At 41.8% G+C, this 66,694-nt stretch overlaps 1 pseudogene; it reads left to right on the top strand.

Annotated features, from left to right (window-relative positions):
* Positions 1-22,977: 22,977 nt before the first annotated feature.
* Positions 22,978-51,104, top strand: LOC109978393 (matrix metalloproteinase-16-like; annotated as a pseudogene).
* The last annotated feature ends 15,590 nt before the right edge of the window (positions 51,105-66,694 follow it).

Here is a 66,694-nt window from a genome sequence, read left to right as displayed (position 1 = left end):
AACGGCTCTTATCATGGCCGCCACTTAAATGCTTCCGGGTCATTTCACTCAGTTAGGAACCTTCCTAAGCAAAAATGACAATTCGAACACACCCTACGTCTCAGACTGACTTAAGAAACAGAACGCCTGACTTACTTCCTGCTCAAACGGGATCCAATCACAAGCTAGAAGGCAGGACATAACATTGTGATGAAATTGATTGGCTCGTTAGTTAGTCATCAGATATTTCACAGGAAGAGAAAATACAGTGATTTAGATGTAAAAAGACTCAGAGAAGATCGTCCTTCATTGATCCTTGGAGGTGAAACTCAAGAGCTACAGCAGAAAAAAGAGAAGAAGAGTGTGCAGATATATAGGAATAAAAATAAAAATAAAATGTATTTATAATTATTAACTTTAAAGAAAATAAACTCATCACCATTCAGACATGTTGAGCAGGTATTCTTCATATCATGTGTGTTTTAAGTGCTAAAATAAAAGATGAAATAATGAATCATTTCAGGTTTAGATCGGGGTTCAATAAAGATATTCATTAAAGTGGACATCATGTGGTTTTGTCCACTAGGAGGTGACGTTGAACACGTAAACAGAACTGTTTTCCAACAGTTTGCTTCATCTCAGAAGTTTAATATTTGTGAATAATAAAAATCCTTCAGTGTATTTATGTGTGAATGAAGTTATTGTTTCCACCTTCAGACAGGATGCTCCTCCTCCTCCTCCAATCGTCATCAACCAATATTCAGATGAGCAGCTCAGGGCGATCGTGGTGAAGATGAGAGAGAGGCTGCAGCTTTGTAGGGAGAAGGTGGTGGATAAATATGCATCATCTCCAGAGATCAGCCCTCCTGTCAGTGAGTGCAAACACACCGTCACAAATCAAACCACAGAAGAGTTATTTTCACCGTCTCACCTGCTGGAATTTAAAGTCTGAAATGTGGCTCATTGATCAGATCTGTCTGAAGGGTCCTTTGAAAATCCCCCCGGCCCCTTGGAGTTCAATTATTTTAAAGATGTGTATTTGACACCTTTGATTGATCTTAGTGTCGTTTTCATATATTTACCATATATTCACCAGTATCATGACTGTATCCATGGCAACAAACAACTAGCTTTATTTACAGCATAGCAAATTTAAAAACCTGAATGGTTGAACACAGACCAATGTAAGACCAGCTGGACATCGAGAGCGTTACGACCAATAGGAAGAGAGAACAGGAATGACAGCAAGCAGAGCTAAAAGCCACAAAAGACGTAAAAGTGGGTTTGAAAGTTAAATAAAAAAAACGTACGGTGGAGCGTTGTAGAGCTTCAACCCCGACCTCGGGACCGTCAGGACTTGTCGATCTGAGCATCCGTGATGAGGTTACTGAAGTCAAAACTTTAATAAAACTTTATTGAAAAGTGACAAAAACAAAACGTTTCAGCCTGAGATACGTTTGGTTTGTTTTTTTAATATCTTTCCATTATTGTACATTGTAGTTTATTTTGTCCCTGTTGTTATTGACCTGTTACATCACACCTAACCCTAACTCAAAGATACATTTTAATATGTTTAAAACATTTTAAATGTTGGTTATATAATAAAACATAGTTGGACTTGAAACTGGAGGTTTACTTAAAACATTTCAAACTTTAATGCTCGTATCATCAGTGACAGACTGTCTCAAATATTGATGCGACCTGAACGAATAACAAAAATAACAAAAGTATTCGTAAACATTAAAGGTCCAATCAGTGAGATGTGTAGTGAGTGAAATGACAAAGTGAGCTTACTCTATGATCAGACATTAAAGAAACATGCTATGTTGAAGTGCTGGCTTCTCTGACAACAATGCAGCAGCCAGTATGTCCTCCTTCTAACTTTAGATTCTGGTCCTGAATGCTCTGGATTTGTTTGGACCAGAGAAGGTAGGCGGTTTTTAAGGCACCCCCACACGGCCGTTTTGAATGCCCCTTGGTTTGATAGATATGAGAGCAGTTATCAGGTCAAACCAACAGGTGTTGCAGCGATGGAAGCGGGCAAGAGAAGTGGTTCAGATAGAAGTGATTGTACCCGACCTAAAAAGCCTCTGCATGTTTCTAATAAGCTCCACGAGCAGAAACGTGCTCAAACTAGGATCAATATTGGAGATGCTTTTGAAAAATGGAGAGAGGTTAGAACGCAGAAAGCAGGTCTACAATTCTACGATTCACTTAGCAGATGCTTTTATCCAAAGCGATGTACAAGAGAGTAAGTACAACATAAGCAAGGATCTAGAAAAAAGGGAACAATGTCAGTAAGAGCAAACGATCAGCTTTGAATCCGATTGGACACACAGGTGCTGACAGGAAGAGACCAGAGGCAAAGCACAACATGGACGGCAGTTCTTGAGAGCTCTAATCAGCATAGAAACCATCAGATGTGGCTCATTTGGTAGAGTCGTTGCCTCTCAACCAGAAGGTCAAGGGTTCAATCCCCAGGTGGACAACATGTCCGATGTGTCCTTGGGCAAGACACTTAACCCTGAATTGAAGTTGAAAAAGTGGCGGTGTATGAATGAGATTAGTTACTTCTGATGGATGACACTACATAGCAATCACTACCATCAGTGTGTGAATGGGTGGGTGTGACATATGGTGTAAAAGCACTTTGAGTAGTTGGAAGACTACAAAAGCGCAATATAAGCTCAAGTCCATTTACCATTTATCAAGTCATCGTTAGCAAACAAACACCATCGTCACAACCATCAATAATATCGAGACCATCATCATTAAGTTAGTAGGTATTCATGAAAGAGCTGGGTCTTTAGCTTTTTCTTAAAGGTGCAGAGGGACTCTGCAGATCGAATGGAGTTTGGAAGTTCATTCCACCACTGGGGGGCGACAGAGGAGAAGACTCTAGTCAGCTTCTTAGGACCCTGTTGTGAAGGTTGGATCAGACGCCTTTCATTGGCAGAGCGTAGTGGGCGGGATGGAGTGTAGACCTGGATGAGAGAGTTAAAGTAACAAGGAGCCGTTTTTGTCGCTGTTTTGTAAGCGAGCAGCAGAGTTTTAAATTTGATGCGAGCAGTAACTGGGAGCCAGTGTAAGGAGATGAACAGTGGAGTGACATGTGCTCTTTTAGGGAGGTTGAAGACCAGTCGTGCTGCTGAATTTCGTATCATTTGCAGAGGTTTGATAGTGCATGTAGGAAGACCTGCCAGTAGAGAGTTGCAATAGTCGATGTGTGATATCACAAGAGCCTGTACCAGGAGCTGTGTAGCATGTTCTGACAGGTAAGGTCTGATCTTCCTGATGTTGTACAGGGCAAATCGACATGACTGGGCAATCGAGGCTACTTGAACCTTAAAAGTTAGCTGGTCATCAATCATGGCACCCAGGTTGTGGGCAGACTTTGTGGGCATGAGTTTGGTTGTTCCAAGCTGGATATTGATCTGTGGTTGCATAGAGGGACTGGCTGGGATGACAAGGAGTTCAGTCTTTGAAAGATTGAGTTGAAGGTGGAGTTCATTCATCCATTTGGAGATATCAGCAAAGCATGACGAGATTCTTGCTGAGACTGTAACATCGTCTGGCGGGAATGACAGGAAGAGCTGGGTATCGTCAGCATAGCAGTGGTATGAGAAGCCATGAGAGCGGATTATTAAACCAAGTGAGCTTGTGTATATGGAGAAGAGAAGGGGACCAAGCACTGACCTTTGAGGTATCCCTGTGGATAAGATGTGTGCTTTGGACACTTCTCCCTTCCACGACACGCTAAAGGATCGCCCAGAGAGGTAGGACACGAACCAGCAGAGGGTAGATCCTGAGATGCCAAGTTCAGAGAGCATGGATAGGAGGATTTGATGGTTGACTGTGTCAAAGGCAGCAGACAGGTCTAGCAGTAATAGAACTGAGGACTGACCCGCAGCTCTGGCAGCTCGTAGCGATTCTGTTACTGACAGTAGTGCAGTTTCAGTAGAGTGGCCCCGCTTAAAGCCTGACTGATTTGGGTCAAACAGATCGTTTATGGACAGGAACTCAGAGACTTGCTTAAAGACTGTGCACTCAAGTATTTTTGACAGAAACCGGTCTGTAGTTTTCAAACTGGGCTGGGTTTGGTGTGGGTTTTTTGAGCAGAGGGGTGACCCGAGGTTGCTTGAACACACCCGTTGACAGAGAGGAGTTGATGATATGCAGCATTAAGTCACCTACAGGTGAGTCTGAGCTGCAGGTGAGTGTGAGTTGCAGGTGAGTGTAAGCTACAGGTGAGTGTGAGTTGCAGGTGAGTGTGACCTACAGGTGAGTGTGAGCTACAGGTAAGTGTGAGCTACAGGTGAGTGTGAGTTGCAGGTGAGTGTAAGCTACAGGTTAGTGTGAGCTACAGGTGAGTGTGAGTTGCAGGTGAGTGTGAGCTACAGGTGAGTGTGACGTACAGATGAGTGTGAGCTACAGATGAGTATGAGTTGCAGGTGAGTGTGACCTACAGGTGAGTGTGAGTTGCAGGTGAGTGAGTCTGAGCTGCAGGTGAGTGTGAGCTACAGGTGAGTGTGAGTTGCAGGTGAGTGTGAGCTACAGGTGAGTGTGATCTGCAGGTGAGTGTGAGTTGCAGGTAAGTGAGTCTGAGCTACAGATGAGTGTGAGTTGCAAGTAAGTGAGTCTGAGCTACAGGTGAGTGTGATCTGCAGGTCAGTGTGACCTACAGATGAGTGTGAGCTACAGGTGAGTGTGAGTTGCAGGTGAGTGTGACCTACTGGTGAGCTTGAGCTACAGTTGAGTGTGAGTTACAGCTGAGTGTGAGCTACAGGTGAGTGTGACCTACAGATGAGTGTGTGCCACAGGTGAGTGTGAGTGTGACATACAGGTGAGTGTGACCTACAGGTGAGTGTGAGCTACAAGTGAGTGTGACCTACAGATGAGTGTGAGCTAGAGGTGAGTGTGAGCTAGAGGTGAGTGTGATCTGCAGGTGAGTGTGACCTACAGATGAGTGTGTGCTACAGGTGAGTGTGAGTTGCAGGTGAGTGTGACCTACAGGTGAGTGTGAGCTACAGGTGAGTGTGACCTACAGGTGAGTGTGAGTTGCAGGTGAGTGTGAGCTACAGGTGAGTGTGACCTACAGATGAGTGTGAGCTAGAGGTGAGTGTGAGCTAGAGGTGAGTGTGATCTGCAGGTGAGTGTGACCTACAGATGAGTGTGTGCTACAGGTGAGTGTGAGTTGCAGGTGAGTGTGACATACAGGTGAGTGTGAGCTACAGGTGAGTGTGAGCTACAGGTGAGTGTGACCTACAGGTGAGTGTGAGTTGCAGGTGAGTGTGAGCTAGAGGTGAGTGTGATCTGCAGGTGAGTGTGAGCTACAGGTTTGTGTGGGCTACAGATGAGTGTGAGTTGCAGGTAAATGATTCTGAGCTGTAGGTGAGTGTCAGTTGCAGGTGAGTGTGAGCTACAGGTGAGTGTGAGCTACAGGTGAGTGTGATCTGCAGGTGAGTGTGAGCTACAGGCTAGTGTGGTCTACAGATGAGTGTGAGTTGCAGGTAAATGATTCTGAGCTGTAGGTGAGTGTCAGTTGCAGGTGAGTGTGAGCTACAGGTGAGTGTGAGCTACAGGTGAGTGTGATCTGCAGGTGAGTGTGAGCTACAGGTGAGTGTGATCTGCAGGTGAGTGTGAGCTACAGGCTAGTGTGGTCTACAGATTAGTGTGAGTTGCAGGTAAATGAGTCTGAGCTGCAGGTGAGTGTGAGTTGCAGGTGAGTGTGACCTACAGGTGAGCGTGAGCTACAGATGAGTGTGAGCTACAGGTGAGAGTGAGTTGCAGGTGAGTGTGACCTATAGGTGAGTGTGAGTTGCAGGTGAGTGTGAGCTTCAGGTGAGTGTGATCTGCAGGTGAGCGTGAGCTACAGGTTAGTGTGTGCTACAGGTGAGTGTGAGTTGCAGGTAAGTGAGTCTGAGCTACAGGTGAGTGTGAGTTGCAGGTGAGTGTGAGCTACAGGTTAGTGTGGGCTACAGGTAAGTGTGACCTACAGGTGAGTATGAGCTACAGGAGAGTGTGAGCTACAGGTGAGTGTGACCTAAAGATGAGTGTGAGCTACAGGTGAGTGTTAATTGCAGGTGAGTGTGACCTACAGGTCAGTGTGACCTACAGATGAGTGTGAGCTACAGGTGAGTGTGACCTACAGATGAGTGTGAGCTACAGGTGAGTGTGAGTTGCAGGTGAGTCTGACCTACAGGTCAGTGTGAGCTATAGGTTAGTGTGGGCTACGGATGAGTGTGAGTTGCAGGTAAGTGAGTCTGAGCTGTAGGTGAGTGTCAGTTGCAGTTGAGTGTGAGCTGCAGGTGAGTGTGAGCTACAGGTGAGTTTGATCTGCAAGTGAGTGTGAGTTGCAGGTAAGTGAGTCTGAGCTACAGATGAGTGTGTGCTACAGGTGAGTGTGAGTTGCAGGTGAGTGTGACCTACAGGTGAGTGTGACCTACAGGTGAGTGTGAGCTACAGGTTAGTGTGGGCTACAGATGAGTGTGAATTGCAGGTAAGTGAGTCTGAGCTGCAGGTGAGTGTCAGTTGCAGGTGAGTGTGAGTTGCAGGTGAGTGTGAGCTGCAGGTGAGTGTGAGCTACAGGTGAGCGTGATCTGCAGGTGAGTGTGAGCTACAGGTGAGCGTGATCTGCAGGTGAGTGTGATCTGCAGGTAAGTGTGAGCTACAGGTGAGTGTCAGTTGCAGGTGAGTGTGAGCTGCAGGTGAGTGTGAGCTACAGGTGAGCGTGATCTGCAGGTGAGTGTGAGCTACAGGTGAGTGTGAGCTACAGGTGAGTGTGATCTGCAGGTGAGTGTGATCTACAGGTGAGTGTGATCTGCAAGCGAGTGTGAGCTACAGGTGAATGTGAGTTGCAGGTGAGTGTGATCTGCAGGTGAGTGTGATCTACAGGTGAGTGTGATCTGCAGGTGAGTGTGAGCTACAGGTGTGTGTGATCTGCAGGTGAGTGTGAGCTACAGGTGAGTGTGAGTTGCAGGTAAGTGTGAGATGCAGGTGAGTGTCAGTTGTAGTTGAGTCTGAGCTACAGGCGAGTGTGATCTGCAGGTTAGTGTGAGTTGCAGGTAAGTGTGAGTTACAGGTGAGTGTGAGTCTGGTTTATAAATACTTTTAAATATATTTCTCTCAAAGTCTTTTAGTTATCGATCAGCTGACTTTCTCCCTCTCTCCCTCTCTCTCTCTCTCTCTCTCTCTCTCTCCCTCTTTCCCTCTCCCTCTCTCTTTTCCTCTCTCTCTCCCTCTCTCTCTCTCCCCCTCCCTCTCTCTCTCTCTCTCCTTCTCTTTTCTCTCTCTCTCTTTCTCTGTTGTAATGAAGATAATTGTGATTAATCTGTGTTCAGCTGATTTATCTGTGTGTGTGTGTCATCATCCCCATTATCTACAGGAAACAGAGATTTCTGGGTAATACAACAAACACCGAGCTCGTTGTCGCCCTCTGCTGGACAACAAAGAATCACAAGTAGAAAACAAACAGAGCTTCAGTGACACAGATTTCTATCATCATAAATAATATGAAAATAATATGATAGTATAAATATAAAGAAGGTTAAAGTCAATATGAGGACACGGTGTGATCTAAAGAGTGTTTAGAGACTCAGTCTGACATGTAAATATACAAATATAATATGTCATATAATAAGTGTTTAAAGATCAACATGATGACTTATGACTCGCTCTCCCTCGGTCTGTTTGTAGGTCAAAGGTTAATGTTTATGTGAGGCTATTTATACATTATATTTATTTCATTTGACAGAATATTCAAATAAAGAGCAAGCCCCGCCCCCTCTCTGTCTGTCTCTGCTCCTATTGGTCAGTTTGTTGTTTCTTAGTTTATTATTGTTTATTGATTATTTTATAGAATATTCAAATCAAATAAAAACATTCAGTTTTTTAAGGGACATGCCCCGCCCCCTCCCTGTCTGTCTCTGCTCTTATTGGTCAGTTTGCATAAAGAAGGACGGGGGTGCACGTGCCAGTCCGCAACATGCGCACTTAGTGAGAAACACGATAGAAAACGGGAAAACGGACACTTTCTTCCCTGGGATCAACTCCTCCGTAGGCCGACGAGCCGCTCCTCCTCCTCCTCAGAGAGACTCCTCACAGTCCCATGGACACTTTAGTGTGTGTGCTTAGGAGTTATAGTAGAGGAACTTGGGCCCCTAAAAGTTGAGATACCCCTACCCGAGGTAGAACAAAGCACAACCATATTTTTTCATGACTTGGACATGTCTAGTTTATGAAATGGATGGTTGTATAAAAATATTTTACTGCAAAATAACTTTTTTTGGATGTTTTATGCATCTTACCAAAAACCGAAAATAGGTCAAATTAGGGCTTCTCCAAGAGGGACAGCTCTAGCCTTATCACATGTATCTCTGGGAATCAGAATCAGAATTTCACCAAATATGGACAGGATGTTCACAGATAGTTATTAGTTACAATTAAGCAACGTGTTTACCAATACCATTTTCAATTTTTGAAATTTTCACACTTAAACACACATGAAGTTTAGGCGGAAATTGAAAATTGAAACAAAAATTTAAAAGGTATGTATATCAAAGTCTGTCATTTTTTAAGTAAGGAAACCAAACATTAAAATATGTCATTTTTATCTTCTTTCGACTGTTATCTCAACATAAAAGCAAGTAATTTCATATTTCACTTGACCCTATGCTGTCACCAGCCCCTAACAGGAAACTAGTGCAGCTAGGATTTCAGGGCGATCTGGTACAATGGGGCCCTATGGACATGTATGTGGGAGGAGGTGGCCACAAACAATTGATTAAGACTTAACAACAAGACACAATATAATTGTATTCTATAATATATACTGTATATAATTAAACATTTTATAGTTATTCCTAATACATTTTGTCTCATATTTTCTATCTTACATATGATTTACAGTATATGATGACACTTGGAGTCAACTGGCTGCCTTCAGTTATATTGTCACCTATGACATTGTTTCTATTTCATTGTAAAAAATGTAAGCATTGTCTTGCCATCAGTTGTGAAATATTAATGAACTAAAAAACAGTATTGATATATAACCTTGAGTTCTTAGAATTTGAATATACTTCATATAGTCTATTTGTATATCATCCATACAGCCTGTTGTAGTAGGGCTTTTTGTGCCTTTAATTGCTCTCAATTATAGGACCGTGGATAGAGTCGGAAATTAGGGAGAGAGAGTGGGGAATGACAATGCGAGAAAGGAGCCACAGGCTGGATTCGAACCTGGGCCGCTCGTTTGAGAGACTATTGCCTCCATACATGGGGTATGCACACTGAACACTGCGCCATCAGCACCCCCTGTTGTAGTTTTTTTAAGCAATTCAGTCATATAAAGATGGCGTGTAGTCAACATATCTCCTGCTTTTAAGATGAACCCTAGTTACTCCAGAGGATGAATGGATAGTTTTTATAATACCCTGAGTATAATAAAGTGTTTAAAAAAAGCAACAATAGCTATTTTTGTTGAATGATTTATCAGGCAACCAATGGAGCTGGGATACAATACAATTCTTATGATGGCTTAAATGTGTGTGAGGTGAATTAGGAAAATAATCATGCAGACATTTTTATAAGAAACTTCTTTATACACTTATTTTACCTCATTACATATAATGACATTTGATTTTAAATGCTAATTACAAAGGATGATTTCCACTTTTTGACAAAATGACTGTGAACCTGAGAGCTTAACACTGTGCAATTAAAATCCTTTGTGTCACACTAAGCATCCCCTGGAGACAAAGTTTTACATCTTATCTCTTCGCTGATCTTGTCCTGTGCTTGTGTAAGTTGTGTTTACTCATGAAAAATCTCCTTCTGCCAAGTTTGTCCAAATGTCAAATGTATTCCTAACTCTGAATATTGGCTGTAGAAAATGACACCAACCCACTGAAAGCAGTAACGAATAAGAATAACTTCACAGAAAAAAATCTATGTTCTATCATAAGGTCTTGTTTGCTTTTGTAAACCATTTAAAGATATCAGTCTAACTTTGAGTGAGCTTCATAACCAACTAAAACAATCCTCCCAGGAGCTTTAAGGGTAGGGTAGCCATCAACAAAGTCAACCAACCAAACAAAGATAACACAACCAAATCAAGACAACACAACCAAGTCAATACATCACAGCCAAATCAAGACAAAAGAACCAAATCAAGGCAACCAAACCGAATCAAGGCAACCGAACCGAATCACTGAACCACAACAAAATCAAGACACCTCAACTAAATCAAAACTTCTCAACCAAATCAAGACACCACAACCAATTAGAGAACACACCACCACTCTTCCTGTCATTTCCTCCAGACGATGTTACAATCTCTATAATAATCTTGTCATGCCTTGCTGATATCTTTAAATGGATTAATGAATTCCACCTTTAACTCAACCTTTCAAAGACTGAGCTCCTTGTCATCCCAGCCAGTCCCTCTATGCAACCACAGATCAATATCCAGCTTGGAACAACCAAACTCATGCCCACAAAGTCTGCCTGGAACCTGGGTGTCATGATTGATGACCAGCTAACTTTTAAGGTTCAAGTAGCCTCGATTGCCCGGTCATGTCGATTTTCCCTGTACAACATCAGGAAGATCAGACCTTACCTGTCAGAACATGCTACAAAGCTCCTGGTACAGGCTCTTGTGATATCACACATTGACTATTGCAACTCTCTACTGGCAGGTCTTCCTACATGCACTATCAAACCTCTGCAGATGATACAAAACATAATAAAGCAGATACAGATGATGCAGCAGCACGACTGGTCTTCAACCTCCCTAAAAGAGCACGTCACTCCGCTGTTCATCTCCTTACACTGGCTCCCAGTTACTGCTCGCATCAAATTTAAAACTCTGCTGCTCGCTTACAAAACAGCGACAAAAACGGCTCCTCCCTACGGTGGTCCTGAAGTGCAAAACACAACAACAAATAAGAAAACACAACGACAAATCAAAAAACACAACCACAAATCAAAAAACACAAACACAAATCAAAAAACACAAATCAAAAAACACAAACACAAATTACAAAACACAAACACAAATAAGAAAACACAAACACAAATTAAAAAACACAACCACAAATAAGAAAACACAAACACAAATCAAAAAACGCAAACACAAATCAAAAAACACAAACACAAATCAAAAAACACAACCACAAATCAAAAAACACAAACACAAATCAAAAAACACAAATAAATAAACACAACCACAAATCAAAAAACACGACCACAAATCAAAATACACAAACACAAATCAAAAAACACAACCACAAATCAAAAAACACAACCACAAATTACAAAACACAAACACAAATCAAAAAACACAAACACAAATCAAAAAACAAAACGACATTAACTCAAACCGGAAAAGGTAGGTACCTGCAGTCGACAAGGATCGACTGCAGGACTGCTGATTGGACGAACGCAATGTCCGTCTTTTTAACTGAAAGCGAGTTGATTTGAAAACATGAGCGAAACAGGAGAGTCAGACTTGGTCTCTACTCTCAGAGAATATTTTGATGCAGGCCATACATATGAGGTGATATTGGATATGCTGTCGACCTTTCACAACATTTATATTAGTATCCGTATGCTAAAGACACGTTTAAAAGAAGCAGGTTTGTACAGACGACGGAACTATTCTCCACTAGCCGAGGTAAGACGTGCCATTCAGGCTGAGCTGCAGGGGCCCGGGCAACTCTTCGGCTATTTGGCAAGTTCTTCAACAAAAACACAAACTACGTGTGAAACGAGAAGTAGTAATGTGCTTGTTGAAACAACTAAATCCACATGGGACGGCTTTGAGAACACGCCGGAGGTTTACAAGACGCACGTATCATTCCATGGGTCCGAACTACATATGGCATGCAGATGACAAACTGAAACCCTTTGGATCGGCCCTCTCAGGATGTATAGATGGCTTTTCAAGAAGAATAATGTGGCTTGTTTGTGGAGCTACTAACAACAACCCATCTGTCATCGTGCACAATTATATTAATTGTATATTAAAAGTGTTGGTGTGATCCCAATGAGATTAAGAACTGACCTCGGAACAGAAAATGGGACAATGGCAGCAATACAATGTGCCCTCTGCCATGCACATACAGACTACTATGGCGTCTCGTCAAGCCACAGTTACAGCTCATCAACAGGGAATCAACGTATCGAGTCATGGTGGTCCTTTTTCAGAAGAGGAAGGTATGTAACTATGTATTGCCTAGTGATCAGATCAATTATTCAATATTTACTATTATGAATTATTGTTTTCAGACCACTCTTTAAAATGCTGATAACATTCCTCATCTCAGCCCTCTAGATTATTTAATCAATTAAACATTTCTCCTCGTGTGTAAAAAAATAACAACAACTTTGCATTTAATGTATTCCTAGGTCTCAGTTTTGGATGGACCTGTTTGGAGACCGAAGAGACTCTGGACACTTCAACGGTTGCCATGAACACCAGTGCTTACTGAGATTCTGCTTCAGCAATGTTCTGCAGAAAGACCTGGATGAATGTACGGACCTCTGGAACAAGCACAGGATTCGACCATCCAGACTTGCCTCATGTCCTGGAGAGATTCCAAACAAACTCTTTTTGTTGCCTCACAGGTAATCCACATCAACTCAGAGTTAAATGAATATTGTATTATAACTGAATATTGTATTATAACAAATTGCACTGCACTCATTGTGGTAACTATATTTGGATTATTGTATATTTTTGTAAATTATAGTATTTAATATAATTTATAGGCTAGTTGTCCTGCCTTTGTTTACTTTCACATTTCTGTAGATCAACAAGCAAACACATCTAACTACACATTAACAAGGGCCATTTCAAACTACATTTCTACTATCTTTGTAAAAACCCTTTCATAATTCTATAATTGTCTGAGTTTGCGGGTTTGGTTCAAGGGACTGTGGATTTGCTGTTGAAGACAGGGAACTAAATGTGTTTCCGGAGGCCAGGCAAACAATTGATTTATGCGGTGACCCAGACATTCAGGTTTACCTACAACAGGCTGTGGAACAAAATGGATTACAGCAGCCACAAGATTGGAAGTCAGCCTCAGAACTAACAGAAATAGCTGGGCTATAGATATGGACTATATTGAAGCCCTTACCACATGTATGTGGAAAAAATGTTTCTGCTTTAGCAGGAGATGGCTTTAGGGCCATGCATTGCTGATTGGACTGTAAGTGCTTATATTTTGGGAACTACTGAGTCTTAATTGTGAACTGACATAAGTGGCATAAAGGGTTTTAATTGTTAATAAAAGGACGATCTACCAAAATTCTCAAATGTGGTCCTTTCAATTTTCAGGTTTGGTAACTGGAATTCTTGCAAGCACAAAATATTTTAGTCTGTGTGAACTGATATCACTATTTACACTACATGTAGAACATCTAGTAGACAGTTTCCTTGTATAGTATGCCATGTTAACGGCAGATACTGTGCATTAATGCTACAGAAGTCACAAGCTAAATAATTCACAACAAATTACACAATTGACATCTGTACACGCCAGTATTTTACCATCATAACGGTATTTGTTTTATTTATTGAAAATCAACATATGTTGCTGGAATTTCCAGGGAACTTTGGCCACTATGAGCATCTTATATTGTGATGAATAATAAAGAAAAGCATAATAGGTCCCCTTTGAAGAAACTAGGCAAAAATGAAAATGAAGCTCAAGCTGATGTTTAAAAACATCCAAATCCGGGTGCAAAAGTCCATGTTGGTGATGAAGACATTGTATGACTCCAAGAGCAGAAGCTTTAGTGTATTTGCACAGGTGTTTGCCATTGGGAACAGTGACTCCGTTAAAAACTGGATGCATGGCGGAGGTTCTATTCCCGCAGGTGGAAGTGATGTTAATCCTGTTGCAAACATCAACACCTCCTGGAGGGACACAGATGTCACTTTTTCTGAAAGGAGAAAATCAACATTGTGTTGCATTTCTTTTGACTCTGCATTAACTTAAAATACATTAAGTGAAGCATTTGTCTCCTATTTTAGAGTTAAAGACAAATACAAGATTTACAAAAAATACTACATTATTTACAAATATCTTACAAAACAGACAAACCTTCACAATCGAGAAGCTAGTCTGCCCAAAATCCAAGTGTTTGGCTTTCTTTCTGCCGCCTGTTGCTTCCTGCTGGACTGAGGTCTGGTCTGAACATGCTTTCCATGTCTGCAGCAGTCATTTATCAGTTCATAAAGAAGAAATTAACTATCAACTGTTAACACTTTTAGCACAATGTATGCTCCTACAGACAAGCTACCTATGCCCCTTCTTTGGACATGTTTGTTATAACAAGAAACAAACTCAACTAAAGATAAGCAGGGTGGTATTAGAGTAAGTTGGTCAACCTGAGCATAAACCTGAATTCTGAGTTGATGAACCCTGATGAGAAACTGAGTTTTTGGCTCCAGATCAGCTGATCGCTGTCAGTTATATCAACTCTAGTAATGTTAATTCTGGGTAAACATTGTTCATAATTTAAAATAAAACATTGGAGCTCAGATATTATGTTGCCCCCACAGACTGCATTGCATCATGGAAAAAGGTAAATAAAAGACAGATTGTGCATTTGAATCCAGTGGACTTCAAGATATTAATGCATGTGCGCAGATGGTGCACAAGATTAAAAATATTAAATCTATTAAATAATAATATAAAAATGTGTAGTCTATTTGTGTAGTGATGCTACTCAATCCTGCTGCTTCAGAAATATCTGATGTCAATGTCACACAATCCTGTCTGTAGCAGCTGTGATTAACATTTGACAAATTACGCTGAATAATGGGCTGAAAAATGTTTGATTAGTTGTTAAACACAAAATTAGGCCATTTTTAAAAAAATAATGGCAAAAAAGGAGTCTTAACAAATATTACCGTTGAATGGCACTGTGGTTTCTGTCTATAATAAACCATTTAAGGTACTCCTCCACAAGTGTGTGCTTCTCTGAAGTTTTCACAAGTCGGAAACATCCAGCAGTTTGGAACATGGTGCTGTTTTGCAAAATTAGATTTTGCAGAGATTCCTCTGATTGTGCATTCTGGACCTATTAAAAAAATACTTTAATGTTAAAACCAACCAAAATAATATTCGTTTGAATGCTTAACTACTTCATGAATACAAATACTTTCCCACCACTCTGCAAACTGGGATCAAATTACTTTTTTTACTTTGCCTCTTGTCAACAGTGGAAAGAAGAAGTTGATATATGTCCCTTTAAAAAAGTTCAACTTCTGGTATGTTTATTTGAGTATATCTTACTCTGAATCACTAAAATAATCTACATGTGTCCTCTTACTGAATCCATTCCTTGAGTCAAGGTCATTTCCTACCTGACGCAGAACTTTCTATAACTCCTCATCTGTTATATCTTCCACAGTGGCGCTGAAACTTGGCTTCCTTACAATGTGGTTCACAAGGTCCTTTGAAAGGAAATGTGGTGCTGGTCCCCCCTGTACAATTGACACAGCAATCATCTTTCCAGCTAAAAAATACTCATCTTCCCTGACAGCTGATATGCAGAGTACAGAAGTATCATGGTTAATTAACATCCACATCTGTTTATATTAAACAAAAATAACTTCTCTTCTGAAATATATAGAAAAACAAATATTGCAATAACTACCTTGGGGAAAAAAACCTATCTGTCGAATTGTACACAAGGTAACGGCTTTCTGAAGGGCCATCGAAGATAGGACGATGCTTCAGATGATTCATGAGAAGCGTGAGGAATTCTTGTGTCGGGCCACCTGTATCTAACCCTTCTTCAAAGGAGCCGGCATCATCAGTAAACTTAACAAACATGTCATTGTTTACTGAGTATGTGCCACAACAAAATCCTCTGACAGCTCCATCCCATACATTACATCTCGATACATTGAACCTGCTGACACTCTTGTGGTCAATGGCAAGCGCCAAATTTGCAATAATTTCAGCAGTTGTACACTTGTATGCCTAGAAAAAAAAGTGGAAAAGTCCCTTGTCATTAAAAAAGAAGAGTAAGTCAAAATGGCGTTTCACATGATATAGTGATTTTTTGTTTCTGACTACTCAGTGACTACTCAGTCTCTGTACAATTTACCGGTACTTCTACATGACTTACACAGGTGCTTCTGCAGACACATAATTTTTTTCTTCAGGAATGAGAACTTCGTCATCATCATCATCGATGACAATAGGCGCAAATAGGTCTGTGTATGTTCTGCAAAATGAAAACAATATGTGCATACGATTTAACAAATATAAACACACATATATAAATATACACGCGGAGGATAAATAAAATAACAAACACCTAATATTGCCTAATTGAATGGCTGCCCAGTCCACATCTGGCATAATCTGTCTTGACTTGTGAGACTCAAGACATATTAAAGAATTCTGCAGTTTTTATAACTGATGCAATTGTAGTTCGGACACTTACTATTTGGCCTCTTTGGAACTCATAAGTAGGCCCATGTCGCTTGGAAAACTAAAATATCAAAGTTCTGGAGCACTAAAATAGCTTGTTGGTAAGGTGCACACTACCATACCCTTCAGCTGTTCTGTCAAATATAGGCGAAAAATGCCAAAAATAATAATAATAATAATTGTATTAAAATATCTAAGTGCCGATTGTCTCTTGTGGCAATGACCCTAATGACTTACCAGTCACTTCAAAGAAAACCCCCTTTTCATGTAGTGTTTCCTTTATTTTGTCCATCTCTCTATATATAACTATATATATGATAAGACCAAAAAACGCACACCTGTAGCAAGAGCTCTTCATTGCAAGAGATCCTGAGGTACTTGGACAATTGCCCTCTTTATCCAAATGTATAACCTAAAAATACAGAAATACAAAAAAGTATTTCATTAAATTATGAAATAATTATGTCAGTAACTCAATTGATTACCGGTACTTAATAGAGGCCTGATGATTAACTATAGACACTAAATGTGATAATAGTTCATTACCTGTTGTACTTCAGTAGTACCAAGTGATGGCCCCCCACCACGATTCCTGACAGGGCATGAAGCATAAATCAGTGTCCAATCACAATATATTGCCGACATCACACAACCTAACAAGCATTTAGATATCATGGGACCAATGCAAGTATGGACTGTACATGTTCCAATAACCACAAATGAGTACGCTAAGTGTATACCAAATAATAAAATAAGCATGCAAATGTTTAATAAGATGGTCTATGGTTCATTCATATATATATACTTACACCGCTTCTGGCTCTTTTTGTAAAGGACTGCTTTCATACTGAGGTTCAAATGGCTGTAGTAAAAACACAGATTTGATATCAAAATACAACAGTTATTTGCTTAGTAAAAGAGGGCTGATGTTGGGTATTTTGACATAACCATTAACCAGCAATGACGATGCCTGCACTTACAAGGGTAATGAACATTGCTAAGTCAAAACCTAAAATGTGGCTGGACCTTGAAAGAAATTTGTGTGCTTCTTCTTTGAAATGGATACAGAAAGTGGCAGCTTCCAGTCAACTAATGATGTAACTTCATCACTCTTTAGCAAATAGAGAGATTATGATTTTTATACGTCAACGTTTTTACAAAGTTTATTCTTGAAAAGCCCATACCGGTTGACTTCTACTTAATACCAAATAAAGTATCACCCCAATTTTTTAAATTGCACTTACCAATGTGTCAGCTAGATCAAACTCTGTTGATCTTTTTATCACAATCTCAGAGTCCGAGTCAGACATGTCTGACAATTTTCCAACTGCAAAACACACAAAAAAATAAAAAATAAAGCTAGTTTTGAATTATAGCTTGTCTGTAGTCAGTCAATGATAAACATTTTTAAAAAGTTAAAAAAAAAAAAAAAAAACTTTTTTCAGCTGTTGCCATGTTGAATCTTAGGCTCCATTGATGTTGGCTTTTTAACTCAGAGTGAGCCTACTCAGAGTTGATTGAACTAATTATAATGTGCTATGCTGGAACTGAAAATTTAGTGTTCAATTTCAGCAAAATCAACTCACAATTGGTACTACACATATGAAAGTCCACAGTGCACAAATGTTCATGATCAGAAATCAGGGAAAAACTAGCATACACAAATAAAAGCATTCAGTGTTGTTATATGAGTGATCTGACCATAACACAGATTACTATTAGTATGTGTTTACATACAGTATATATACACATTATCAACATTTATAGATGTTTAGAGGACGGACATGATGGATGAATTTCAACAGCTGAGTTGAGGGTTAACAGTTGTTCAATCTCACCATAACTAATAACTAACTACCTGAACTTTCCTTTTTACCTTTTTCTTCGCCCCCATTTTCCCACAGGAAAACTTCTCCTCTGACTTTTTCTTTTGGTATTCCAGAAAGTTTGCTAAGGTTGGGGTCCGACTAGATGGAAAATTCTGTGATGCTACAGAGAAGCAAAATAAAAATGTGTAATAAATGTGACAACACGCTGACATGCATGATTGACAGCACTCTGTTTGATATACCTACAATAAGATTTCCATAGCTTTCACATTGACATACAATTTAACAGTTTGCTGGAAATGTAAAACAATGACTGTGATTACGTGGACGTTGTGTTTTCCTGTTTTTACTCGCACAAACACTTCAAAAACCTGACCGGGGTACTCAAATTCATGTAAATGCAATAAATGTGTATTACAGGAATGTGATTGGCATGTGACAAAAAAGCAACAAACCGACTCACTAACTTGCTCAGTTAGACTGTGGACTCCACAAGCAACAAAAACATTACGTTTGTTAACTTACTTGAAGGTGGTCCGCTGGTTCAATTCAGTTCAATTCAATGTTGTTCTGGCAGCCAACCAACGATCTTGAGGAGCCTAAGAGAGCTCAAGAGCTCTCAGAAAAGTAGGTGGTTAGTGACTGAGATTTACAGATAGATACATGCAGTAATATGATGTACTGAGAGAGAGAGAGAGAGAGAGAGAGAGAGAGAGAGAGAGAGAGAGGAGCTCAAGGTGCCAGTTTCCCCAGTAGTCTAAGCCTATAGCAGCATAACTAAGAACTGGTCTTCACCAGCACTAACTATAAGATTTATCAAAAAGGAAAGTTTTAAGTCTATTCTTAAAAATACAGACTGTGTCTGCCTCCCGGACCCCGGCTGGAAGGCGGTTCCAGAGGAGAGGAGCCCGATAACTGAAGGCTTTACCCCCCATAGTACGCTGGTGTCTTCAACATCGGGAAATTCTCGTAACCTCTTGCCACAATCACTGCAAAAGTTCGGCCGGACATTTCTTGTGAGCTCTTTGCCACAATTTGGACAATACATCATGAATTTTAATTTTACTTTGGTGAGATTTCTCTGCCTGGCGCTAAAGGCGTGAAGTTAGATTGATATCTTTAAATGGTTTACAAAAGCAAACAAGACCTTATGATAGAACATAGATTTTTTTCTGTGAAGTTATTCTTATTCGTTACTGCTTTCAGTGGGTTGGTGTCATTTTCTACAGCCAAGATTCAGAGTTAGGGATACATTTGACATTTGGACAAACTTGGCAGAAGGAGATTTTTCATGAGTAAACACAACTTACACAAGCACAGGACAAGATCAGCGAAGAGATAAGAGGTAAAACTTTGTCCCCAGGGGATGCTTAGTGTGACACAAAGGATTTTAGTTGCACAGTGTTAAGCTCTCAGGTTCACAGTCATTTTGTCAAAAAGTGGAAATCATCCTTTGTAATTAGCATTTAAAATCAAATGTCATTATATAGAATGAGGTAAAATAAGTGTATAAAGAAGTTTCTTATAAAAATGTCTGCATGATTATTTTCCTAATTTACCTTACACACATTTACGCCATCATAAGAATTGTTTTGTATCCCAGCTCCATTGGTTGCCTGCTAAATCATTCAACAAAAATAGCTATTGTTGCTTTTTTTAAACACTTTATCATACTTAGGGTATTATAAAAACTATCCATTCATCCAGTGTATCCTCTAGTAACTAGGGTTCTTCTTAAAAGCAGGAGATATGGTGACTACACACCATCTTTACATGACTGAAATACATAAAAAAAACTACAACAGGCTGTATGGCCGATATACAAATAAACTATATGAAGTATATTCGAATTCTAAGAACTCAGGGTTATATATATCAATACTGTTTTTTAGTTCATTAATATTTCACAACTGATAGCAAGACAATGCTTTAATTTTTTACAGTGAAATAGAAACAATGTCATAGGTGACAATATAACTGAAGGCAGCCAGTTCACTCCAAGTGTCATCATATACTGTAAATCATATGTAAGATAGAAAATATGAGACAAAATGTATTAGGCATAACTATAAAATGTTTAATTATCTATATATTATACAATATAATTATATTGTGTCTTGTTGTTAAGTATGCAATTATTGTTTGAGGCCACCTCCTCCCACATACACATCCATAGGGCCCCGTTTTTTATTGATAAAAACGTTGCCTAATTGTAACTAATAACTATCTGTGAACTTCCTGTCCAAATTTAGTGAGATTTTGATTCCCAGAGATACATGTGATAAGGCTAGAGCTGTCCCTTTTAGAGAAGCCCTAATTTGACCTATTTTTGTTTTTTGGTAAAGATGCATAAAACAGCCAAAACAAGTTATTTTGCAGTAAAATATTTTTATACAACCATCCGTTTCATAAACTAGACATGTTCAAGTTATGAAAAAATATGGTTGTGCTTTGTTCTACCTCGGGTAGGGGTATCTTGAAAACGAAAGCCTTTTTGGGGGGTTTGTTCCTCTACTATTAATGATTCGCCATGATTAGGTTTAGGTAGGCGGTTTCAAGGCACACGGCCGTTTTGGACACCCCTCAGTTTGCCAGATGTGAGAGCAGTTATCAGGTCAAACCAACAGGTGTTGCAGCGATGGAAGCGGGCAAGAGAAGTGGTTCAGATAGAAGTGATTGTACCCGACCTAAAAAGCCTCTGCATATTTCTAATGTCTAGCAGGTCATCTTTGAGCAGCACTATCTACAATTCTACAATTCTACAATTCACTTAGCAGACGCTTTTATACACAACAACAAACAACACAGCAACAAAAACAACAACAAACACAAAAACGACAACAACAAACATGAAAACAAAAACAAACACAACAGCAACAATACAATGACAACAAACAAAAAAGAACAACAACCACAGCATCACAGGGTGATGAGCGTCGCCATAGTTACACTCATTGATCAGTCATCATGTCCTGTCTCATCAGCCACACACACACACACAGTGGTCCTGACGTCAGTTGGCGGTGTGTTCAGAGAGTAGATTTCTGAGGCAGCAGGGTTTCTGTGTCAGTGTCATCCGATCCTACACAAACAAACAACAACACTTCAACTACATGACACACACACACACACACACACACACACACACACACACACACACACACACACACACACTGACATCAAGCTGTGACACTCAGAGACGTGTGTGTGTGTGTGTGTGTGTGTGTGTGTGTGTGTGTGTGTGTGTGTGTGTGTGTGTGTCATGTAGTTGAAGTGTTGTTGTTTGTTTGTGTAGGATCGGATGACACTGACACAGAAACCAAACGATGTTGGCTGCCGTGGTGACCCTGCAGACTCACTCGGGGGGGGACTATCCCTGTCAGAGGGGAGGGGGATCAGGGAATCAAGTTGTAACTGACTTTTGCATCAGAATGGTTCAAGAGTAAATTGGTGACTGTTATTTTTCGAATCAAAAGTAATGTTTCTGGGTCAGCGATTACAATGGTCGGGCCAGTGATGTATGTTTTTTTTATACAGTGGAGATTCAGTTTTATAGGCTACATTTATAAACTTTAATACGATAAATATCGAGTCATATCGACATTAGGCAAAAAAATATCGTGATACCAAATTTAGGCCATATCGCCTAGCACTACTGACGAGCAGAAAACATAATGCAGCAGGGTCATTAGAGCACGGAGATTGTAGTTGTTGCGTGCAGACACTTTAAACAGTCACTGTATATAAATGTAATTCTCTTTCTATTTGCTCGATGTGAAATCTCGGGAGAATTTGCTGCCGCGTTCAGACATCAGCTCAATCGGACTTTCTGCGGAAAAAATATGCGGGGTCTGGTCCCTCCGGTAGACTAATCTCCGGAGTTTTTCAGGATATTTCTGTATGTGTGAAATGTAGGGCTGTTGTAATTAATCATTTAATCGATGCATCGCGATGCAGACTAGACGATTAATGCATCGATGCAGGGACAGGACGTAATGATGCTGACGAGGGTTAGAAAAAAGCATCTGTTAACCGCTAAATGTGGTTGTTTTGAGCAGCATTGAGTGAGTTTGTTTTACCTAAACACACACAGTGGTATTTAATGAAAGTAACGTACGCTAACAGAGGGATTTGTGACAGAAAACAACGTAAATTGAGTCCCGCTCCTGTGCTTTCTGACTGTATGAGCAGAGTCAGCTGGTCCTGCACGCTCAGACCACAGCGCTCCGCTGCAGGCTGAAATGGCTTGACTCGGTGTCTCTTTAGCTGACCGCAGCACGGGTTAGCATCTTCATTACAGCTAAAGGTGTATTTAAACTGATGCCTCGCTGTCTTAAGGCCAGGATAACTAAAAGAAGGGGACTGTGGCGGACTATATTTTATCAGCTTTGATTTTTTGTTTATTAGAGGTATAGAGAGACTGCCTTTGTTGTTAGCCCCCTCCATGCTACATTGGTTCCTCCAGGCCTACCAGCACTCTGCTGACAGTTACTTAGTCTACGCAGGTGCGTGATGTAAACACACAATGACATGGAACTAAACTGCATAGATCAATTCCTCATGCACAGATACCTGAGCTAGCTATTTGAGTCGGTCAGGATCTGACCGCTGCATCTCAACTGTAAACATGTCTCTTTGTGTATTACCTTTTTTTCCAGACATTATCCCCTCTCACCTGTATTATCTCACGTGTTGCCTCCTCCTCCCTTCCTATGTCCCTCCAGGCGTGGCTGCAGAGGTACGGTTACCTGCCTTCTGCAGGCCCTCGGATGTCTGTGCTGCGTTCTGCTCAGGTTATGCAGTCTGCTATCGCTGCCATGCAGCGCCGCTACAGCCTCAATGTGACAGGGCACCTGGACAGGAACACAATAGAGTGAGTCACATCACACCTGTACAGGTAACACAGAGTCATAACACATCTGTACAGGTAACACAGAGTCATAAAACACCTGTACAGGTAACACAGAGTCATAACACACCTGTACAGGTAACACAGAGTCATAACACATCTGTACAGGTAACACAGAGTCATAACACACCTGTACAGGTAACACAGAGTCATAACACACCTCTACAGGTAAGACAGAGTCACGACACACCTGTATAAGTGTCACTAACACCTGTCTGTCTCCGTCCCCTCTGCTGCGCTGTGACGCAGTGACAACACGATAAGGTAAGGCAGCTGTCTGTCTGTGAATGACTTTGATTTTACACTAGGAGACACATGTTCACGGAACCCTACCTGTAGAGCGTTCAGGTGTCACAAAGTCTGTACTCTTTAAGTCAGGTACCTGAGACCAGAGCAGCAGTCCTCCTGACTCTCATTATGAATCTGTCTGTAGTAAATTATATGATCTCAGCATTCAGCTCCTCAGGAACACAGTCAGCTTCCACGTTTAACAATGATGAATGTCCTCGCCCGTCCACAGGGCTGAAGAGAGAAAGTTCTTCTTCAACAGTTTATAAAACGTTCTGTCCTTGTTAACCAATCAGACACACTCGTTAATGAGTCAACCAATCTGTGAGCAGAGAACTCTGTCCATGAAGACTACACATTCATTGTTCTTCATCACTTTATGAATGCTGCAAATACAAGCTCACCTGTGTCCTCCTCGGCTCCGCCCCTCAGGTGGATGAAGAGGCCCAGGTGTGGAGTCCCTGACCTGATAGGAGGATCGTCGAGTGGACAGAGGTGGCAGCACAAACACATCACATATATGTGAGTCATTATTATATCATAAAAACATTCCTGACATGTTGGTCTTTTTTATCCGCACAATAACAATCACAACGTCTGTACAAGAGGAGGAGGAGCGAGGAGATGGAGAGAGGAGGAGGAGGAGAGAGGAGGAGGAAGGAGGAGCTGAGAGGAGAGGAGGAGAGAAGGGGAGGAAAAAGGAGGAGGAGACAGGAGGACAGAGGAGGAGGAAGGAGGAGCTGAGAGGAGGAAAGATGAGTGTGTGTTGGATGGTGTAAATCACCTCTGTTTGGGTCTTTTCATCACATCTTGGCTCATTCATGTAAAAATGTCATTCAAAAATAGCATTCATATTTTATGAATGTTCATGAAAATGTTTAGAATCATTTCTGCCTGAATGAACTCCTCGTCTTCTTCACTCTCTGTTTGTTTATGAGCTCACATCAGGTCTGAATCTGCTCAAACACGTAACTGTCTGCTGCAGCTAAAGACACCAGACGAGTCAGATTGCTGTCCCCGATGCCCCCCCCCCTCCCCTCTTCTCGATCTGCGTCGCTTGGAATAAAAGTCTCTGTTAGTACTGCTAGTGGGGGCGTGTCTACGCTCAGGACGCTGAGCTATGAAATCACTTAACTGCAAATTACGTTCACCTTTGACTCTGATATAAAACTCCTGCCCCTTTGTCTCTCTGCAGCATAAATAACATCCGACTCCTCCCCCTATGTCTATCTGCAGCATAAATTACATCTGACTCCTCCCCCTCAGTCTCTCTGCAGCATAAATTACATCTGACTCCTCCCCCTCTGTCTCTCTGCAGCATAAATTACATTTGACTCCTCCCCCTCTGTCTCGCTGCAGCATAACATCTGACTCCTCCCCCTCTGTCTCTCTGCAGTATAAATAACATCTGACTCCTCCCCCTATGTGATGCAGCATAAATAACATCTGACCTCTGTCTCTCTGCAGCATAAATAACATCTGACTCCTCCCCCTATGTCTTTCTGCAGCATAAATAACATCTGACTCCTCCCCCTCTGTCTCTCTGCAGTATAAAGAACGTCTGACTCCTCCCCCTCTGTCTCGCTGCAGCATAAAAAATGTGACGCCTAAAGTTGGGGCGGAGGAGACACACGACGCCATCAGACGAGCATTTGATGTTTGGCAGAATGTGACACCGCTGCGTTTACATCTGTACAGCAAGCTGGAGAGGACAAAAAAAGACGTGGACATAACCATCATCTTCGCCTCAGGTTTCCATGGTGACAGCTTGCCGTTTGATGGCGAGGGAGGCTTCCTGGCCCACGCCTACTTCCCAGGACCAGGGATTGGAGGAGACACACACTTTGACTCAGACGAGACGTGGACACTTGGAAACCCGAACCACGACGGTGAGCAGCGCTTCTTTTCTTTTTTGAGAATAATTTAAACGTGTTTATCGTTCTGACTGCAGCGCACGCCATCATAAAGACATTGTATCACAAAGTACAACACGGGCGAGGCTGCATGTGATAGGCTGGCCTACAGGTGATGTGTGGGGCAGGGCTACATAAGATGGGCTGGCTTACAGGTGATGTGTGGGGCTATATGTGATAGGCGGGGCTACATGTGATCGGCTGGCCTACAGGTGATATTCGGGGCTACATCTAATAGGCGGGGCTACATGTCAGGGACGGGGCTACATGAGATGGGCTGGCCTACAGGTGATATGCGGGGCTACATCTAATAGGCGGGGCTACATATGAGGGGCAGGGCTAACTGTTGTGTCATCCCTAGTTGGAATGCTCCAGGTTAAATTAAGGTTGAGTCAGTATTTAGAGTCCCCCATAGTACTGAGACTGCACTAGTTAAAGTTATGAATGAAGGGGACTTCATCTACACACGGGCAGCGTGCTTATAAGACGCTCTGTAGCCATCGGTCATGTTTTGAAGGTCACCTGAGGCCTCTCGATGGTGCCTCTGTAGAAGGAGCACATGATGGATGGGGGGGCTCGTGCTCTCTTCACCGTCGATGGTCAGTGGGGGTCTAGGAGTGGGGACTCTCCGGAAGTCGACAACAACCTCCTTGGTCAGGCAGTCAGTAGCCCGCGTACCTCTCCTGTCAGCCATGGCTTCTGGTTAGCCCGGGTGGTGATGGTTCTGGTGGTGGTAACATCAGCAATGCATTTGCTAATGTAGGAGGTAACAGTGTCAGAATACTCCTCAATGTCTGTGTGGTTGTTGTAGGTGGCTGCCTGCTTAAACATCTCCCAGTCTGTGGCTAGAGTCAGAGTGGCCGATTAGTGTGTACGGCCTGCAGACGTCTGCTGCTTAGCGCATACGGCCTGCAGACGTCAGCAGCAGTTCAGCGTGTACGGTCAGCAGACGTCATCAGCAGTTCAGCGTGTACGGCCTGCAGACTTCTGCTGCTTAGCGTGTACGGCCTGCAGACATCTGCTGCTTAGCGTGTACGGCCTGCAGACGTCAGCAGCAGTTCAGCGTGTACGGCCTGCAGACATCAGCAGCAGTTCAGCGTGTACGGCCTGCAGACGTCTGCTGCTTAGCATGTACGGCCAGCAGACGTCTGCTGCTTAGCGTTTACGGCCTGCAGACTGAGTTGTATTGTTCCCTCGTCTCTTCATCATCCTGTTTCTCTCTTTCACTTCTAACAACCTCTTTCCTTACTTAACCTCACACTTTATTTCTCTACTGTTTCTCTCCCTCCCATCTTTCCTCACCTTCAAATTATCTCCTCCTCTTCAATCTTCACCTCCTCCTCCTCTGTTTCTCCCTCCCAATCTGTTTCCTCTCACCTCGTCTCCCTCCTCCTCCTTACCCGGTGTAAACTTTCCCCTCATGTTACCTCTCTTTCTTTCTCTCATTCTTGACTTTCTGCATCATCTCCTCCTCCTCCTCCTCCTCCTCCTCCTCCTCCTCCTCCTCCTCCTCATATTGTCTCTGTATATTTTCCAGCTGATCATCAGTCAAGCGTACAAACTGGCTCAGTGTTTGTGGCCGCACATCCAGAAGGACATCCTGGTTTACCACAGAGAGACAAACATCAGACAATAAACTACCAAAGGTAGTACTCTCTAACTGTCTGCAGGTAACGACCTGTTCCTGGTGGCGGTCCACGAGCTCGGACACGCTCTGGGACTGGAACACTCGAACGACCCGACAGCCATCATGGCTATCAATACATGGACACGGAGAACTTCAGACTGCCCATGGACGATCTGCTGGGGATCCAGAAGATCTATGGTGAGCTGTGTGTGTGTGTGTGCGTGTGTGTGTGTGTGTGTGTGCGTGTGCGTGCGTGTGTGCGTGCGTGCGTGCGTGTGTGTGGCTGCTAGTATGGCCTGGACTCGTCTCTCTGGGGTTAACAGACCTGAGGAAACGATCAGAACTCACCTGTTGAACTTGTTTGCCCTAACCCTCCTCCTCTTCTCTTCCTCCTCCTCTCTCCTCCATTGATCCTCCTCCTCCTGCTCCTCTTTCTCCTCCTCCTCATTGATCCTCTTCTTCTTCCTCCTCCTCCTCCTCCTCCTCCTCATTGATCCTTGTTTTCCTCCTCCTCATTGATCCTCCTCTTCCTCCTCTTCCTCCTCCTCCTCCTCATTGATCCTCCTCCTCCTCCTCTTCCTCCTCTTCCTCCTTCTCCTCCTCCTCTTCCTCCTCTTCCTTCTCCTCCTCATTGATCCTCCTCCTCCTCCTCTTCCTCCTCTTCCTCCTTCTCCTCCTCCTCTTCCTCCTCTTCCTTCTCCTCCTCTTCCTCTCTCCTCCTCCTCTTCCTCCCCCTCCTCATTGATCCTCCTCCTATCCCTCCCTCTCTTCCTCTTCCTCCTCCTCCTCCTCCTCATTGACCCTCTTCTTCCTCCTCCTCCTCCTCCTCATTGATCCTCCTCTTCCTCCTCCTCCTCATTGATGCTCCTCCTCCTCATTGATCCTCCTCCTCCTCATTGATCCTCCTCCTCCTCCTCATCTTCCTCCTCCTTCTCATTGATCCTCCTCTTCCTCCTCCTCTTCCTCTCTCCTCCTCCTCTTCCTCCCCCTCCTCATTGATCCTCCTCCTCTCCCTCCCTCTCTTCCTCTTCCTCCTCCTCCTCCTCCTCATTGACCCTCTTCTTCCTCCTCCTCCTCCTCCTCCTCATTGATCCTCCTCTTCCTCCTCCTCCTCATTGATGCTCCTCCTCCTCATTGATCCTCCTCCTGCTCATTGATCCTCCTCCTCTGATGTGCAGGGAAACAGTTCTGAGTGTTTAAAGACACCGTGCTGCTGTCGGGGTACCCAAAGGACATCTCTCAGTTTGGACCCGGCATGCCGGCTCAGAACATCGAGACGGCCCTGTGGTGGGAGGACGTGTCCAAGACCTACTTTTTTAAAGGAGACAGGTAAGTCCAAGGATCCTACAGAGATTTTTTTATAGGACCAGATTTATTAAAAGTCTGTGCTCGTGATGTGTCACACACACACACACACACACACACACACACACACACACACAAACACACACACACACACACTCGGGCACAATGGTCATTTTTTTAATAGAGTTTGGTAAAACAGTTTCTGATTGGCTCTCATGTCACAGCTTCTTCCATATTTCTGATTTTTGTCGAAAAGGTTCAGATGCCATAAACACTGACCTTTGTAGCGTAATTAAATTGTTAAGATGTTATTTCTTTATTTAACCTCAGATTTAGAAGGGGGCACCACTTCCTGTTAAAGGAAGAAAATAACTTTAATGATTTAAGTTAATTAATTAATCAGTCAGTTTCATATCTTGAAAGAAGTAAGTTCTGGAAACGTTAAACAAGAAAACACACAGACAAAGTCCTGAATTTTATGTGTAAAATTTAATATAAAAGGGGTAAACAATAAGGTATAGATGAAACAGATAAAGAATATGATTATTATGACTGGGATAATGCAATTATAATGTATGGTGACATTATATATTTAGTAATGAGATAAGACGCGGTATTGTGTGAAAGACTTAATCAGAAAATGGTCAAAAAGGAAAAGTTGATCAACGAATTTTGGGATTCTATTTGGATTTAAAGGAGGGCTCTGAATAGACACGACTCAAGACTTAATCTTCCAGCACCCCTTGCCACCAGCAGTCTTACTGTGAGATGTGTTCGATTGAACTCCGAAAAAACTTCAACCAAAACTAAAACTGGAGATCTGAGCTCAGTGTGAACTCTTATCAGCTGGATGAGAGGAGGGGGGTCTGCAGGAGAAGAGGGGGGCTGCCCATGGGCTACTGCCATTTGTTCAAACTAAACCAAGTTTACTCAATAAGATTAAGAATAAGAATCTAAACATATATAAGTCACCATACATTCATTTTGATATTATTTCTATCAGATCCACGTTGATGTAAATTCACGTCATATATTTAGACAAACATTTCTATCAGATTCATGTTGAGATGAAAATCACACCATCTGGGAACATCCTCAGTTAATCCCAGCCTGTAGGTGAACAAAACCATGTTATACAGTCAGCATTCTTAATAAGACATCTTAATAAAGTAGATATAATAACACCTTCTATAGCTAATATCAAAGAGTATGCTTTATAACACGTCTAAATGTATAATTATGAAGGTTACGTATTCATGGATATTCTAACACTAGATGGCAATAGCGCTCCACGTCATATTCCTATTAAAACTAATGATGTGGATTTCCTTGTTGTTGATATGTTGGATGATGAAGAAATTCGCCGTTGAGACTGACTTGCTTTCAAAGAGTATAATTTTATTTAAGCAAGAAACAGAATCACTGGTCACGTCTGACCAGGAGGATCAAGAAGCCAATAATGATCTCTGTCGAACACACAGAGACAATTGCTTATATGCATCTAAACATCTGTTTTCCCGTCATGGGTCATAAAAACATCAAGTTACACAACCATATATGGCAATACTCCTATACAACACCCCAATTTAAACATTCCAGCTAAGGGGACTCCTAAATCTCCTTCAGATACTATCTCCAGACGCACCCATTGTAAACTTATATTATCTCTGTCCTGGTTACATCAGACACTTCATAGTCCCCCCTAGCGAGACTATAGTCTCGCAAACGAGATAAATTATACAATTATGATGTTAATTAGCCTCATATGAATCACTTCTGTTCATGCTTAACCTTAGTAATATAGTAAAATTTTTATTTGTGGAGTGTGAGAGCGAAAAACCCATCAGGCAGCTATCTTTCTTTATTATCCATCAAACAATCTAGACAGGAAAACTCTCTCACGGTTCCTCTGCCCCAGGCAACCACCTATAGTACTCCAAACCAATTAAAAAGAAAAAGGGTTATGAAAACTTTTCAGGATGATATATAAATGCACACATTCAAAACCTCAGAAATAAAATCTAAAAATTGTCCAAAGTCAGGCTGGTCGACCCATCGCACCTTCCAATGGACCTCTCCCTACCTAACACCACTTTCCCTAAGGATCGATAAAGAAAGAAAACACCTGAGGTCCCAATATATGCATCTCATACAGTTCCAGAAAAATATGTCTTGCTAAAAATATCTACTATAAAGTAAAACATACAAAAATATTTATCAACAATACAAGTTACATTGTAATAAACCTTCAATGATTTTTCAATCGAAACCCCTCATCATGATGTCTTCATTCAGGTTTCCGTTGTCCATTTCCATCCTCCATTTTCTTAAGTTTGGTTGTTTCAACTCCATTAATCTGGAAGGATCTCTGGACAATCAGCCACCTTCACATTGGTCTCCCAAATATCATCCTGGGAAGAAAAATCAACAACCAGTATCTTTGTACATACAAAACCATCAAAGATATTCATTTTTGTATCATACTTTCACCTTATTCCACTACATGATTAACATATACATGATTAATATACATGATTAAAATATTCAATTCCCCCCTTTTATCAATTCACTTCCAGTTCAAAATAATAGTGAGTCAATGTTGAATTCAGATATTCAAAAATGGATATTTCTCTCCAATCTCTATGACCTCCTCACCTTCACTTAGGTCATTACCACTCAGTAGCGGCATCTGAATGTTTTCTCCTGGCATCACAACTCCTACCCATCTCAATATCATAGCCTTAGCAAAGGTCAACAACAGCGTACAAAAACAAAACATCACACACAGTGATAGAAGGGTAGCCACCAAAATCTGAACCATTATAGCTCCTACTGGTCCTAATTGGTCTTGTAACCAAGTATTCGCAGACCATCCCGCTCTTTCTGATGGACCAAATGAATCCCTAATTAGTTTCAAAGCATCTATGACACTAGTCATATTGTCAGTAGCATCAGGAATCAAAGTGTAACAGGCTTCTCCAGTTAGATTCAAAGCTACACAGAGGCCACCTTGTTTGGCCAAAATGTAATCAAGAGCCATGTCATGTTTCAGCAACGTCAATCGATGACTCCTCTGAGTATTTGACAAATATTCAAAACCTTTTATGGTCTCGTTTGCAAAACCTTGCAGGGTATATGTAATATTATCAATATGATCAGCTAAGTATGTAACACCATACCATGGAAACAATCCTATTCCCCATTTCTCTCCCAAACTTATCCTCCAATGATAAGACTCCAAGTTGTGAAATTGTGCCAAATCTCTTTTCTTTCTACTGCTAGAGATTGTCGTAGAGTTATCCTCATCAGACCCTTGTCCCTTCTGAATAACAAAAACATCATACGGAAGTTTCAACTGTGCCATATAACAACATCCAATCCAACCATAAGGTAAAAATAAGTATGCCTTATCGCCACAAATCCACCAGATATCTTTAAATGTTCCTATGGTAAAATTACCCGGTAAAGTTTGATTCTTTACACTTAGAGTTTTACTCAGTCGGCGATGTGGTGCATGAAAGGTCACTGTATACATGTCATCAATAGCCCTTTGATCACGTCGTCCAAATTGCATCATATAGTTATCACATTCTGATATTCCCATAAACATACCATCTCCACCATGAGTACCATTTGAACAAAAACAAGATTTAACCTTCACAGGTGTCACTTCCATAGGATCAGGGACTGCTGTTGTAATATCTTCATACTGATCAAGGAGATTTATATATGATAAGTTCTTCAACCAAGCACAATTCCGTTGAGGTGTAAATAGATGCACCGACACGGCCATCCAATAATCATATGGTGCTTGTTGCTTAAATACCAACCACGATAGCGCATAATTTTGACATTTAGAAGTTAAAGGTTCTGGTACCGTCTCTAGAATTGAAGGCCATGTGCCTGGTGCTGGAACTCTCACGACACATGGACCACTCAAATTACTAGCCAATCTAACAGAGTGAGTCAACTGTTGGTACCACATATTTCTACTTGCCCACGGGTCTGCAATTTGCAACACCGAGGAATCAAACCCATAAGCTTTCCATTGGGTTTCACGCTTCTCTAATGCATGAAGATGTTTAGTCATGCCTTCTGATGTTCCGTCAGCATCTACAAAATCACCAATCAGATTCGACATAGTCATCTGAATTGTTTCAGCTGCCTTAACTAATGTAGATGTAGCAACAGATGTCAACATCATACCTACAGACTTTGTAGACACCGAAGAACTCATCATTGTTTCGTTGATAGTAGATCCCATCTTTACAACCTCACTTGTAAAATTACTAGGAGTAACAGAAGTAGAAATTGTCATCATTGCTGTTGTAACATCCTTTTTTACCAAAGTCGCAGCTAGAGTAGTAACCAAAGTTGATACGCTAATACTACTAGGTATTCTCTGAGCTACAGTAGTAGACATCATCTGTTCATCAGTCACCCTTGGAGTGACTAGTTGCTTTTGAACCTCTTTAGCCACCGTAACTACTTCAATAGGATCTAGGCCTTCTACCACAAGCATTATCTTACGAGTTCTATACCCTTTTACCCAATAATTGTGATGTGGTACAAATTTAAACTCTGGATCCAAATAAGTGCATGTATATTCTCCCTGATCTTCCCCTGTTACATTGATTAGGACAAGTGTACAGTCGTCTTCAACCCTAAACAACCTTATGTGATTATACAAAATATACTTTCTTTGATCACGAGGCACACTATTAATTTCAGGTCCTGTTAGCACTATTTCTTCACCACGAGCATTTTTCCAATTAGGGGGATTATTACCATCATTATTCCATTTTCCACATTTACATGGAAGGCGTGCTGAATTCCCTAACGTAGCTTTAATCACAATGTTTACAGGAATTTGAGTTGTAGAAATCATTTGAGGCTCAGCTGTATTTAGATGCAATATCTCTGTGACGTCAGTAACCTTCAGTTTTGAAAAGGTGGATGTCTGCTTTATTTTCTCAATCAGCGGGAGAGTTGATATGGTAGTTGACAGTTTTCCTACTTCAACAACCAGGGGTTTTGCAATTCTAGTTTCATTTAGTACCACTAAAGTCACAATACTGTTTCTGTAACCTAACCCCAATTGGACACTATGCTCTCCCATATTTACTAATTTTGGGTCATAATATGTACACTTATAGTCACCTTGATCTTCAATCTGAGATCTACGTAAATAAAGACTACAGTCTCCCTCAATCTTTGACCTTCTTCGATCATTAAGCAACACATACTTTTCTAGTGGTGATGTCCCCAATAAATCAATAACCTTACCATGGCTATCTTCCCACTTGACTCGGAATTTTCCTTTCCCATTATTTTCCTTTGTACACTGACATGGGAGCTGAACTGACTTTCCCAAAATCACTTCTACTCTAGTCCTCGTAACGTTTTGGTCTAACCTTTCTTCGGGTTGGCCTTGGACTCCTTGGTCCAACTGGGTCTGTGAATTTTCCTGTAGAGGCATCACAGCCCTCTGGAGTCTTTGACTCATGCTCTTGAGAAATAGACTCTGTTGTTTCTGGGACATGTTGTAAATCAATGTCACCAAATCGTCTTTCTTGCTCACGGACTGACAAGTCATCCCTGACATCATCAAAAGTGTAATCAAAATCATCATGCATAGCCCCAACATGGTCAATCCCTTCTTCCGGATCGTGACCTTGGGGGTCTGCACGAACCTCTGCTGCTTCCGCAGCTTCTGTTGGCTCTCTTGCGCTTTCAACATCTCGGTTCTGTGATCGTGGAACCTCTTCTGTTGGCGCTTTAACACAATGTGATAAATGATACCAGGTAGGAGACCCTTTAACCTGGACCGCAGTTCCCGTACTGCGGACTACTTCAAATGGTCCTTCGCGGCGTTCATTAAACCACTTCCTCCTAAACACCTTCACGAATACCTTGTCTCCAGGTTGCACTGCATTCGTCTTTTGCTCATCGAGTCTCTCTTGCACCTCCTCTCGTTTTTGCCTGTCAGAGACATATGTGTATATTCTCTTATGTAAAGCAGCCATGTAATTAACATACACTCGCATTTCATCTTCTAAAAGGGCTAAACTTGGACCCTTGCCACTTGTACGCAAACAAGGTGTCGGCATCCGTCTGCCCATTGCCAACTCATGGGGTGTCATGCGCAAATCACGGAGCCCACTTGAACGACACACCATTAACGCCAGTGGAAGCGCTTCCACCCAATTCAAACCTGTGTGTTGGCAGATTTTAACAATGCGGTTTTTTAACACACCATTCATTTTTTCACAAGCACCTTGGCTTTGCGGATGATAAACAGCTCCTAAACGTTGTTTAATTCCCAATTTTTTCAGAATTAGTCTTACTGTTTTATCCACGAACTCTTTCCCATTATCTGAGGATATGCGGTCTGGGAGTCCCCACCTGCTTATAACCTCACGACACAAAAACTTGGCAACAGACTGAGCATCTTTCCGCTTAGTTGGACAGGCCTCAGGCCACCTTGAAAATCTATCCACAACAACTAACATATATCTTTTACCTCCTACCGGTCTTATCATGTCAACAAAATCCACAACTAACTCACGCATAGGACCTGTTGGCGTTGGAATGTAACCGGGAGGAACCATCACACCCCTACAAACGTTGTTTTTTAGACAGATAGTACACCTGCCTATGACATAATCAATCTGTTCAAGCAAGTACGGTGCCCAAAAACCATATTCTTTCGTGATCTTTCTCCTAACCTCCCCCCTTGCAACATGGGCTAAACCATGTGCCTCCTGGATCATCAGACCCAGCAGGTCTGGGGGCGCTACCAGCAGTCCTTCATGATTTCTCCACAGGCCAGTGGAATCTTGAGTGGCTCCTCTGTCTCTCCATAATTGTTTATCCATCGCAGAAGCAGCTTCTTGCATTGAGACAACATCCCTGAGCGTAATGTTATCCTCCAAGTCCACTTCATGGGTGATCAGAAGAACTTTGCCCAATTTGTTTGCTCCTGTTATCGCCTTTGCAGCCTCATCAGCTACTTTGTTACCTTGTGTGACCCTTGACATGTCCTTTTTGTGTGCTGCACACTTAGTCACTGAGATTTCCTTCGGCTTCATCATCGCATGCAACAATTTCATTATCTGGGCATGATGCTGTATCGGAGAACCATCTGTTTTCTTAAACCCCCGATTCTTCCACACCGATCCAAATAGGTGGCACACATTATGTGCATATGCCGAATCTGTATATATCGTCACCCGCTTGCCTTCAGCCAACAGACATGCTTCAGTCAGCCCCACTAGCTCAGCAAGCTGTGCAGATGCAGGTTGTGGTATTTCTTCTGCTTTTTCAACAACAAACTCCGTCCCCTGGGCTTTGACTACTGCATAACCAGCACTCAATGCATCATCCACACGATAGCAGGACCCATCAGTCCAATACTCCACATCCGACTCATGCAGTGGAAGAGCTTGTAAATCCGACCGGAGCTTCGAATATCTCTCCACTTCCTGAACACAATCATGTGGCTCCCCATCCTCTGGAGTCGGCAAGTTCTCAGCTGGATTTACTGTGACACACCTTACCAAGGTGACATCTTCCTGCTCTAAAAGCCTATGATAGTCTCTAAGCCTAGGCATAGTCAAAGTATATTTACCAAAATTCAGAAGATTTCTGAGACTATGGTGGGTAAGAATTGTTACAGGGTAACCCATAGTTACTGATGATGCTTTATCATACATTAGATAAACTCCCGCCATTGCTCTGTAGCACAGTGGTAACCCCATCTCCACTTCAGAATAGCCAGTAGAATAATAAGAAACAGGTTGAGGACTTGTCCCCGTACCTGTGGGCTGACAAAGAACTGCACATGCATATTTACCCCCAGTGGATGTAGACACATACAACAAAAAGTTCTTAGAATAATCTGGCAATGCTAGCGCTGGTGCTTCCTGTAACCTCTGTTTAATCGTCTCAAATGCCACAAGACTTTCCTGCGTCCAGGTGAGATTGCAATGGAGTTGAGCATTCCCGGTTTCTTTGATCATAGCCCTCAAAGGCCCTGTTAGAGTGGCATAGTCCTCCACCCATGCTGAAGAATATCCCGCAATTCCAAGAAATGTCATCATCTCTCTGACTGTTCTGGGCTTCGGCGCCTTTCGAATGGCTTCCAAATGGTTGTCAGAGATGCCTCTGTGTCCCTGAGTTATTGTTTGACCCAGATACACCACCTTCTCCTGACAGAATTGCAACTTCTTCCGAGAAGCCTTGTGTCCTTTTTCTGCCAATAACTGCAACAATTTAATTGAATCTTTTTGGCACGTTTCCTTATCTGGTGAACAGATGACAATATCATCTACATACTGAATAACAGTACTTTTCAAAATCTGATTTAACCCTGCCAAATCATCCTTCAACACTTTATTGAAAATATGAGGGCTATGTTTGAATCCTTGAGGGAGCCTCTTATATTTGAAAGCCTGTCCTTTATATGTAAATCCAAACAACCCTTGACTTTCTTCACTTAGTGGAACACTAAAAAATGCTCCACACAAATCTAACACTGTGAAATGTGTAGCGTCTGGGGGAATTTGGGCCAACATAGTATGAGGATCGGGCACATCCGCCGAAAAGTCAGCCACCACTTCATTTACCTCTCTTAAATCATGTACCAAGCGATACGATTCATCTGGCTTCTTTAAAGGCAATATAGGTGTGTTACTCTGTGGATCTGAACATTTCTCCAACACACCTGCTTGCAACAGACCTTCAATTTGTGGTTCAATCCCTTGAATTGCCTCCTCTTTTAGTGGATATTGGTTCTTCCAAGGAGGTTTGCTTCCTGGTCGAAGTTCAACTCTCACCGGTTGGGCTGACTTCACAAGGCCAATATCAGTACTATGCCGTGACCACAAACATTCTGGAACTTGTTGTAACATCCCCTCTGTCATACTATCTGAGTCTAATTTAGCACTGAAAATTGACTCATGAGTCATTATCACCACTTGTGGTCGTCCTTGTCCTTGAGCTGAGATCATGATTTTCATGAACTGCTGATCTTCACTCATCCAGATAGCAGGATTCTCCTTTGTTGGTGCAAACTGTATTTTCTCAGCTTCTGCCATCATTGCCCCTATATGCTTCTGTTCAAATCCTTCAGCAACCAGCAAAGTCACATGTGGAACACTTTCCTTGATGTCGTGCTCCTTGTTAAGATAATCATCACTGTTTATCTTCATCGCTGCTCCTTGTGGCCCCAAAATCATGCAACATGAGTTAAGGTGAACCTGTTTAGGTTGACTACTCAACCACTCCTCTGGATTTATTTGACCAGCGTTCTTAAAATATTTAAGTGTGCAGTGGTGTGAATACTCAGGGAGCTTAGCATTAGGCATATTTGCTACAATGAACTTCTCCCACAGCTTGGCCGGCTCCAATAGCTCTGGACTAAGATTTCCAATCCAGTACACTGAAGAAGTGTCAGTCTCCGGTGTCATAAATAGTTGGTGATAAACATCACTCGGCACATCCACCAGACAGCCGTCTGGTGTACACCGTATTGTACAATTCAGTTTGCATAAAGCATCTCTTCCCAAGAGTGCAATGGGCGTATGTTTTGACACCAATATAGGTATTGTGATTTTCCGATGTTTATAGCAGAGCTCAATTGGTTTTGTGAGAGGAATCAGCTGTTTCACACCCTCAAACCCGATCGTCCGTACCAATTGGTCAGACATGGGGAGATGTATAGCATCTTCAGGCCGAACACAGGTAAAAGCTGCTCCGCAATCCGCCATTACTTCCAATGGTTGATCATTGACTTTCACCACTATTGTTGGATCTTGCTCCGGCCCTGACACTACCAGCTGACACCCCCCTTTCGAGTCTTCTGGGCACCCCTAGAACCCTGGCTCCGGGCCCCTGTAAGGGTTCACCGGTCCCATGAGTTCCCTTGGTTTTCCTCTGATGTCTCCTCTGAAGCCTCCTCTGAAGCCTCTTCTGAAACCTCCTCCTGTTTTATCACAGTTACGAGCAAAGTGGCCTATCTGACCACAATTATGACATGCTCCCCAAGATTGTTGAAAATTTCCTCCTCTTCCTCTTCCTAAACTTCCTTGACCTCTTCCTCTCCATATCTGTGGTTGGCCAAACCCTGGTTGCGGAAAAGGAGCATTGGGGATCATGGATAACGGCTGGGGTGGCTGATACTGGATCTGGTCATGTTGCGGTTGTGGTGGTAATTGAGTTGATTGAGGCTGACTCTGCATAACCACAGCTTGTTTCTTCTCCTTCTTCTTATTATCCACCAGCTGTAGTTGGTTAAGCTTTCTAAGAGTTTCCTGGTCCTGTTCCTTCTGGTCATGCTCTTTTTTCCGATACAGATCAACTTGATGTGCTATGTGATCTGTATACACACCTTTTGCCATGCTTCCAAGACCAACCACCTCCGCCAGCTTGCTCCGCACTGGTAGGGGCAATCCCTTCTGTATCTTAGCTCTCAAAATTGATTGCTCCATTTGATTCAAATCCGGGTCATTTCCTGTGACATTTCTCCACACTTGATGAGCCCTTGACACATAAGCTCTTGGGTTTTCCTGTGGGCCCAATGGTTCAATGAGAATATTATCAGGGTGTACGTTGGTTGGAAATGTATCTCTCAATGCTCTCCACATCCGACCTCTACTGGCAGCCAACAATTCCGGATCATATACTGCAGTTGCCACATATCTATTAAGGCCTGCCGCCTGTAGGATTTCCTCCATCGCTGGGACCCCAATGAGGCTAGCCAAGAGTCTCTTAATGTCTCCCATGGCAGGCTGTGTTCCCACCAAAACCTCTTCCAACTTCGAAATCCAAGGATGCGCTCCATCTTGAAGAGTGGGTAATTTTTCAAGTATGTTTGACATGTCTGTACTTTGCCAAGGTTTATACTCTAAATTTTGACCTTGCACAATTACTGGACACATTTTATTGAATCTCTTTTCTTTTCTTGGACGTAATTCATACCCCAAAGTGTCAGACCTTTGAGACTTCTTCTGTATTTTCTTCCGTGTTTTTTTCAGTTCCTCTAGTTGCCTTTCCAAGACATGCTGGGTTGCTGGACAGGTAGATTCATTCATTTTCACAAGGCATCTATCTATAGTTCTCTCCACCTCTCTTAAAGCGCTGCATCCATCATCTTCCACCCCTAAACCGGCTGCTAATGGGTGAAGATATGAAGGACCTTCTCTCTCTGAGTCTTCATCATCATTGCTCACATCTGTGTCGTCCTTTCCTGGATCCACTCTTCTTATTGGCTTGTCTCCTTTTTTCTCCGCTTTAGCCAACATCCGTCTTACTGCTGGGTCATATCCACCAACAGCTTCATCCGAATCACTCTCACTGTCATCCTCTATGTCCAGTCGTCTGAACTGCTGACCGCTCCAACTTCTCAAACGGGTCTTTTTATGTTTGCTGTCGGAGCTTGGGTACATTTCTATGGTCGTTGTAGCCTTTCCCTTCTCGATTATTTGTTCATCCTCGTCTGTGATGTGATAGTTGCCCTTCTGTATAATCACTGGGAGCTGGGGGTAAACATCAGTAAACTTCACTTCCTTCTCATAAGGCGGGGGCTTCTTTACTAAGGCAGTATGTGAGAAGGGTGTGTTAACCTTCTCCATTAACTTACCCACTGCCTTATCATTTTTCTGTATTTCTTGCATACCGCGGCCTCTTTTTTCATTTGCAGCTTCTAACAGTTTCTGTCCTTCATTTTCAAACAACTGCAGAACTCCAAGCTCAGTTTGTCTTTTCTCCATACGCCTTTTTCCCTTTTTCCCCTTCTTCTGCTTTACCTTGTATATAGACACAAGTACCTGTATTGTTTTGATCACATCCGGGTTCAAAGTCCCCTCTACTGGCCAAGGCTGGTCAATGTCAGGCCAACGCTTACTCCATTTTTCTGATATTTTTGGAATATCTTTAACAAGAGGATTAGTCTTCTGTACTACATCAACAGGAGTGATTGATTTTGTAATTTTGGTGTCCATCTTTGACATTACAATGACCCTCTTAGTTCCTCGTATTGTAAGTCAAACTATTTAGAAAGTACTGTTACCACACTTTAAAGTGAATGAATTTGCCAACCCCAAAGGAGACCTAAGGCTTCTTACTATAAAAGCAAAAGCACTTGTTTATCACCTAATGCATCTAATCACACTTATTTATCTTAAAATTTTGGAAATAATGTCAATGTTCCATCTCAAAATAGCCTAGGTCAAGCTAGACCATACTCAGATAATGAAACCAGCATTCACAGCACTCAACTGCATTTGAATCAAATCAACTTTTCCATAAATGATCAATCAAATCAAAAATACTCCATTATTGACCAAATGCTTCAATTAGTCAGTCTGTTGCCAAGACTTCCTCCTATATAATTGTAATGTGATACATAGAAGAAACAATGTAAGCCTCTATGCGAAAACAGACTAAGCATGTATCAAAGATGTTGACTATAAAAAATGTATACACAGATAGAAAAGTTCAGGTGTTTGTTGAAAGAGTTTGTGGATAAAACCGCACTGGCCTTGATCAAGCTGGATTCAGGATCCCTACATGCTGTCATCCGCAAGCTTCCAGTGCTTGTGAAGTACCCCCAGGTATCCTCTCATCTGCCTTTTGTACTGATCCAGTTCAGACACAATCCATCTGTCTGTCTTCCCTTTAGCTCTCACACAGCATAGTAGAGAGAAACAGAGAAAACAGAAAGAAAACAAAACAAAAGTTTAATCACTCTGAATCCATATACACAATGCAATAACAATTCAGTGAAATATGCACACATTATCTGTAATCTTTATCTATATATATTTTTATCTATTGCAAAGGCTGTCTCCCTACTGGGGGTGTGTTTTCCTTCCCTCTGTGTCCCACAGAGAGAAGAAGGAGGAGAGGGGGCTACCTCTCCACTCCCCTTAACAGGAGGAGTAAGCTAATTGGCTTTCTATGTGAGGCAACGCCTCTTGGACCCGCCTCCTAATTTTAGCAAGGGCTTCCAGTCTAACCTGGCTGTCAAAGGGTTAACATCGTCTCCAAACCCTATGGTCCAAACCTAGTGCATTTAATGCACAGACAGGCACATCTCACCCGTGGGTGCTGTGACACCCATACTTTCACTGAAATGTACACTTTTTACTAGTGGAGTCATTAAAAGAAACTTATCGGTCAAGTAAGATTTATTAAGTGACAACTAAGCCAATCATATCTATTTGATTACAGTTGAAGCACAGTAAGGTTACATTTGCATTTAATCCTCCTGTCACTCATCACTGAGTCAGAGCTCAGAGCTCACACATGGAAACATGCTGCATGTAGCATCCTTCTGAAAGAGAGTAAGTCACCCAAACAGAGGTTTTTAAGATAAATCCACCTCACAAACCAACGTAAGTGTAACATTTTCTCCTCTTGGTTGTTATTTTAGCTGTATGTATTTACTCCCATAACTTTACGATGTAGCAGAAGTCCCCTTTGCAGTTTTTTCTAAATAAAAGCACATTTTAGGTGAAGACCGGAAATAAAGAGACTGAGGCGTAAGGCAATAAGAAAAGCAAAATAATGGCATCACTAAGAACCATTTTGAATCTAATTTCTAGAGCTAACTCGGTTACTCACAATGGATGTTCATAAAGTTAGTGTCTAATTATCTTTTGTAACTTTGTCTTGTTATATGATGTTTCAGCTAAACTTAGTTATTGGACATTAAATGAAACAGAATGTGTTGACTTCCTAGAGGGTGGTAATATACTAGCACAGAACACACACACTTTTAAGATCACTGCTCCACCCCTGTGCACAGAGTCTATGCACACACAGAAATCAGCACAATATCCTCCCAATCAACAGCCAAATAGAAAAATGTATTCTCTGATAGTTAAAACCAACTTCTTCACCTATTTTAAACCAAACTATATGTTCTTTTTGAACAGACAAAATTCGCAGCATAATGTGGTCACACACATACGCTCAAACAAACAGAAAGAAAAGTTCACACTCCAATCAGCCGGCAGTTCTAAACTTTATCAGGAATTTTTCTGTTCTTTTCTCGAAACTTGCTACCTGAATGGGTACAGACTATCCTCGCTGGTCTCTCCACTTCTGTTAAAAACAGATACTATATACACTTATGCTATGTATAAACGTCCTTTATTAGGCTCGTGTGTATTTATCAGATTAAACAAACATCCTCTGAGGGGCTCATAGATTTTTATCAAATTTAATATATAAAGTCCCCTGAAACAAAGGGCTCATAGGTTTTTAACACTGATGAAGATCAGATAAGTAAAAGTCCTCTGAAACAAAGGCTCATATTTTTTTATCAAATCGGATATATAAACGTCCCCTTAGACAAAGGGCTCATAGAGTTTTAACACTGATGAAGCAAAAATGTCCCCTCTTATACGTTACTAAATCGCCTTTTAACCAATCACCTGCTATATATGCCTATTTAATAATACATCTATTCTATTTATCAATCACACATATACAAGAACATTTCCGGATCAAATACACATCTCCACACCACACAGACCTCTCAAAACCATCCAAATCACAACACAAGAGACAAGACACAGACAGAGACAAAGACCGTCCAGCAGCCACACAAACACTTCAGGCTGTATAGAGCTTGAACGCACACACATTCCAAGAACAGCTGCGCCTCAGCGAGTGCACACACATTTCAGTTCAGATTTTGAAGTCGACTCATTTATAATTTTCCTCTATCAAATCTTTTACTTTGGTCAAACTTTTAACAAATTGTCTTTTCACAAATTACTTCACACTGCATGCTTCAATGCACACTTTTTCCTTTACTCAGCGCTTTTTTCCCACTTTTCTCAAAACTCTTATCTTTATTCCTTATCTTCACTTTTCATCTTTTTACTTCTCATCTTTACACTTCTCATCTTTATTTCCTCTCTTTTATTTTCCTACATTATACGTTTATCATCTATTCAAATACCCTGGCCAGGGATCCCCTTTATTTATTTTTACTCAAATTTGACTACTTCTTAAAGCCAACTTTCACTTCAGTGTCTAATTTACACATGACTTACTGTTAAGAGGATATGGGCCCTGTCCTTGTTAAACTTGCATGGTTATTTAGCTAACTGGTCTCGTTACTAGTTGCGCTTATGCTATCATTACCTTTCAACTTTATTCATCTCTTCTTCTCTTATTTATCTCTTCTTTATTTTATTCCCCTTTATTTATATACTTTTTAACTCAATAAACCCCAATTTAGACAGAGAATTACTCCAACATCAACACATCATTGCACTTCAGTTCTTTGACAGTGCGGCCAAAATTGCCGATAGACGACAGAAACAGCTCCGCAATATGTGCAGCAAAAAAAAGAAAGAAACACTTACGAAGTGATGGAAATAATAAACAAGCTGTGGTCCCCTGCAGAAGGCCCCAACTGATCCTGTTCGTGACGCCAAAATTGATGTGGATTTCCTTGTTGTTGATATGTTGGATGATGAAGAAATTCGCCGTTGAGACTGACTTGCTTTCAAAGAGTATAATTTTATTTAAGCAAGAAACAGAATCACTGGTCACGTCTGACCAGGAGGATCAAGAAGCCAATAATGATCTCTGTCGAACACACAGAGACAATTGCTTATATGCATCTAAACATCTGTTTTCCCGTCATGGGTCATAAAAACATCAAGTTACACAACCATATATGGCAATACTCCTATACAACACCCCAATTTAAACATTCCAGCTAAGGGGACTCCTAAATCTCCTTCAGATACTATCTCCAGACGCACCCATTGTAAACTTATATTATCTCTGTCCTGGTTACATCAGACACTTCACTAATATAACTCTTATTCCTATTCTGAAAATCTGATTTTGAGTTTAAAAAGATGATTATAATATATTCAATGTGACAATTACAAATATCTAGATGAAGAAAGACATAAATGTTCATTTGATGCAGAATTGAACGCTGTGGTTTAATTCAGCTCTTCAGCAGTCCTTCAACAGATGGTCAATTTTACGACTTTGCAGAGACTGGATTCGGTCATAGTTCATGTCTTTGGGGTCAATTCGTAGATAACAGAGTGTTCTGTTTCCGCTTGGTTGTTTATTCCAGGCGTTGTAAAACTTTATAATATCCTGTCCTCCAGAGCCTGTCTGAGAGGGAGACTTAAATCATTGATCAGTTCCTTTGTTTCTTGGTAAAACGTGGCTGCTGAAAACGGCTACACCTTTAACCTTTCAACTTTCCAGCCAATGAAAATGTCTGAATGAGGTGGTGGAGGTTAAATGGACATTAAAGGTGAACTGGTTCTGTGACATTCTAAATGAAGCATTAGCTGTGACATGGATCTGCAGGTCAGAGTCTCCGTATGAATCCCGGATCATTCAACTGATGAATGCAGAGAAGGTTTTTATCACCTGGTTACGCCTCCTCTGTGACCTCCTCTCATCACTGTTACCTGTGCAGGTACTGGCGTTATAACGAGGAGATGAGCACCATGGACCCCGGCTACCCCAAACCCATCTCCGTGTGGAGAGGCATGCCCGACTCACCGCAGGGCGCCTTCGTGGACAAAGCTAACGGTACGCTGTGTCCAGATCCACACACACACACACACACACACACACACACACACACACTCTTTGAGTGATCATGTGGGTGAGTGTGCCACTTGACACAGTGTGTGCCAAATAAACCGTCACACATGAGCAGAGATTCATGTCACACACAGACACACACAGACACACACCCCTCCCCCTCTGTTATCACCCCCTCTCTTCCTGTTCCACCTGGCCTCTCCAGAGGCCCTGCCCTCCTCAGGTCTGGCAGCCTATCCTGTCACAGATGGTCGGAGTGTTCAGCAACACCTGCTCTGATTTTTCCTACAGCTCACTTCCAACACCAGCACAAACACACCTGACAGGAATCAGCCAATGAGGAGAGAGAGAATCTGTGTGTGTTTGTGTGTCTGTGTGTCTCTGTGTCTTTGTGTCTGTGTGTATGTCTGTGCAGGGATTAAAGTTCTCAGACGCTACAACGGATTTCCGTCAATTTGAAAATTGTAATATTTTTTGTCAGTGTCAGTCAGACAAAAAAAAGTCGAGCAGAATGTGGGTTAATGACAAACGTGCAAAATGCTGTCTTTAATGTCAGGCATTTATCTGAATCCTGTAACACAAGTGTAGTTTTGTGTCTGTGTGGCATTTCAATGTAGTCAGTACTTTTACCTGCTACATGAAGTCCGCTCTGTGTAGGAGGCTTTTATTGTGGTAGTGAACATCAGCGTGCACTTCCCGTCATGTCCGGACTTTTTATTTTTAGGCTCCGGTGCTCAATTTATTTATCAGACCAAAGAAAAAAATACCAGGGAAATAACAATCCGTAACATGACAGAGTATACTGTTTTTTTTTTTTTTTTTAAACATATTTTTATTAAAGCAAGTTCAAAACATACAGTGCAATTGGGATGCAGTCAACATTTTTCTGTTTCCCTCAGAAACCCAGTATCCCTTCGCCCTGGAAACAACCCTCCCAGACCAACAAATAGACCTCTTAGTTTAAAGACAAGAATAAAAGTGCAAGATTGGAAAACTTCACAGAAAAAATAAATAAAATATAAAAACCAAATAAAAACAAATAAATAATAATAATGAAAATTGACGAGACAAACATAAACAAAAAAATGAATAAATAAATGAACAAACAACATTGACAGGAATGGAAGTCGTTATGAGCATACCACATAGGTAAATAGGAAAAACAGTATAACCTGTAAAAGAGACAAAAACACACTGCTCAACTTGATCAATAAAAGGGAAGACAACAGCTGCTCACATCCAGGCTACCACCTAAGCGGCTGAAGAACCCGCGCACAAAAAGAAGTATGGTCAGAACATAAAATTTGGTATTTAATTACGCACAGGTTTGCCCTGACTCAGGGGGAGAAAAAAAAGGGGGGGGGGGGGGGATATAAAAAATATACAAGGACACAGCTTGCTGGGTCCTTGTAGAAGCTTGCATGAGCGTGGGTGGCAAGGTGCCCTGGTGGAATGATTGATTAAACATTCTGAGTAGGAGTGGACCAAGCAGGTCAGAAAACCATTTAAAAAACTCCACAGGATACCCGTCAGGGCCTGGTGATTTGCCACTGCGCATTGAGCAAATGGCCTCTTTGATTTCAGAAAGTGTTAAAGGGGCATCTAATGTCTGACTATCATTAGGCGAAAACTTATCAAAGAAATTACGTAACTGACTTTCATCGTTAGGGGACTCGGAGCTTAGAATAAAATGACCTAAATATGTCGTTTATCTCATCTGGGTCAGAGGTTAGAGAACCTGACTCGTCTCGTGCCTGGGTGATTTGGTTGGAAGTCAATCTGGCCTTTAGTTGGTGGGCCAGAAGGCGACCCGCCTTGTCGCCATGTTCGTATATAGACCCACAAGAGCGGAGGAGGAGACGTTCAGCTTCTGTAGTAAGAAGAAGGTCAAGCTCCGTTTGGAGTCCTAGCCTTTCTTTGTACAAGTCAGGTGATTGGGAAGTCGACAGTAAGACATCAAGGTTAGCTATAGATTTTTCTAATTCCCTCTGGCGAGCCCTGCGCAGCTTGTTCGCATGAGACGTGTACAAGATAATTCTGCCTCTAATGAAAGCCTTCATGGTTTCCCACAATAATGAGGGGGAGGTTTCATCATTCTCATTAGTTTCGCAGAAAAAACTAATCGAATCAGCAACGTATTTGCAAAAGTTTACATCGGCCAGCAATAATGGATCTAGGCGCCAAACTCTGAATTCCTTTGGTCTGAGGTCAAAGCGGAGGTCCAGAATCACAGTAGAATGATCAGACACAGTAATAGGAGAGTATTGGGTGGAAATAATTGACGGAATAAGTGTTTTATCAACCAAAAAATAGTCTATCCGTGCGAAAAAAAAGGAATATTGTCTGGTAGAGGGGTGCGAAAACCTCCAGGGATCGACATAACCATATTGATCCATAAAGGCCGAAATGGTCTGTGACATTTTTAAGAGTGGGGCGGGCCGTGAGCTAGATCTGCCTAATATTAGGTCTATGACACAGTTCATGTCACCCCCAAATATCAGAGTATTAGAATTTAAGTTTGGGATAGAGAACAGTAACAACTTCATAAAATTATGGTCATCCCAGTTCGGAGCATAGACCGACGTCAGGACAACTGGCTTCTGGTATAGTGTGCCTGAGATAATCACGTAACGGCCGTCTGAATCTAGGATTGTGCTAGTAGGAGTGAAATGAACATTTTTCCTTATTAATATGGCTGTGCCTCTTGTTTTCAAATTAAATTTAGAGTGAAAGACCTGACCAATCCACTGCCTGCTCAGCTTCCGGTGATCAGAGTTTTGTAAATGTGTCTCCTGAAGGAACATTATGTCGGCATTGAGGCTCTTGATATGCGTCATGATTTTAGTTCGCTTCACTGCAGCATTTAACCCACCAGTATTTAAGGAGACGATCCTCACCGCCTGTCCGACAGCCGCCCCCCCACTGGTCACACTAGCCATGACACAGCACAGGGCAGCAAAAGTTTCTGGTCAATCCCAGGATGCGAGCAGCAAAAAAGGGAAAAGCAGCGAGTACCTGAGCAACATAGCACAGTAACAACAAAGTTAACACAAATAAAACAAACATCACAAAAATGATAGGTTAACAAAGAGGTCCCCCTCCCTACACACCCGTAGAGCTGGCACTTACTTCCAGCTTCAACTCTCCCTCCCCGAATAACCTCCCCATAGAAAGAACGATCCTCCCATCCCTCCCAACCCACTTCACCCATGTCCTTTAACAAATCCTTATCAACCAAAACAAAAGATGTGTACTTCCCTTTCTGCGTCCTCACTCCTTCAGGAATCATCTCAGAGCCCATAACTCGTAAAAGAGAAAAATCAGATATGTAACCCTCTGAATACAATATTGGCCCACCACCGTACAAAAAATAAACACTCTGCAAGTATCAAATTGAGGTCTTAAGATAGTCTGAGCTATACTGCATTGAATAGAAAAATACAATAAGAAAAATAAGAACTGGCTCCAGACTGCAGAATGATAGACTTATTCAGCACCAAGTCTGAATGAGATATAAGGCCTCATTTATAAATACAGTTTGTAGACATTGTAGCCACAGAAACATTGTGAATTTTAGCACCTCAGAACCATGGACACCTCAGATAAAGTGCCAGCCTATGAGCATCAATGATATAGACTTCTGCAATATAAACGAAAAAGGTGGAGAGATAAAACAAAGACAACAATCAAACATTAAGTGTCCGAGTAAACAACTAACTCAGATTACCACAACATATCGTCTCTCATCACGGCACTTTAAGTGTACGTGATGATGGTATGGCTAGCCAGTTAGGCTCCAGGCCAACAGTAAAGTGTAAGGGGCTATCAGAACATCGCAGACCTGGAGTGTCACCATAGTGTCCTTTTCGTCCTGATACAGCCAAAGGGATTGTGGACTTGAAGCATTTTCATATTGCCCTGGCCGTGTCGGTATAGTTTGATGAAAGACCGTGTTAGCATGGCTAGTGTGGCTAGCGCTCAAACTCCGAGCGAGCTAGCAGTGCAGCTAATTGGGCATCGGGGTGTGTTGATAGTTAGCCGCAAAACTGTTAGCCTCCTCGGGGGACGAGAACCTCTTCTTTACCCCGCCATCCAATCTTATCTGCAAGCGGGCTGGGAAGAGCAGAGCCGGCCTAAGAGCAAGGTTGTACAGTTTGGCCATGACCACCCGATATTTAACGCGTTCCTCAACAACCTCCGGAGCGTAGTCTTCAAAAATCTGGACAGGGGACCCACGGTACTGGAGTGTACCTCGTTTCTTGCGTGCCTCCCATATAATCAGGTCCTTGGTCTGGTAGCGATGGAGACGGATGATTACAGGCCGCGGCCGCGACCCGGGTTGTGGTTTAGTGATGAGTGCCCTGTGTGCACGGTCCAGTTCGGGAGGAGATTGAAGGGTCTCGTCGCCAAACAATTCAACAAGGAGGTCAGAGAAAAAGCTTGTGGGCCTGGGTCCCTCAATAGACTCCGAGAGGCCGATGATTCGGATGTTATTCCTGCGGCTCCGGCTTTCCAAGTCCGCAGCCTTCACCGCTAGCCTAGCGTTGCTATCTGTCAAGGCTACACATCTCTCCTCCAGTGCTCGAATACGCTGAATATTCAGTTAAGCATTGTTTTCCAAAGACTCGAGACGTTGTCCATGTTCTGTTACCGTGGTCTGCATTTTGTCCAATCTTCCACAGTTTTCTTTATATCGGCCAAGATACTAGCTAAGATACTAGCTCTGTGGTCCTCTAGCAGGCTAGTTATGCTAGCCATACACGAGTTACTGCATGAGGCAGAGGCTTCTGCTTTGGCTTTCCTTTGCGGTTTAGAAGATTTCGACATCTTGCCTTAGCATTTCGAGAATAATGATGTTTATTCCTCAGTTTCGGGAGGGTTTTTTAGAGTAAATTTAAGTTTGAGTTACGGGGGACGGAGACTACGCTGTGCTCACATGCTCACCAAACCGGAAGTCCGACAGAGTATACTGTTAAAGTATTATTACGTGCAGGAAGAGCAGACAGTCGGCGAGTGTTCCGCTGCCACTGTAGGTACCAGATGTGCTCGGGTGTTCAGATCGACTCGGGGTCCTACTAGTGACGTCATACAATATGAAGTTTTATTCGCGATATCAGGGCATAGTACTACACTTCCCAGAATCATAGAGTGTTTCTGATTGGTTAAGCTTGCTTTTACCATGACAATGTTTCCCGGCCCTCGGCGCCGCATGCGAACAGATAAGTTCCCGCTAGCTAGTTAGTTAGCTAACAGGAAATGTACTAGCCTAATGACCTTGTCATGCCGCAGTGCGTGTTGTTTATATTTTCTACAACACAAACTACAAGATAGTACAACACTTTTATTAACAGTATAAAAACTATAACAACGACCAAAGTTACTCTTAAGAAGACACGATATAATTCGCAATAGATTGTGGGATGTGTAGTTCTTTGACTTAGGACGAAAATCATGTTCACAGGCTTGTCTTTTTTTACGTTTTTTTAATGTTGTTTTGGTGCTGAATTAAAAAAATATATAAATAATATTCTGTAAAAGGTACATTTTTACTTTGTAACTTGTTTGAGGGTATGTCTGTGTTGTTACTTTAGGCTGCTTATGGTTAAGAACAGAGTAGGCTTCTTATTTAGTAAGGTCCTCATTTATCATGATCTCATGAATTGCTAGATTTTTCCTCTGGGGGAGAATCCCCCCTCGACCCCCTTAACTTAATGTGTGTGTGCGTGTGTGTGCATGTGTATCTGTGTGTGTGTGTGTGTGTGTGTGTTTGCGTGTGTGTGTGTGTGCCTGTGTGTATGTGTTTGTGTACCTGTGCTCTCAGGTAGATAAAGTTAACTCTTGACTCTCCTCTGCCCGCCTCCCCGCCAGTGTTCACATACTTCTATAAGGGCGGGGAGTACTGAAAGTTTAACAACATGCTCCTGAGTGTGGAGCCTGGTTACCCCCGCTCCATCCTCAAAGACTTCATGGGCTGCGACTTGATCCCCATCAAACCGGGCCGGCCCCCGACAGACGATGGCACGTTGGCCGCGGTGATTGAGCTTGGAGGACGAGGCGGGTACGGTGAAGGCGGTGGCCATCGTGATCCCGTGCGTTCTGTCTCTGTGTCTGCTGGTGCTAATCTACACCGTGGTGCAGTTCAAGAGGAAGGGCACTTGTTTTAAAAAGAGCCTACGCAGAATGCTCTCTGTGTGATGACCCACACAGTGGAGTCCAGATCAGTGCCTGTGTCAATGTGCATGTGAGCATTTCCTGAACGTAGATGCTTCTGCTAAATGTAAATGTACTTCTTCTTCCACAAACTAATGTTATGTTAGATTAGTCATCCAAGCAATTTCATAGAATAGCTCGCGCTAACGGTTTACCATTTAGCTAGCAGTCATTTCGTTAGCTAGCTATCGCTAACGGTCAATTTTAAAGCTAGAGGGAATATACAGGTATCAAATGAAACTGCACGATATACTGCATCCATTGGTACCAAACATGACATGACCCGACATGACTTGCTATCTTGTCGGGAAGAGGGGTTAATAACGCTCTCAAGTCAAGGTAGTTTAAAATGTCTCATGCAGCCTGTCTAAAATTAAGGCAATGCTGCCATCTTGTGGTGACTATCCATGATTGAAATATTTTAATTTAGAGTGTGATTCCAATTTGTTCCACACCTCCAGTGAGACAGCTTAGTGTGCTCGGTAGCCCTCGTCTTCAGACTGGCAGAAGCAGGAAAGGAAACACACCTGTTGCTATTATTTCCCTGTTAATTACCGGTGAGTAAATTTCACAAATCACATACATGTGGTCTATATATTCTTCTATAGCATGTGGAAGGTAACGCCTGTGTCAGGATGTGTTTTAAATTTGTTTTGAAGGTTTTAAGGGACTTTAGCTATGATGCTCTTGAGCGCTAGCTTAGCTCATTGCCACATTCATATATGTCTGTCATGGCTTGTCTCTAGCTCCCATGCTCTTTTGCTAGTTTTGTAAAGCTCCTGCATATCTCAAGTAACCGTGAGTTCATGAAGACTGTTCGTTTTCATATTTTGTACAAGTATTCATGTAATAAAGTGTGGCGCTAACTCCGCTAGCTTCGCTGTTTCTCTATGGGATTTCCCATGTTATTTGTTAGCATAATGCTAAGCGAGGATTGATCTTTTATTCAGTTAAACTGGAAACCTGTTTGCAACTGTATTGCATTGATAAGAAGCTCTTAAGTAGCAGAACCGAATTATTTTATATTTGTGAAAAGAATAATAACATACAGAAATGTTTATTTTGTAGTTTTGAGAATTTTGCATGTAATACAAGAAAGGCATAAGTTTATGTATTTTTCTGTGCATATTGTGTTGAAATATGGATTAAATCTTGTTTTTGAAGAAAGAAAAGAAAATGGAAATACAGTTTAAGTAAAACTGAAATACATAAACATATGTATAAAATTAAAGACTGGCAGAAGCGAAAAAGTTAGTCCGAAAGCGTTCATCCGTTGAATGTGTTCTAGTGTTCAACATATCTATATCATATATATATATATATATATATCATATATATATTATTTTGTCAAAGGACGTGGCGTTTGATATGCATTTTGGCAACTTGCCAAAAAAATAAATGCTTATATCTCTGCCATGCAGTGTTCATTCATATTAAAATTTCTCATACATGATACAGGACCCGCCCTGAACACATTCATGATTTAAATTTTTTGCTTAGTCACAGCGCCACCTGTTGACAACAGGAAGTTACTGCTTCTCAGTTAGCATTAGCCATTGCTACAAGGTAGCTCATTTCCCGCTCAGAATTGGTGGGGACCATGCAAACACCTTGGCCATACAACACTTTCATGCTCAAACACCTACGTCCAATGCTCTCGCCAAACAGATGCATCATTCGCCGTCAAACAGGAAGTGGCTGTAACTCTTATATACTTTGCCTGATCTGCCTCAAATTACACAGGTATGATCAGGGTTGGCCTCTGAATACACTGACATAACAATAGTCAACTTTAACCATAGCGCCCCCTCTTGCAAGGAGTAAGTACTACATCCTATATACTTTGTCTGATCTACTTCAAATTACACATGTACTATGATCAGGGTTGGCCTCTGAAAAAATTGACATAACAATAGTAAACTTTAACCATAGATAGATAGATATGCTTTATTGTCCCAACAGAGACAGAAATTCTCCTTTGACAAGGTTCGAACAATAATCACAACTTACATTAAAAACAGAAAGTGCAGTACATTAAAAGAGGACTTAAAAACAACAGTTTCTAAAAAGGGGGGGTCTATTTGATTTTGTTCAGAATGGTTATTGCAGAGGGAATGAAGGATTTTTTGTAGATGTTTTTCCGGGCTAGAGGAACTTTGTAGCGTCTGCCTGATGGCAGTAACCGGAAGGATAGCGCCTCCTACTGCAAGGACAAAGTACTACACAATGCTCAATTTTCTCCAAATGTCACAGGTATCATTACAGTGCCAGCCTGTTCTGCTCTAAGTAAACATTTTCTGTGATCTTCATTACGCTGCCTATTTCAACATGCCAGTATTACCACTTTTTCACAAATCGAACTGCACGGCCTGCTGCTTAGCATTGACATTCACGTCTAATGATAGTTTACTGAAAGATGTTCTTCTCTGTCCTCCTCTGTCCTCCTCTGTCCTTGTCTGTCCTTTGTCCTTCTCTACCCTCCTAACTTCAGCTTCCTCTGTCCTTTTTGCCTCCCTCTGTCCTTCTCCATGTCCCTGTCCTCCTCTGTCCTCCATGTCCTCGTCTCTGTGTCTCTGCAGGACTGTCACTCTCTGCTCTCTCACACTGATAGGTAATGATCCACAGAGAGCAGGTAAAATTAGCTCCTTTAGTCACTTCATTGATTGGTCATCAGCAAGATGCTCCGCCCCCTTCCTGACCGTCTCTCAGGGAGTTCTAACTATAACTGATGTGTTTGGAGCTTTGGAGGAAAAGTCTGTCCTGTTTGTGGAGGGACAGTTGATATTTGTCTGCAGCTGGATGAAGAATCAAGCTTTGGAATTTCCTCCATCTCCTGTTCCTCATCGATTCTCCTGTTTCTCAGACATTATCTACTGTTCTCATCGGAAGAGATGCAGCTTCTCTGTGATTGGTTCACAACCCCTGTGAGAGTCAGACAGACACCTGTGAGAGTCAGACAGACACCTGTGAGAGACAGACAGACAGACACCTGTGAGAGTCAGAAAGACACCTGTGAGAGACAGACAGACACCTGTGAGAGTCAGACAGACACCTGTGAAAGACAGACAGACACCTGTGAGAGTCAGACAGACACCTGTGAGAGACAGACAGACACCTGTGAGAGACAGACAGACATCTGTGAGAGTCAGACAGACACCTGTGAGAGACAGACAGACACCTGTGAGAGTCAGACATACATCTGTGAGAGACAGACAGACACCTGTGAGAGACAGCCAGACACCTGAGAGTCAGAAAAACACCTGTGAGAGTCAGACAGACACCTGTGAGAGAGAGACAGACACCGTGAGAGACAGACGGACACCTGTGAGAGTCAGACAGACACACACTTGTGAGAGACAGACAGACACCTGTGAGAGTCAGACAGACACCTGTGAGAGACAGACGGGCACCTGTGAGAGTCAGACAGACAGACAGACAGACAGATAGATGCCTGTGAGAGTCAGACAGACAGACCTGTGAGAGTCAGACAGACAGACACCTGTGAGAGTCAGACAGACACCTGTGAGAGTCAGACAGACAGACAGACAAACAGACAGACACCTGTGAGAGTCAGACAGACAGACACCTGTGAGAGTCAGACAGACAGACAGACAGACAGACAGGCAGGCAGGCAGGCAGGCAGACAGACAGACAGACACACAGACGCCTGTGAGAGACAGACAGACAGACAGACAGACAGACAGGCAGGCATGCAGACAGACAGACAGACAGACAGACAGACGCCTGTGAGAGACAGACACCTGTGAGAGTCAGACTGACAGACAGGCAGACAGACAGACACACAGACAGACACACAGACAGACAAGCAGACAGACAGACAGGGGGGCTGCTCCATATCTCTTCAACAATCAAACTAAACTCTGATCATTTTCACACCTATGTCCTTGTCATGTGGCAGATTAACGTGACCAATAATGAGTTCAGACCTTTGTCAAAGTAACAAAGTCAAGCTATGAATGTGATATATAATGAATCTGATCATAATCATGTTATAAAGATGACTCCTGAAAGGAGTCCGATGTTATGACACTTTTTAACATCATGTAGCTGCGTGTGATCCTGGTTAGGGTCTGCACCTCCTCCCTGAATGTCAGGATGTATTCAGGAGTCTGATGTGTGTCAAAGAGGCTCTAGACTCTCTGGTCAATAAGGTGTAACAGGAGAAAGTTAACACGGAGTATGAGGCGGCAGATTTACTGACATTACATCAGCATGGGGGGAGGAGGGGGAGTCATTTGTACCCACGGGGGTGCACTGCAGAGGCCTGATTACCTTCAGCCTGTAATGAGTCAGTGAAAGTCGATGGTACAGAGCGAGGCATATTGATCTCTTGGGCAGATACAGGGTCATTTAACTGCAATGTATAAAAGCAGTTATTGATGTTGGTCAAATTTGGTTATATTCTTTAATAATTATATTTAATTATTAATAATATAAATAACAATATCATTAAACTATGTTTAATCAACTCTTGGGGCACCACCCTGGAATCAGGGAAATATAACCAAAATATCACTAAAATCAGTCTCAAATTAGTTACTAATATTATTAATAATTAATAACTATATTTAATAAATTGAAAGGCGTGAAATCCATACACAAAGCCTTCGCACCCAGTCTATATTACAATGCAAATACACCAGTAATCACAAAAAACTGCTCTCTTAAAATTATAACAGAATTTATTTAAACAAAGCAACATCAATCCAAAATCAATTAACTTAATCAAACAAATAACTATTAGAAACTAATCTAAGCCAACAAACATTATCAAGCAAAACTTGTGAGTGAGGGGTAAGTGTGTGTGTGTGTGTGTGTGTGTGTGTGTGTGTGTGTGTGTGTGTGAGAGTGAGTGAGTGTGTGTGTGTGTGTGTGTGTGTGTGTGTGTGTTGTGCCCTGAAAAAGGGTAAAATGAATAAATGGACTCAAGACACGATGCTTCCTCTGTCAGCGTCATGCAGAATGAGGCATCGCAGCTGAGAGCTCCCCCTTCCGGCCTCGGCAGGCATAACTAATCAATCACATGCATTATCTCTTGATAGACATTACAGGTAGATGACAGATTCATAAATCTTGGCAGACATATCTGTCTATTTCAAAGGTTTTTAACAAAAAAATAATCTTTAAAGTGTTTTAAATCCTTCAGACTGAATCTGTTTTAACATTGATATCTTTTACAAATTATTAAACTTAAATGAACTTCTACAATTGTTTTATGACATTTTTTACAAGAATTCGCTGTTTTATGTCACTAAAATCATATTTATTTCTCCATGAATTTATTTATAACTTATAACTCAAATAAATTACACTTATCACACACTCCCCTGCAAAAATAGATGTCGTCCCGACATCACGAGATCTATGAATTAAAGTTTCTCAAACTCTCAAACTAATTTTCCTCTAGTTTTCTTAACTAGTTCTCAAAGGGGTGTCTAAATTAACAGCTTTTGTTATAACCAAGTACTTAATATACTGCATTCATAACAAAGCTCAACTGAAAGATCTTTTTAGTCAAACAGTATCTTACTGTGCTCGATAAACTTTTGTACTTAGTATCCCTGCATGAATAAGGGTTGGTAAATCTGATATGGGTTAGTCCACATTGTCAATGGCTGAACTTCTCTGTACAGTACAGGTTGATACTGGTAATATGTTTCATTTGCTAGAGCTGTACTATAGCATGTTGGGTTCCCTAGTTTGTCATAGGTAAAGATTTTAGGAGCTCTTCTTTCTCGTCTTGGTAGCTCATGTCTCAGTTCTCTGTCATCATTATCTGAATCTGGATGCTGGGGTTGAATCTCATCCTGTGCTTCTTCAATCGGTTGTCCATTGTCGGACTGATTCTCGTTTTCCAACAGCATATTGTCCTGCTCTGTATCAGATTCATCCATGTGTGTTATGGGAACTTGTTCATTCACTTGTCCATCATCACACAACACTGGTGTTTCTTGGTCACTGTCGTTTTCTGTATCTGCATGCTCAATGGTTTGATCTACACTTGGCATTTGAAACTGTGTTACTGGCCTGTAGTAGAACAAACATTCATCTTCATCATTGTCCTCATCCGGTTCTGTGTTGTTTGTGGTTGTCTTTGTTATCTTTTTGTTTAGCTTGGGTGCTGTCTTTGGCTGGATTTCCAAGGGTAAGTGATCACATGGCAGCAACAAATTGCGATGCAGGGTTCTTGATCTTCCTCTTCCTTGTTCAGGCTTAACTTCATAGACTGGTATATCTTCTCCAACCTGACGTACCACAACATGAATATGTTCTTCCCAATGATTGCGGAGCTTTCCAGTGCCTCCTCTAGGTGTCAGATTTCTCACAAGAACGCGATCACCAGGGTGCAGTACTGAACTTCTCACTTTTACATCATAGTGTTTTTTACTTCTCTCTGATGATCTCTTTGCATTTTCTCTGACGATTTCATATGCGTCTTGCATTTCTCTTTTCCATTTCTCCATGTATGTCCGATGATCTGCTTTTCCTGTTTCCGTGGTCAGACCAAACAGTAGATCAATAGGTAACCTTGGGGATCTTCCGAAAAGAAGATAAAAAGGCGAAAAACCTGTGACCTCGCACTTAGTGCAGTTGTATGCATAGATCAACTTATTCAAAGAGTCTTTCCAGTTTGTCTTCTGTTTGTCAGCATTTGTAGCAACGTACGATTAAAACGTTCTACTTGTCCATTTCCTTGCGGTCGATAAGGTGTAGTGCGCGATCCCAGTACACCACAGTTTTTTTTCAGCTGAGCGAAGAGCTGGTTCTCAAATTCGCCGCCTTGATGTATTCTTGTTGGTAGTCCAAACTTTAAAGCATAATCGTTGAATATTCGGTCAGCGACTGTTTTGGCAGACTTGGAGGTTGTTGGATAAACCTGTGCAAAACAAGTGAAGTGATCAACAATCACTGATATATACTCGTAGCCTCCTGCACATTTGTCTAAGTGGAGAAAATCTATCGACACTAGTTCAAATGGCTGTGTGGTTACAAAAACCTATCTCTGATCAGTGATGTTGTTCGATCGATGCCTTGGTGGCCCATTTCATCATGCAACTCTTTTAGTACAGTGGCTTTGTACTTTTCAGGTAATACAAGCTGTGTTTTGTTAGTTGTTTTTCTGCGAAGAATGCCATTTTCATCGATATGGAGTGTCTCCCATCCTCGCAGTAAACACTTACTTTGCATACTGAAAGCATTCAGTTCATGTCCAGATGGTCTGTTGTCATTCATTTTACACTGTATTACAGGACCAATGTCTTTGTCTTCTTGCTGTGATCTTCTGATTTTATCAACTGAGAATGGTTTGTGTGTCTCTTCACGTACTGTACACTGGAGAGAGTTAACTGCTGGGCACACCCATGTTGAGCTTGAATCTTCTCGACGGCTTGGGTTGTCGCGGCCACACAATCTGATGTCAGCTCTTCAGTGCATTGTTCCATCATCATATCAATGTTTACAGGCATTCTGGACAGACTGTCAGCATCCACATTCTCTTTACCTGGGCGGTAGCAAATAGTAAAGTGGAAGTCTGCAAGCTCTGCGACCCATCTGCATCCTGTTGCGTTGAGCTTTGCACTGGATAAGACATATGTAAGGGGATTATTATCAGTAAACACTGTGAAAGTGGGGGCATAGTACAGATAATCCCTAAATTTTTCTGTAACTGCCCACTTCAAGGCAAGGAATTCTAACTTTCCTGAGTGTAGATGATAATTTTTTTCAGCAGCAGTCAATGTTCGGGAACCATAGACTATCACTCTGAGTTTGTTATTCTGTTGTTGGTAAAGGACTGCACCGAGGCCTTGGTTTGAAGCATCTGTGTGGAGAACAAATGCTTTTCAGAAGTCTGGGAACCCAAGGACTGGTGGCTCGACCAAACAATCTATTAGCCGCTCCAATATGCGCTGATGTTCTTCCTCCCAAACAATCTGTGTGTTTGAAGGCACTCCTTTGTTTTTAACTTTAACTTGTCTCGTGTTTGGTTTTCTGTGTGGCACATTGGTGTCTCCTGTTGTTCCTTTCAACAAGTTGTAAAGTGGACCTGCAATACGGGAAAAGTCTTTTATGTATTGTCTGTAATAGCTTAATAAACCCATGACAGATCTAAGCTCTCCAACATTGCTTGGTCTTTTCTTTTTTAATGCTCTCACAGCGATGGTGTCAGCTGGATCAATTTTGCTTCTTTCAGCTGAGACAATTCTTCCCAGGTAACGAACTTCATGTTTAAATACTTCGCACTTGCTGGGTTTAAGCTTGATGCCATACTTTCTCAGTAGCTTAAGTACTTTTCTGACGTAGTTTACATGTTCATCAAAGGACTGACTGTACACAAACGTGTCATCAGATAGGGGACACAGATGTTGTCTCGCACTTCTTCCAGACACTCCTCCATGCGGCGCTGGAACGCTGCGGGTGCGTTCATTAGGCCAAACGGAATCCTTATCCATTCGTAGAGGCCCCATGGAGTCACAAATGCAGTCAAGGGTCTGCTGTTTTCATCCATAAATCCTTGATGGTAGGCTTTCCCTTGATCTAGCAATGAAAACCACGAGTTACCTCCGAGACTGTCGAGAATGTCCTGCACATGTGGGATGGGCTGTCTGTCTGGGTGAGACTTTTTGTTCAGTTCTCTGTAGTCTATGCAAAGACGTAAACTCCCATCTTTCTTCCTTACACAGACAACAGGTGAGGCATAAGGTGAGTTAGATTTCTTCACCCATCCTTGTGCAATAAGATTATGCAGATAATCTTTCATCTCTTTATACAACGGCTTTGGCACAGACAGGTAAGTGCGTGCTACAGGATCCATGTCTTTCAATGAGATGCTTAACTTTAACTTTTCAATACATCCGATGTCATCATCTGATTTTGAAAAAGAGGAGCACTCTTCACGAAGCATGTTCTGTACAGCTACTCTTTCATGTTCATGTAAATGACTCAAGTCAATCGGTGGATCCCATGGAATGTCCTTAACTTTCTCAGTCTGCGCGTGCATTTGATTCACTGACACTTGGGGACAATGGTTTGGTTTCTCTAACACATTTGCTGGATACACAGCCTGGACATGCTGTAGGGTACCAACAACAGTTTTTCCTGACAATTCGATATCGTGATCAGTGGGATTTTGTACATCAAGCACAATGTAGGGTGAAGCACCACGTTTTAGCTTAACCAATGTCTCACAGAACTCAAGGCCTTCACTCCACTGAGGATTTATGTCAGGTTCAAACAGCAGTGTTGTGTCTTTTTTCAGAGGGCGTGTCTTAACTTTACAGTCAATCTAAACAGAGGTGTGTTTGGGCACAATAACTTTTTCTTTTGTCGTTTTCACAACATAGTCACATGACTGTTCAACAACCACAAGATCAATAAAAGCAGTAACATTTTCACTTCCAAGGCAGGGGAAAGCAGTTCTTACTATCTTGTTCAGCTGCTCTCTTCTTGAAGCATCCAGTTGCTCTGTGGTGCTGGCTTTCACTATTTGCTCAATGACATTAAACCCTAGGATGGGCTGTTGCAGTCTTCCTCCTTTCATCACTAGCATAGGGACAAGAAGTTCTTTGGGGTCAGCTCCTTCAGCAACTAATCCAAAAGTGACCTCAATGCAAAAGTGACCTCAATGAAACCTTTATAAGGCATGCTCTGTCCATTTGCAGCTGTTATTTTCAAATCATCAGGTGCATCAAGTAACTCGGAGATATCCTTTAATCTTTCGCATGGCAAATGTCTCCTTTTCCACTTCTCATCCACAATACAGACTTGGGAGCCGGTATCCCACAATGCTCTAGTTTTACGGCCTTGTATGTAACAGTCAATCATGCACCGTTTACCTACAAGATCAACGAGACGGAAATGACTTCCTTCTTTCTTTGTCTGTGTGGCTTTTGTTGTTACTTGAGAGCGCTGGTCAACTGGTGGCTGAATGTACTGATGACATTGTTTTTTGTGTTTTGGCCAATGTTCAACTTGACAGGTTTTTGAACAGTAAATGTCTGTTTTACATGATGCACACCTTCTTAGTCTTTTGTCTCCGGCAGAGAGACCACATTGAGAGCAATGCTGTTGGGACTTCACACTGTTGCTGGTTACTCCTTGTCCCGTGGGGGTAACCATCCTCCATTTAAAGGACCATCTTTGTTTTGTCTGTTTGCTCTCACCTTGCATCCTGCGAGGAAATGTTCATCGCTGCCGCATCTGTAGCAATGGGTGCAGTAATCACTTCCGTTTTGCTGGCAGCCAACACATTTTCTCAGGCGTGCACGATTTGGGACAGGATAATGTTGCTGTGGTGCAAACCTCTGTTGATATTGGGCTGTTTCTCCTCTTCGTCCAGGTCCTGGGGGAGGCCAGACACCTTGTGGTGGATATTGGAACTGAAGAGGGTTAATACACTCCTGTGAAACCACCTGGTTTGTCTGTGCTGTGCTCGGCTGTCGAATTGACTCTTTGATTTGAGCAACCTCAGCGCCTATATTTTTCAGTAGGGCCATATCGGAACGCATTTCTTTCAGTTTGTTTAATAGCTCAGGATGCATTTTGCTGGTAAGTTCTGAACTTGGATTTTTAACCCTTTTCTCTGCAGGGGGCTCAGATTGAACTGAGTGCACTGTGGGCTGTCGCTGTTTAGTTAGTAATTTCTTTTTATTTTGTCTCTCTGCTTCATTTGAACAAGCAATGTTCAGTTTTTCGAGAAGCAGCTCATCACTCGTTGCTGTTTGTTGCAGGTACGGCTGGAGGTCACTCCTAATGCTATCGTTTTGCAGGCCTGTCAGAACAGTATGGAGAAACATGCTCTGTACGAGGACAGGATCATATTTTAGTCCAGATTCTGCTTCTTGGGATGCAAACAGGATTTTCTGCCTCAAATCTAAGGCTCTGATAAGGAAGTTTTGTGGCGTTTCCTTACTGCTTTGAACTTCTGATGTTAGTTGTTTGTACAGTTCTGTTGCTCCTTTTTCTTGGTAGTGGGACCTGAGAATCCTCCTCAAGGTAGGTAATGTAAGGTTACTCTTTCCCTCGAGGTAGTTGTAAACCTGGTGCTATTGCTCTTATAACTGCATCAACTATTTCTATTTCAGAAAATCCTTTACTGATGCCTTGCTCAATTTGGTGTGCTAGACTGGAAAAGGTAAGTTTGTCCTTTTGACCTGGCTCACCTATCTGACCTGATATTTTGAATTCCCTACCCCACTGCAATGAGAAACAGGGTTGGACGGTTTGTTGCGTAACTACATGGTCTTCTGTAGCACTGTTACTGTCCTCACTCACTGACTTTTGTGTCCTACTGTTTGCTTTTTCTTTAAGTGATAAAGCTAATGCTAATTGCAGTGTCTCTATCTCTTTTTGCAAACGCTCTTCTTCTGAAGGCTGAACAAACTGCTCCTGCACTGAATCTGTTGGTTTTGGATTTGAAGTTTCTTTTTCAGGTGCGCTTTTTTTCACAGCCTGTTGCAACTCGACTATTTTGTCTTTTAAAGTCAGTAGCTCTGCCATACCTTGATCCTCAAGCTCATTTAACTCTTCTCTCTCTATGTGCTTTGTAACATGTACAATAAGAGATGAACGACTTTTACCTGATACTACTCAAGTTCTAACCCAGCAATGTGTAGGAAATCACAAACTTCAATTAAATCATCTCTTGTTAATGTGTACAGCGCACCACCAACTTCCAGTTTCAAGTCCTCTAACTCTTGACGTATCCATTTTATTTTTCTGGCCGTGGGAGAGTATCAGGGTGAAGCAGAACCTTGACTTTGTAGAATCAACAATGCAGCTTTCCTGGCACCAGCGGTTGACCTCAGATGGCATGCAAGTCTCTCTACGCAGCTGTTGTACCACCACACGCTTTTGTCCACCTCGGCTGTAGATGTGTAGGGCTGGATGATGATCGGGGACGTCTATCTGGGACAGCTTAACCTCGCCACATCCATCCCAGCGGTGCCTCCAAAATGTTGTGCCCTGAAAAAGGGTAAAATGAATAAATGGACTCAAGACACGATGCTTCCTCTGTCAGCGTCATGCAGAATGAGGCATCGCGGCTGAGAGCTCCCCCTTCTGGCCTCGGCAGGCATAACTAATCAATCACATGCATTATCTCTTGATAGACATTAAAGGTAGATGACAGATTCATAAATCTTGGCAGACATATCTGTCTATTTCAAAGGTTTTTAACAAAAAAATAATCTTTAAAGTGTTTTAAATCCTTCAGACTGAATCTGTTTTAACACTGATATCTTTTACAAATTATTAAACTCAAATGAACTTCTACAATTGTTTTATGACATTTTTTACAAGAATTCGCTGTTTTATGTCACTAAAATCACATTTATTTCTCCATGAATTTATTTATAACTTATAACTCAAATAAATTACACCTATCACGTGTGTGTGTGTGTGTGTGTGTGTGTGTGTGTGTGTGTGTGTGTGTGTGTGTGTGTGTGGATGAGAGAGAGAGAGAAAACAGGATGGTGGAGAGAGACAATGCTTCGCCACATGGTGACAAAATGGTGGACAAGAAAAGGAAGCCGTGTGGCTACCTTTTGAAACAGTTTGAGCTCTCTGAGCTGAGCTGAGTTCAGTAACTGTTACTTAAACACCAGAAAGCCAGTGGTCGGACTTTGATTCAACGGCGGGTACACTGGTCTTTCTGTTTGTGAAAGCCGTTGACTGAAGGTAAACTAGCATAGCATTACACACATAGGCGAACACAGCGGTTCATCACAATAAAACAAATGCAGCAGCTTACAACAGATAATAAACAGAATGTGACATCTCGTCAACAATGATGCATAATTACCAGTGGTTATAAAAGAAACATAACTATTTCTGAAACTATTTCTGCCCAGACCAAAGCTCTTACTTGGGGTAACTCCTGGTGATCGTTGCAGAGTTGTTTAGATCGTCACTCTGTTGAATATTAAATAAACAGATTCAGGCAGGGTTCTTCGTGGCAGATGTAGGAGGAGGGTAGCAGGATTCAGATCTTCGACCAGAGCGCTGCTCTGTGATCTTCTGGTTGCAGGAGCCGAATTCTTTGTGTCCTTGTGGATTCAGGGATCAGTGGGCTTCCTTCAGCGCTCCTGTCCAGTTGTGTTCAATGACGTCTTACGAAAAATCAAAGGAAAGAAACTCTTCTTTTTGCTCAAACCTGATAGCATCTGATTGCGCCCAAAACTCCTAAAAATATGCCATGGAAGTAGTCAGCTGAATCCTCTGATGCTTGAATTCAGCATGTGAAGAGCTACCTAGACTGAACAACTCTGGAGTTTAACCTATGTAAGCCAAGAGGAGGAAAGGGTTTGTCTTGAATGCTGGAGTCAATCTTGTTGGCGAGTGTGTCCTCTGGTGTCAGCAGACAACACTTGAAGAGGAGGAAGCAATGCCTCACATTAAATACAACTTTACCTGCTGCAGACTTTACAGTCTGTTTACCTGCTGCAGACGTTACAGACTGTTTACCTGCTGCAGATGTTATAGTCTGTTTACCCGCTGCAGACGTTACAACCTGTTTACCTGCAGACGTTAGAGCCTGTTTACCTGCAGACGTTAAAATTATAAATCTGGAGGTACCTAAAAAATGGCCTTGGTAATGAAAACTTTTCAACCAACTGTTGAAAAGACGCAAATGTTGAGTCTATATATAAATCTGTAAAAATGTTTTTAGGCCCAGCCAAGCCCACATAGAAAATGTACTGTCTAACTAGGACGGAGGAAAGACATGATTCGCTGAGACTGGAGCCCGGAAAGAAAAGGTTTGAAGCCCAAAGAAGCGTCTGAATTGGGTCCAAATTTTAAGGCAGGAGGTAACAATAACATTTTTTGAATAAGGGGAAGTGGAAGGCAAAAGAGGCGAATATAGTAAGGATTTCAAAGTCACCGGATGAGCTGAATTTGCTTCGACAACTAGCCACAATGGAGGGTTCTCAATATTCTCATAGCAAAGCCAATAGTTCAAGTTCCTTATGTTCGCTGCACACTAATAAAATAAAATGTTTGGCAGAGCCATTCCACCTAACTCTTTGGGTCGCTGTAGGATCTGACATAGCAACCTGGGTGGTTTTTTGTTCCAGATAAAATCTATAATAAGGCTATCTACTGTTTTGAAAAAGGAAAGAGGAAGAAAAATTGGAACGCACTGTAACAAATACAAGAAGCGTGGAAGAACATTCATCTTAACGGAATTAATTCTAGCAGCAACGTAAAGATTAAGTAAGGACCATCTTTCAAAATCTTGCTTGATTTGTTTAAGCAGGGCGACAAAATTCATCTTACGAAGGTTAACCAATGTGTCAGCCACGTATACTCCCAGATAGATATTTAGATATTTTGAATAGAAATTTCTTTAGTGGATATTCCTTGGCTAATTTATTCACAGGAAAAATTTCACTCTTTCCCAAGTTTAATTTATATCCTGAAATCCCACTAAAAGTATCTAAGATTGAGAGGACTGCAGGAATGGAGCGAGATAAGTCAGACAAGAACAATAAAAAGTCATCCGCGTAAAGGGCGACTTTCAGCTCCACCCCATTTCTTATTATACCACCGAGATTGGGGTGAGACTTTAGAGAAGCTGATAAAGGCTCCATAACCATGGCAAATGTTATGTCAATACTGTCCATTTACTACTCTGTTTTTGCACATTTACATTTAATCTTTCATATTTAATTTACAACCATTTACAACTCTGTTTTTGCACATTTACATTTAATCTTTCATATTTAATTTATAACCATCTACGACTCACTATGATTTACATTCAATCTTCCATATTTAATCTTCCTATTTAAGACTAGTAATGCTTAGTGAAATCCTGGTTGTATATATTCACATTCTTGTTTTTGATATCTTTTAGTACTTATTTACTTTGTAATTAATATTATATTGTGTTTAGATTGCTAACATTGTGTTTTTTACTCATATTGTGTGTTTGGATAACCTGCTGCTGTAACGCCACAATATCCCAGTTTGGGATCAATAATGTAATTCTATTCTATTCTATTCTATTCGAATAGAAGAGGGCTTAACGGACAGCCTTGTCTAGTGGAGCGAAACAGTCGAAAGAATTCTTAGTTTGTGCTATTTGTTCTAACAGAGGCTTGTGGAGATGAATATAATAACTTTACCCAAGAAACAAATTTTGCCCCAAATCCAAATTTTTTCAAAATAAAAAACAAGTAATCCCACTCTACTCTATCAAAAGCCTTTTCGGCATCGAGAGCTAACAAGGCTTCGGGAAGAGTTTTTGAAGGAGGGTTATGTACTACATTAAATACCCTTCTAAGATTGAAAAGGGAGTGTCTGTTGCAAATAAATCCAGTTTGGTCATGTGAGATAATTGATGGTAGGACACCCTCTAAACGAAGAGCTAGAAGTTTAGATAAGAGTTTAAAATCCACATTTAACAAACTGATAGGGCGATAGGAGCCGCATTGTAGTGGATCCTTGCCTTTCTTCAGAAGCAAAGAAATACATGCCTGATTTAAAGTTTGAGGAAGCACACCAAGAACAGAAGCTTCAATAAACATCTCATGTTTAAGTATGGGGCTAACTGT

This window comes from Labrus bergylta, chromosome 20, assembly GCF_963930695.1.
Source record: "Labrus bergylta chromosome 20, fLabBer1.1, whole genome shotgun sequence".
Classification (NCBI taxonomy): domain Eukaryota; kingdom Metazoa; phylum Chordata; class Actinopteri; order Labriformes; family Labridae; genus Labrus; species Labrus bergylta.
Note: the sequence above shows the minus strand (reverse complement) of the source record. Positions and strands in the feature narration are given on the sequence as shown.